This window comes from Dendrobates tinctorius, unplaced genomic scaffold, assembly GCF_039654945.1.
Source record: "Dendrobates tinctorius isolate UK_male_01 unplaced genomic scaffold, ASM3965494v1 ptg000085l, whole genome shotgun sequence".
NCBI lineage: Eukaryota > Metazoa > Chordata > Amphibia > Anura > Dendrobatidae > Dendrobates > Dendrobates tinctorius.
In genome coordinates, this window is record NW_027361753.1 from 2,646,384 (window position 1) to 2,718,472 (window position 72,089).

Consider the following 72,089-nt stretch of genomic DNA (forward strand, 5'->3'; position numbering starts at 1 on the left):
TCATCATTCACACAGTAGCAACTAGAGACTATACTAGCGCATGGCCGAGCAGCCATGCGAAACTTTTATAGCCGGGACCTTCTAGAAGCTTCCAGATCCCTGAGATGAACCAATCAGATCACGAGAAGGACCTGGGCATGTGACTCCCGATCTCCAATGGGAGATCGTCTCGTGAGCATGCCCAGTAGAGCGACGGAGGGACTTAGCCTCTGGAGCGATTTGCTGCTGAGCAGCCTGCGCTGCTATTGCTGACCCAAAGGTAGCAGCAACAGCCAGACCCACATAGCAGGTCTGGGCAGAGCTTCTGGGATGCCAGGACTGCTGAGCAACCTCCTCTGCAGTCGATAGATAATGGGAGACCGCAGAATGTGAGGCTCTGGATTCCTGTTGAGCCGCTGCAGGAACCCGACACCTAACAATGTATATAATACAGGTGATGGAGAGATATGATGTACATAATACAGGTGATGGAGGGATGTGATATACATAATACAGTTGATGGGAGAGATGTGCTATACATAATGCAGGTGATGGGAGAGATGTGATATATAAAATACAGGTGATGGAGAGATGTGATATATGTGGTGCCCCTGAGGCTCAGTCACCACAGAGGTGCTGCACCTTCTCCTAAGGTGTAGTGCCCCATCATCCTGGTAAGTTGGGAACTCCTTTCCACACTCCAACACCTGCATCCCACACACGGGATAGTTCAGCACTGATCACATTGCGGCTCATGCTTAGAGGGTAACAGAGCACTTCTGGTGATTCCTTGCTTCGTAACACGAGATGAGCTGGGAGGTGGGTGGAGTTGAGATCCATATAAAAGAGTGGGAAAGTTTAGAATTGGAGTTCAGTCCCTGAGAGGGGTCAGTCCCTTAGGTGGCCGTCTGACAGTAGGACCGTCAGTCAGGAGAGCCTGAGGACGGGTCCGAGGAGAGAGTGCTGCAGCTGCCTCAGTGATCTGAGCCAGCTGGCACGGGAAAGAGAGAAGAGAAGGAGAACGTAGAACTGCAACCTAAGCTTCCATAAGAGAGAGAAGGAACAGCGCAGAACGAAGGAGAAGGAGAACAGAGAGGAGTGGGTTGGATAGGAACCCTGCCTATAGGTTCTCAGCGCAAGGCCGGGGCCCGGTCCCCGAGGTTGTATGGACACTTATGGTTCTGCAGCAGACACCGGTGGAGTAGTTGGCTGTAAATGCACTACTCCCATCCAAGACTTGGGACACAACAGCAAACTGATAGAGAGCCGGGATCCAGGAGCATCCCCGAGCAGGCTACAGCTGTCTGTCATACAAGTAGAGTTGTTAGGAACTTCAGAGAACCACGGTACTGGAGCTCTTCACACTAAAAGGCGCAATAGAGGAGTCGTTCAGGAAAGGCACATGTTGGCGGAGTGTTGGAGAGGAGAGCCCTGACTTGCCCGGGAGGTTGATTGAGTCTCTCCCCCGGAGGACATGGCACGGAGGCAGGCACCAGTGTGTACCACGAACTGTGAGTAAAGCTTTGAAACTACAAGCTCTGGTGTCCTCCATTCTTCCGTCGCTAACACCTTCAGCACCGCTACATCTGGGTACCAGCATACACACCATCCTGCACTTCTCCAGATCCATATTGCCTACACTACCCTGGGACTACAGCTCCACCTGTGGTGAGCTATACCATCTTTGCTGCATTACACCATCAGTCCCAGTGGATCTGCAAGCAGCGTTGGATTAACATCTTATTTGCCAAACACCACGGGTGGCATCACGAACTATCCATATAAACGACATTACAAACATCACCCGCCATTGATATTGGGCACCCAGGGCCACGGACCGGGTCACCGCTGCTGTGACACATCTCCCCTTGACACCGGCCCGGTACCGAGTACCCCACAACCCTGGGAGGGCGACCCACATATATAATAGAGGTGATGAAGAGATGTGATATACATAATAAAGGTGATGGAGAGATGTGATATACGTAATACAGGTGATGGAGAGATGTGTTATATATAATACAGGTGGTGGAGAGATGTGATATATATAATACAGGTGATGGAGAGATGTGTTATATATAATACAGGTGGTGGAGAGATGTGATATATATAATACAGGTGATGGAGAGATGTGATATATATAATACAGGTGATGGAGAGATGTGATATATATAATACAGGTGATGGAGAGATGTGATACACATAGTAGAGGTGATGGAGAGATGTGTTATATATAATACAGGTGGTGGAGAAGAGATGTGATATATATAATACAGGTGATGGAGAGATGTGATATATATAATACAGGTGATGGAGAGATGTGATATATATAATACAGGTGATGGAGAGATGTGATATACATAATACATGTGATGGAGAGATGTGATATAAATAATACAGGTGATGGAGAGATGTGATATAAATAATACAGGTGACGGAGGAATGTGATATACATAATACAGGTGACGGAGGAATGTGATATACATAATACAGGTGACGGAGAGATGTGATATACATAATACAGGTGATGGAGAGATGTGATATACATAATACAGGTGATGGAGAGATGTGATATACATAATACAGGTGGTGAAGAGATGTGATATACATAATACAGGTGATGGAGAGATGTGATATACATAATACAGGTAATGGAGAGATGTGATATACATAATACAGGTGATGGAAGATGTGATATACATAATACAGGTGATGGAGAGATGTGATATACATAATACAGGTGGTGAAGAGATGTGATATACATAATACAGGTGATGGAAGATGTGATATACATAATACAGGTGATGGAGAGATGTGATATACATAATACAGGTGATGGAGAGATGTGATATACATAATACAGGTGGTGAAGAGATATGATATACATAATACAGGTGGTGAAGAGATATGATATACATAATACAGGTGATGGAGAGATGTGATATACATAATAATGGTGATGGGAGATGTGATATACATAATACAGGTGGTGAAGAGATGTGATATACATAATAGAGGTGATGGAGAGATGTGATATACATAATACAGGTGATGGAGAGATGTGATATACATAATACAGGTGGTGAAGAGATGTGATATACATAATACAGGTGATGGAGAGATGTGATATACATAATACAGGTGGTGAAGAGATGTGATATACATAATACAGGTGATGGAGAGATGTGATATACATAATACAGGTGATGGAGAGATGTGATATACATAATACAGGTGGTGAAGAGATGTGATATACATAATACAGGTGATGGGAGATGTGATATACATAATACAGGTGATGGAGAGATGTGATATACATAATACAGGTGATGGAAGATGTGATATACATAATACAGGTGATGGAGAGATGTGATATACATAATACAGGTGTTGGAGAGATGTGATATACATAATACAGGTGATGGAGAGATGTGATATACATAATACAGGTGATGGAGAGATGTGATATATATAATAATGGTGATGGGAGATGTGATATACATAATACAGGTGATGGAGAGATGTGATATACATAATACAGGTGGTGAAGAGATGTGATATACATAATACAGGTGATGGAGAGATGTAATATACATAATACAGGTGGTGAAGAGATGTGATATACATAATACAGGTGGTGAAGAGATATGATATACATAATACAGGTGATGGAGATATGTGATATACATAATACAGGTGATGGGAGATGTGATATACATAATAAATAATACCTCTCTCTCTCTTCTGGTATTTTTCCCTCCTCATTTAAGCATGCCATCATACATCCACTACTTAAAAAACCATCCCTCGACCAAAACTGTGCTGCTAACTATAGACCTGTCTCTAATCTTCCCTTCATCTCTAAACTCCTGGAACGCCTGGTCCACTCCCGTCTTATCCGCTATCTCTCAGAAAACTCTGTTCTCGACCCTCTCCAATCCGGTTTCCGCTCTTTACACTCCACTGAAACTGCCCTCACTAAAGTCTCTAATGATCTGCTAACAGCTAAATCAAATGGTCATTACTCCATGCTAATTCTCTTGGATCTCTCTGCAGCATTCGACACTGTAGATCATCAGCTCCTCCTCACTATGCTCCGTTCCATTGGCCTCAAGGACACCGTTCTCTCCTGGTTCTCCTCCTATCTCTCAGACCGCTCCTTTACTGTATCTTTTGCCGGTTCCTCCTCCTCTCACCTTCCCCTTACTGTTGGGGTCCCCCAAGGATCGGTTCTAGGCCCCCTCCTCTTCTCCCTGTACACTGCCCCTATTGGTCAAACAATCAGTAGATTTGGTTTCCAGTACCATCTCTATGCTGATGACACCTAATTATATGCTTCTTCTCCTGACATCACGCCAGCCTTTCTAGAAAACACCGGCGATTGTCTAAACGCTGTGTCTAATATCATGTCCTCACTATATCTGAAACTGAACCTGTCAAAGACTGAACTCCTGGTGTTTCCTCCCTCTACTAATGTACCTATACCCGACATTGCTATTTCTGTGTGTGGTTCCACTATTACTCCCCAGCAACATGCCCGCTGTCTTGGGGTCATACTTGATTCCGAGCTTTCCTTTGCCCCCCACATTCGATCACTGGCTCGCTCTTGTCATCTGCACCTCAAAAACATTTCTAGAATTCGACCTTTTCTTACTTTTGACTCTGCAAAATCTCTTACTGTTTCTCTTATTCATTCTCGTCTCGACTATTGTAACTCTCTTCTAATCGGTCTCCCTCTTACCAAACTCTCCCCTCTTGAATGCTGCAGCCAGGATCATATTCCTCACCAATCGTTACACCGATGCCTCTACCTTGTGCCAGTCATTACACTGGCTACCCATCCACTCCAGAATTCAGTATAAACTTATTACCCTCACCCACAAAGCCCTCCACGGCTCAGCACCACCCTACATCTCCTCCCTTGTTTCAATATACCACCCTACCCGCTCCCTCCGTTCTGCTGATGACCTGAGGTTAGCATCCTCAATAGTCAGAACCTCCCACTTCCGTCTCCGAGACTTTACACGTGCCGCGCCAATTCTTTGGAATGCACTTCCCAGGTCAATACGATTAGTCCCCAATCCCCACAATTTTAAGCGTGCCCTGAAAACACATTTATTCAGACTGGCCTATCGCCTCAACACATTAACCTAATCTATCCCTGTGTGGCACAGCCAAAAGTTTTACCATAACCAGATTTCCCGCATCATGTTCCCACATGCTTTATGCATCCATTAGCCCTCTGTGTCTGTACTGTCACACACTTAACATTATGGCTGGTCCATACAATCAGGACAACTGTTACCACCCACCTTTTATGTCTACCTCTTTCCTCATAGACTGTAAGCTTGCGAGCAGGGCCCTCTTTCCTCTTGGTATTTGTTATAATCTACTGTATGTGATTATTGTTATGCTGTAATGTCTATTGTCTGTACAAATCCCCTCTGAAATGTAAAGTGCTGCGGAATATGTCGGCGCTATAAAAATAAAATGTATTATTATTATTATTATTATTATTATTAATACAGGTGATGGAGAGATGTGATATACATAATACAGGTGATGGAGAGATGTGATATACATAATACAGGTGTTGGAGAGATGTGATATACATAATACAGGTGTTGGAGAGATGTGATATACATAATACAGGTGATGGAAGATGTGATATACATAATAATGGTGATGGGAGATGTGATATACATAATACAGGTGATGGAGAGATGTGATATATATAATACAGGTGATGGAGAGATGTGATATACATAATACAAGTGATGGAGAGATGTGATATACATAATAATGGTGATGGGAGATGTGATATACATAATACAGGTGATGGAGAGATGTGATATACATAATACAGGTGATGGAGAGATGTGATATACATAATAATGGTGATGGGAGATGTGATATACATAATTCAGGTGATGGAGAGATGTGATATACATAATAGAGGTGATGGAGAGATGTGATATACATAATACAGGTGATGGAGAGATGTGATATATATAATACAGGTGATGGAGGGATGTGATATACATAATACAGGTGATTGATGGAGAGATGTGATATACATAATACAGGTGATGGAGAGATGTGATATACATAATACAGGTGATGGGAGAGATGTGATATACATAATACAGGTGATGGGAGATGTGATATACATAATACAGGTGATGGAGAGATGTGATATACATAATAATGATGATGGGAGATGTGATATACATAATACAGGTGATGGAAAGATGTGATATACATAATAGAGGTGATGGAGAGATGTGATATACATAATACAGGTGGTGAAGAGATGTGATATACATAATGATGGAGAGATGTGATATACATAATACAGGTGATGGAAGATGTGATATACATAATACAGGTGATGGAGAGATGTGATATACATAATACAGGTGATGGAGAGATGTGATATACATAATGATGGAGAGATGTGATATACATAATACAGGTGATGGAGAGACGTGATATACATAATACAGGTGATGGAGGGATGTGATATACATAATACAGGTAATGGAGAGATGTGATATACATAATACAGGTGTTGGAGAGATGTGATATACATAATACAGGTGATGGAGAGATGTGATATACATAATAATGGTGATGGGAGATGTGATATACATAATACAAGTGATGGAGAGATGTGATATACATAATAGAGGTGATGGAGAGATGTGATATACATAATACAGGTGATGGAGAGATGTGATATACATAATACAGGTGGTGAAGAGATGTGATATACATAATACAGGTGATGGAAGATGTGATATACATAATACAGGTGATGGAGAGATGTGATATACATAATACAGGTGATGGAGATGTGATATACATAATACAGGTGATGGGGAGATGTGATATACATAATAGAGGTGATGGAGAGATGTGATATACATAATAGAGGTGATGGAGAGATGTGATATACATAATATAGGTGATGGAGAGATGTGATATACATAATAGAGGTGATGGAGAGATGTGATATACATAATACAGGTGATGGAGAGATGTGATATACATAATACAGGTGGTGAAGAGATGTGATATACATAATACAGGTGATGGAGAGATGTGATATATATAATACAGGTGATGGAGAGATGTGATATACATAATACAGGTGATGGAAGATGTGATATACATAATACAGGTGATGGAGAGATGTGATATACATAATACAGGTGATGGAGAGATGTGATATATATAATACAGGTGATGGAGAGATGTGATATACATAATACAGGTGATGGAAGATGTGATATACATAATACAGGTGATGGAGAGATGTGATATACATAATACAGGTGATGGAGAGATGTGATATATATAATACAGGTGATGGAGGGATGTGATATACATAATACAGGTGATGGAAGATGTGATATACATAATACAGGTGATGGAGAGATGTGATATACGTAATACAGGTGATGGAGAGATGTGATATACATAATACAGGTGATGGAGAGATGTGATATACATAATACAGGTGATGGAGAGATGTGATATACATAATACAGGTGATGGAGAGATGTGATATACATAATACAGGTGATGGAGAGATGTGATATACATAATACAGGTGATGCAGAGATGTGATATATATAATACAGGTGATGGAGAGATGTGATATACATAATACAGGTGATGGAGAGATGTGATATACGTAATACAGGTGAGAGTGAAGATGTGATTTGCCTATATTAGGTGAAGTTGGACTCCGGGATTATCTGTGATAATTATGAATGATCGGAGTTGTTTTCTTTCCTTTCCTCTGGGACACGGTCACCGACCAGATCTTCTCTCCCTCTGCTTCTATCATTTCCTGTAAGTTCACTTGTATCACAAATGGACAATATGTCTTGGAATGATGGATGACATGACAGCCACGTCACTTAATTTTCAAGGACAGTTTATCTAATTGTATAGATCCACCAGTAAAGACACAGGCTCTGCTATTGATAGATATATTCGGAGAATGACAGGTGAATACTGGATGGAGAAAGCAGTGAGAACTCAGTGGAGTCAAAACATCTTAATGAACACACAGTAGATTAGGTTGGATCTTTTACAGGATACATCTCCTCTATTTAGGAGAATATATGAAAGTAGGAAGGGTAAAATACAAATTCATATATTAAATATACCTAAAATAATAATGCCACAACTCTACAGAAAAAAGTAAGAAACAGAGCTACACAAAGATATATATATATATTTTTTTTTTTAGATAAAGCTATGTAATTTATCATATATATGGCGGAATTTTTTGTATATATAAATAGATATACAGATTTCCAAATTTAATTTTGCTAGGCTACCTTTGCATTCATTCTAGATATAATTATACACATGTATATATTATAGAGAGAGGTAGATTTTTCAAAGATAGATAGATAGATAGATAGATAGATAGATAGATAGATAAATAGATAGATAGATAGATATTATGTTATGATTTTTTTTTTCATTTATCTATCTATAATATTTGGGTGTCATTTTACTTGGATATTGTGTGTGCTTGTAGAGCTGAGACTTAAATATTCGTGTATGTGCATACTGTAAGTATAAAGGTTAAAATTGTAATTAACAAATCGTAATAGTAAAATCTTTATATAACTTTTATCAAAAAATACCAGTTAAAGATAAAGGCAATAAAATTATTAGAGAACTTTTACTAATCTACTTCACCTTTTTTACACATTTATGTGTTACCGTTATGATTATTTAATTATGATTGTATGTTTGTTTGAGATATATTTTATTTTTGTACAGTTTTTGCTACAAAAAAAAAAAAAAAAAACTGAGATGAAGACTTCGTACAGAATGAAAGGAACTACAAGTCTCAGGATTCTTTTAGCCAGGGATTGATAAGAATTGGCTTGTGTTCAGCGAAGCTGGAGATCCACAGGTTTCCTCTCAATGTTCTACAAACTGTATAATGTGGAAAACGACAAGGCGCCTCTTCTCTTAATGAATTACTAATGAGCTGGAATTGGACAGCAGGCTTAATTAACGTGTAGCGCAATGTGTTTACCACATTGTAATGGAACTCGTTAGAGCTCTGCCTCCTTCCTCTTCCTCTTCTTCTTCCTCTTCTTCTTCTTCCTCTCCTTCTTCTTCTTCCTCTTCTTCTTCCTCTCCTTCTTCCTCTTCTTCTTCTTCTTCTTCCTCTTCTTTTTCTTCTTCTCCTTCCTCTTCTTCTTCTTCCTCTCCTTCTTCTTCTTCTCCTTCTTCCTCTTCTTCTTCTTCCTCTTCTTTTTCTTCTTCTCCTTCCTCTTCTTCCTCTTCTTCTTCTTCTTCCTCTTCCTCTTCTTCTTCTTCTTCCTCTTCCTCTTCTTCCTCTTCTTCTTCTTCTTCCTCTTCCTCTTCTTCTTCCTCTTCTTCTTCCTTCTCTCATCCATCTCATTCATTACTTTGGGTAAATTTAAACTACAGTGATAATATTACAAAATAAAGATGTGCAGGGGGCAACACGCAACACAGGTGACAGCAAACCTATAGTCCTAAGGAGAGTGCTATGTGTATATATATACAACAAATGCAAATGTTAAGATGCACCATTGTTACAAATGTATATGTTAGTATATGCAGTCATACATGCATGCAAAATGTGTGCCCGTGTTTTGTGTAGGTAGGTACGTTTCGATATTTTTCTGTGTAGATGTGGCATCTATAGGTACAATATTTATCTGTTTGCAGAAATAAATTGTATTTTTTTTATATAGAAGTATTTAACTTTCATATTTAAATCTATATTAAGTGTGTGAGCTTTTTTCAGTGTAATATGTATACATAAATGTGTGTGTGCGCTTGTGTGTATATGTATCCATATAGGTGTGTGTGTATATACAGTATATATGTATGTGTGTCTGTATATATATATATATATATATATATATATATATATACTGCTCAAAAAAATAAAGGGAACACTAAAATACCACATCCTCTGTTATAGTGTCCCCTTTATTTTTTGAGTAGTATATATATTTATATATACACACACACTCATAACTCATATATATACACACATGCATATGTATATATACACACCCTGCACACACACTGTACACTATGGCTGAGCCGGCTGTGGTGCCGGTGACTGTGGAGCAGGAGGAGATGACAGATAATGCAAGCAGTCAGTCCTCCTCAGTCCTCCTCAGTCCTCCCAGTCCTCCTCAGTCCTTCCAGTCCTCCTCAGTCCTTCCAGTCCTCCTCAGTCCTCCCAGTCCTCCTCAGTCCTTCCAGTCCTCCTCAGTCCTCCCAGTCCTCCTCAGTCCTCCCAGTCCTCCCAGTCCTCCTCAGTCCTCCTCAGTCCTCTCAGTCCTCCTCAGTCCTCCTCAGTCCTCCCAGTCCTCCTCAGTCCTCCCAGTCCTCCTCAGTCCTCCCAGTCCTCCCAGTCCTCCTCAGTCCTCCCAGTCCTCCTCAGTCCTCCCAGTCCTCCCAGTCCTCCCAGTCCTCCTCAGTCCTCCTCAGTCCTGGATCCTGCCTTCTGCTTGTGAGGAGGGAGCGCAGCTTTGCAGCTTTGCAGCTTTTCTGGCTTTCATCTTCCTTTCCAGAGGGGGAAACAGAGAAGACGCTTCCAGGAGCATGGTGGCCGGACTTGTCTCCTGTATCCCAGGACGTGTCCCAGTGCAGCAGTGGGAGGGAGCTGTGCCCCCCAGTGACAGGCTGCTGCTGCCCCCCTCGCCAGTGATAGAGTAACAGCACTGCTCCGACTGACTGACAGAAGCGTTCACCCTCCGACTCCGGCGCTGGAGGAAAGTGACTCCAGCTCCAGATCACTGGAAGGAGACAAAAGCTGAGACAAATGGCCGTGTGAGCGACATCTGCGGGACCGGGACCTAATGTGCATTGCACCGGGGACTGCAGCCTCCGACCACCGGATCAGAGCTCAGGTACTGAACACGATGGAATGTTGAGCAACCTCCCCTGTGATCCCAGCACAGGTACTGCTACTGACCTGCTGCTGACCACAGCAAACACCACCAGCTCAACTGTGGTCACAGGACAGGTATTGTCCACCACTGACCTGGTGCTGACCACAGCAAACACCACCTGCTCAATTGTGGTCACAGGACAGGTATTGTCCACCACTGACCTGGTGCTCACCACAGCAAACACCACCTGCTCAACTGCGGTCACAGGACAGGTATTGTCCACCACTGACCTGGTGATGACCTCAACAAATACATTCACCCCAAGAGTGGTCACATTCCAGGTAGTGTCCACCACTGACCTGGTGCTGACTGCACCTTCTGATCACATATATTGTGTATTGTGACATGGGACTGATTATTTCCCTCCTACCTTATGATCAGACCACAGCCATACGTTGTACACACTAATGACCTGGATCTGACTACATATGATCACAACAAGTCGAGGACATAGAGGTCCCCCTGATCGCAGGTATCACGACCTGGCACTGACAGCTGCCTCTGCTGATACCCCAAGTCCTGTACTGGTGGTGCTGCCAGCTTTCTCCTCTGTCGCTTTATCCCCTCTAATTGCCAAGATTGATTTCTGCTATTTAAACGTGAGATTTTAATTGAAGGCTGAATCGTAAGCAGCTCGGCCCCTGACCGGGCGGATCGAGGTAATTGTGTGTAATTTGGTTGTCAAAAGATTAATCGCAGAGGCCGGGCCGATTTGATTAAGTCAATTAATCTCTGATTACAGTGTTCAAGTGTCATTTGGCATAAGACAGCATAAGACAGACCATCTCAGGTGCTGGAGCAGAGTGATGGGGGCAATCAATGGGAGGGCAAGCCTCCTGGCTGGAAGCATTACCTGGCCATGGCTGCAGCGCTGAGGCCAGCAAACATGCAGCTATACATATATATATATATATATACTTACATATAGTGTACTTTCTACATTTATATCTATATATAGACTTGTTTGATGGACTCAGGCACAGGTTATGCTTCCAGCCCAGGAGGTTTGCCCTCCAGTTGATATAGAGTGTACTTTTTCCATTTGATTATATATATATATATATATAGTTCACAGTGCAGTCTAATAGTAAATCGTAATGCTCATTAATATTGAGCCTTGTGATCTCACCAACTTTGAAAACGAATATTTATTTGTAACCGAGTTTTAAATGTGAATTCACATCGAAGCTGATTTCATAGAATGGGGACTATATGTGGCACATGCATTGTTAGATGCAGTAAAAAAAAAAAAACTGTCTCCATGCTGCAACATTCAGATGTTTTCTATCCTATACATTCAGCACAGGACACCAGGCTGTCGCGTTTATATACGTCCCCTGCCCACTTAGCACCACCGACCACTGAGTTTCTAGAAGCTGCCATACATCCCTTTTTCTGTCCATTCAGCACAAGTCCATAGCATTGATGTCACCTGCACTGTCCATCCAGCAGCTGATCTGCATTACATTTACTACTTATCCTATTACTTGATATTTAGTTGTTTCATCCAAACAAATGTATTACTTTTATTTATTTTTTTATACTTGTATGTGCCTTGATTAATGGTGACAATGGCTACCTTAGGCTGCTGTGTGTATGTGTGAGTGTATATATCTGTGTGTATACATGCCTGCCTGTATGTGTCTTACAGCAGACAGGTTGTGATCTCGCACCTCCACTTTTCTCTGTCTCTTGCATTGGTCCATGACAATGTGGCCAGGCTCAGGAGATCGGATGATGCAGCTTCCATGTGATGCCATCTTCTCTCTTTCTGCTCCTCACTTTGTGTTGATCGTAGCTTTTTTTTACTATTTAGATGAGACACTAATTATACTGCCCGAAACCAATGACACTGTTGTCACAATGGTTAATCGCATGTGCTACTGACTCCACTGTACAATACAGTCACACGAAACAGAACGAATACTGCGCTAATTCTACCGAATCCTGCACCGAACTAGACCCAAACTGCTCTGCAATAAAGTATTAAGCCATAATAATGCGAAGATAATATAGAGATAATGCGAAGAATCTTTATAATGGACTGACAGTATGGTGTGTTCTGTGACTGCATACCACAGCTGAAAATTACTGATCATACTGATACTATATAGTCACATAAGTTGTACTACTCGAATATAATATATACACACACACATATATATGTATACTGTACCTTTATTAGAATAAAAAGGATTCTTCGCATTAATATGTTATGTAGTAGATATTTACAAGATAAATTAAAATGCCTAGATAGAAGATAATAGATAATAGATAGATAGATAATAGATAGATAATAGATAGATAATAATAGATAGATAGATGATATATAGAAGATAATAGATAATAGATAGATAGATAATAGATAATATATAAATAGATAGATGATAGATAGATAATAGATAGATAGATAGATAGATGATAGATAGATAGATGATAGATAGATAGATAGATATATAGATATATGATAGATAGATAGATAGATAACACAGGTCAACGAAAAAAAAATTTTTTTCTGGTGTCCAAAATATTTTAATGAATTTGGGGTATTTTTGGGGTGCTGATTCTGAATATGTCATCAGTTTTGCCAGATTGGCTCAAGTTTTTGAGATTTTTGGTATCTTATTTATAGCACTTGTTGGTAAATGCGACGCATCATCTCATTAATTTCTTTGGATTAGTACTTGAACTGAGCAGTTCTCAATATAGTTTTGTGTTAATTAGTGTTCTAAAAGTTTGTTCATAGCTTGATTTTTGCACTAACTTTATGTTGTTGTCTGTTTTCCAGTGAAAAGCATGAACTCATCATGAAGAAGTTGTCTTAACGATCCAGACTCATTCTGTTACATTTGTGGTGAATATACACTGCCAAAACATAGAAGAAACATAACACACTTCGTAAAAAAAGTGTATTTTGCCTATTTTGGGGTTATGCTTGGGGACCAAGACAAGTTTTGGGCACCACACATAGTGTGCAAAGCATGTATCGAATTATTACGAAAATGGAGCAAAGGACAAAGAAAAAGCTTCAAATTTGGTGTTCCAATGGTGTGGAGAGAGCCAAAAAATCATCATGATGACTGTTATTTATGGTAAACACAGGTACAGGCACATCTTCACAATGAGGGACAGGCCTTCTTGCAGATTCCATGTTACTCCCATTTTCGTTTCTTATGCTTATTGAATCCTTGCACTTGCACTGCACAGAAATAACAGTCATCATGATGATTTTTTGGCTCTCTCCACACCATTGGAACACCAAATTTGAAGCTTTTTCTTTGTCCTTTGCTCCATTTTCGTAATAATTCGATACATGCTTTGCACACTATGTGTGGTGCCCAAAACTTGTCTTGGTCCCCAAGCATAACCCCAAAATAGGCAAAATACACTTTTTTTACGAAGTGTGTTATGTTTCTTCTATGTTTTGGCAGTGTATATTCACCACAAATGTAACAGAATGAGTCTGGATCGTTAAGACAACTTCTTCATGATGAGTTCATGCTTTTCACTGGAAAACAGACAACAACATAAAGTTAGTGCAAAAATCAAGCTATGAACAAACTTTTAGAACACTAATTAACACAAAACTATATTGAGAACTGCTCAGTTCAAGTACTAATCCAAAGAAATTAATGAGATGATGCGTCGCATTTACCAACAAGTGCTATAAATAAGATACCAAAAATCTCAAAAACTTGAGCCAATCTGGCAAAACTGATGACATATTCAGAATCAGCACCCCAAAAATACCCTAAATTCGATGAAATATCTTTGGCACCAAAAATGCTGTTGACCAGTGTAATAGATAGATAGATGATAGATAGATAACAGATAATAGATAGATAACAGATAATAGATAGATGATAGATAGATAGATAATAGATAGATAGATGATAGATAGATAGATAGCTAGATAGATAGCTAGATAGATATATGATAGATAGATTATAGATAGATAGATGATAGATAGATAACAGATAATAGATAGATGATAGATAGATAATAGATAGATGATAGATAGATGATAGATAGATAGCTAGATAGATAGCTAGATAGATATATGACAGATAGATGATAGATAGATAATAGATAGATATATAGATGATAGATAGATAACAGATAATAGATAGATGATAGATAGATAGATGATAGATAATAGATAGATAATAGATAGATAGATAAATAGATAGATAGATGATAGATAGATACTAGATAGATAGATAGATAGATAAATAATAGATACATGACAGATAATAGATAGATAATAGATAGATAAATAGAAACAAAAAAAAATAAATAAAAAAAAACAGGCGGCACTCCAGTTAAAGGGAAAATTGTGGACTTTAATCCAGCGCCAAGTGGTGCAACGTTTCGGCCTCACAGCACGGTCTTTGTCAAGCACTTGGCGCTGGATTAAAGTCCACAATTTTCCCTTTAACTGGAGTGCCGCCTGTTTTTTTTTCTATTTATATTTTTGCGTTGGACAACTGCATTATTCAGGACTATTGCACCCAAAATCTGCTCAAGTTTGTGCTGCTGTCTGTTTTTTTCTATTTAGATAGATAGATAATAGATAGATAATAAAGAGATAATAGATAGAGAATAAATAATAAATAATAGTTAGATAATAGATAGTTAGATAGATAAAAAGATAATAGATATATAGATACATGATAGATAGATATAGATAGATACTAGATAGATAGGTAGGAAGACACAGTCATCATTTATTTACATAATCAAAAAAGTTAGTTATTTTCATGAGAAAAACTTTTTACTGTGGAAAGATAATGATGATGATGATGATATTATATTGTTCCAAAGGAAATAATTGCTATAAGATAAGGCAATGTCCATATCCATGAGAGCTGGAGCCAGGCCGGCCGTGTGAGCAGCCCGGGGTCGCTGGCTGTGCTGCCCCTCCATAGTGACATGGTGGCAGTGTCCAGGCCATGGAGGGGGATCAGCAGCCCCGTGGTGGGGTGTGTGGGCGCCGCTCTCTCACCAGGACCCCAGGAAGCTCCGCCGCGCACTCAGAGCAGTCATTAGCAGCAGCTTTAAGTGATTGTGAACAGTAAGTAAAGAAATCTCTTGATTGTAATCCTCTCTCGCAGAGCGATAATCTCCCAGTGGGTGGTCATCAGTAATGATGGATGCAGCGGTATAATGGGGCCCTGGAACTGCTGCTGCTGGAAGGAGAATCCCCCTCTCATCCCCTTCTATCCAGCTGCAGCAGATACTGAGTGTTTCCTCCAGTGCAGGTAGGAGGCGGCTCCAGCCAAGGCTCCCCTCAGCTGTACCCCAAGAATATCCCTCCATCGCCTTCATTCTATGTAGCCCCCGCAATTCCTGCACCATCAGTGATCAGTGTGATCAGCTGCGGAGCAAGAGGAAGATTCCGACACGTTTGGATGTAAACGCCTTTCTGGGGATTATCTATCTATCTATCATCTATCTAGCATCTATCTATCATCTATCTATCATCTATCTATTATCTATCATCTATCTATCTAGCATCTATCTATTATCTCTCTATTATCTATCTATCTAGCATCTATCTATTATCTCTCTATTATCTATATATCTAGCATCTATCTATTATCTCTCTATTATCTATCTATCTACCTATTAATCTATCTATCGATTAATCTATTATCTATCTATTAATCTATCTATTATCTATCTATCTATTATCTGTTTATCATCTATTATCTATCTATGTATCTATCATCTAGCCATTTATTATCTATATATCTATATCTATCTATCAATCTATCCATTTATTATCTATCTATCAATCTATCTATCCCATACTTTTCATGCTATCTATATTTGTATGTCATATCTGACAGCTTCCATATATATGTCTGACTATTGATCTCTCCAGGTATGGACAGGGTTCACTTGGTGTAGTTAAAACATATCTATTTATTCCCTTAGGAATAACTCTAAAATTTCGGGGATGATTGTCAGACCCACAGAGCCTTATGTGAGCTCTCAGACTTTCTTTTGTTAGATCAGACCAGAGGTTATAGAGAATGACAGACAAAGCCTGGAGAGCTGTGGCCAAATGAGCCCTAGATTTCTCCAGATGGGACCATCTCCATTGCAAATACCCAGCATTGTAAAAAAAAAAAACCATCTCTGCCACAGTCATAACATAATTAAAAGCAAGGAGAAGCAATAACAACGATCATCAGGGTAATTGGGGGGCAGTGAGTTGCTTAACCTGCTGAGTGCCAAAAAGACCTCAGTGTGTAACATAGTGGAGGTTGGTAAAGTGTATCAGATCAAGAAACACTGGCTATAGACAGATCGATAGAGAAAGGAAGAAAATAAAAAATAAATGAATGAATGAAAGTAAAAAGAAAGAGAATGAAATAGAGAAAAGGAGGAACGAAAGAAAGGGAGAGAGGAAAGAAAGAAAGAAAGAAAGAAAAAAACTACAATTATTAATAATGCCACAACCATTGCAATAGATCAGTAAACAATTGTAAAGTTCAAAGTGCCATAAATAGGACTGAGATAGAAATACAGTAATATTATTATTTTATGTTTTATTATTTTAAATAGTTTTATATAGTTAAACAGTCTACACAAATGGGGATCTATAAGTCCATTCATTTGTAGCTTTAATAATGATTGAATTTAAATTAATAACATTATTAGAAGCAATACTAATAATTACACGCTATAGATAATAATAATACTATTAATAATAATAATAATAATAAGTTATTGAACTTTACTATTTTAACTGTATTCGACCAAAATGATCTCATCCCAATCACAAATCTCTGTTACAAAATCTTTAGTGCAGTGTACACCATGTCTACCTCCTCCTCCTCCTCCTCCATCTCCTCCTCCTTCTCCTTCTCACCCCTAATACTAAAACATCTCTGTCATGTTTGCAAAAGAGGAAAAAAATGGCTTCTAGTCTAATTAAGTAGATTAATTAACTTCTCCACCACTTGCAATAATTACACCTTGCGGTTTTTACCTGTTAAAAATGGAGAAAGATGACATTGCATCACTACTTCTTATTTATGCATAGCAATAAACTTTACACCTCATCATTATCATTATTATTAATATTATTTATTTATTTTTATTTATTTAATTATTTTATTATTTATGTATTATTTACGTATTATTTATTATTATCATTTTTTTATTATTTATTATTTTATCATATTTATTTATTTTATTTAAAAAATGTGTTGAGCCTGATAAAAATTGTTATAATAACATGATCTCATTTTAAAAAGGTGAATCCTGGATTATTGGAATTGTTCCCATCCATGTCCAGTGGTGGCCACACACTGACACATGCTGGATTAACACTTTATCCTCCCCCTCCCCTCCCATGTTGTCGCCGACAACGAACATGGAGGAGATCGCCAGGAATCCGTCAATTAAAGTCTCTGACTCTTTTTTGGAGTCGATTTTTGACCACTTCCCCCCCCCCCCCCATCTACAGTCAGCCAGCCCCACCATGGACATTAACAAATTAGCTGCTCCCCTGTGCCACTTGTCTGCTAGGAATATATCCAGATAGATGATGATGGATCCATGTCACACACAGAAAAAAAAGTCACAAATGGCAGCTCATATATTAAAAAAAAATCAGATCTAAAACTACAGAATCCTTTATCAATTGCGACTTTCCAATGTAAATGTTTTATCAGACTTTAACCAAAGTAGCGCAAAAATAAAACAAGTCGTGTCAAAAAGAAATAATATTTTTCCATTACATTATTAGCTGAATAAAAAAAAAAAAAAGAAAGAATTGTAGATCCCTCTCCTCTTAGGCTTTAATGTGTCCTTGTGTGGACATCTACAGTGTGCGACATTTGTCATGCACTTGAAGAAGATCAGATGCGACTTTTTTGGTTGCAAGAAACTGCGACAAATTAAAATTAATCATATGTAGGGGAAGTGTGGGAGTATTTTTTGTAATGGAAAACGAATAATCATGGACACTATATACTCTATGCAGAATTATCTATATAATCTAGCCATAGAGGGAGCTGCTTTTGTTAATATATATATATATATATATATATATATATATAATATATATATAATAATAATATTAAAGATCTATAGATACATAGATAGAAAGAATATATATATATATATTCTTTCTATCTATGTATCTATAGATCTTTATTATTATTTTATTTTTTTATCATTTTTTTTCTGCTCAACTATGTACCATGTAATAAATGTGTGTGCACATATATATATATATATACATTTATTTCATGGTACATGGTTGAGCATAAAATTTGGCTTTTCCTTATTTTTATCCATGTTTTCATTATCTGTTTATCACTTATCTTTCTATCTATGTATCTATATATCTTTTTTTAATGATCTTTCTATTTATTATTTATCTCACATCTATTTATCTTCTATGATAGATCTATAAATATATGTCTATTTATCTATCACTATAAACTATTCATTATTAAAGTAAAGGACAAAAACAAACAAAAGTCACCTGAAAAAGGGATAGGATTTTTAGGTTCAGCTAAAAAAAAATTTTTTTTACAAGAGGTTAAATAATTTTGACTATATTAAAAATAATCATAATAAATGCAAAAAAAAATAAAAAATACATTAAACATTAAAAATATGAAAAAAACCCCCTTATAAATGAATTAAATGATGATAAATTAGATACAGATATAATGTGATGGAGATCTGTGTGTCAGCCCTGCAGACCGAGCAGTCAGGGAGCAGTCACAATGCTGCAGCACCTGAGGATTATCAGATCTGTGTCTTTCTACTGATGACATCTAAGGTGAAGGCAGATCAGAGGAAGTCATCAATGTAAAAGGAGGGGAGTCCCAGGCGGAGAGGGGGTTAATGAGGGCGTGATGACGTCACCCGGAGTTCTAGGCTCAGAGGATGGGGCTCCTCCATAGAGCAGCGCAGTCTCCCGGAGCAGAGGAGGAGAGGAGAGCACTACTGCAGGAGACTGTGGAGCCATGTCACCGCCAGCGGCCGCCTGAGGACCCTCCATCACTGGCTGCACCCACCACACCATGCCCAGGGCCGAGCTCTGAGGATCTGCTCTGCAGCAGGTAGATGATGCGGTGTCTGTGCTGCTGCATGCGTCTGCGGGCTGGGAGCAGCGCTGCGTGTGAACGGGGTCTATGGGAAAACTGGCGGGAAGTTTAGAAAGATTAGGCTTTGCCCTATTCAAGTTATGTGGAAGTTGTGTTATTAACGCTGTATCCAGATTCTGTGAAAAATGATAGCTAGATAGGTAATAACTAGATAGATAGATAATATATAGATAGATAGATAGATAATATATAGATAGATAATAGGTAGATAGATGATATATAGGTAGATAATATATAGATAGATAATAGGTAGATAGATAATACAGTAGATAGATAGATAATAGATAACAGATAATAGATAGATAACTAGAAAGATAATAGATAATAGATTGATTTCTAATAGAGAGATAATACATAGATAGATGAAAGATAGATATACAATATATAAATAGATAGATAAATAATAGATAAATAATAGATAGAAGGTGGTGCTAAATTTTTCAAACCTGGAGTTCAAATCATTTACTAGGTTTTGAGGCATTTTTATGGAAAACTACTCAACAGACTCTGCTCTGCTACATTGCTCTGTATGGTAACAGTAAATTGTGAATGTGAAAACAAATATTGTATTCTAATGTCACCATGTCAACTTTCTATTTAAGACTAAATATAATTAAAGATCTCTCTCATTATATATATACTGTGTATAGTGTTCTTTAATTATACTTAGTAAATAAAAAGTTTAAATGTTGACACTGAAATAATATTAAAGAAATAGTGTGCTTATATATATATATCCCTATGTATGTCACTATGTGTTATCCTCTCTGAGTTGAGATGTGTTGGTAGCCAGGGTGTGATGCCCTAATAGACTGCTGCAACCTGCAGAATCAGCTCATCTTACATGGGACTGGCTCACACTCCATTCTACACATTAGCATTTAATTTATAGTGATAGATTTAGTTTATCGCCTTAATATATATTGTGTGTTGAGAAAAAACCGTTTGTGCTCCATTGTGTTTATTGCTTTCAACTTCAAGCTACATTTCTGAATTAGACCACAAGACACAGGACAGGAGGGATCTACAGAATATTCCCATTCATGATATATGTGATATAAACTCTGAATATCATAGGTAACATATATATATATATATGCTTCCTATAAGTAGAGGACACCATATGATCTCCTTTTACAAAAGTAATTAAATTGTTATTAATTGCGCTAAAAGTTTTTACAGCAAAAAAAAGGCAAAATATGATTATAAAGATTTTGTAAAATTCACAGTAAAACATATAATCATTCCAGACTTTGTGTAAATGATGAATATAAATTAAGTAAAGTAATAACTTTCCTTGTGTTCATTTATATAATTTAATTATAAAAAGTTACAATGGGATGATTATTATGATAATGATGATGATGATGAAGGAAATAGGAAATTGTTGTTGTTTTAGTTCTTTATTAAGTGAATAGTTAAAACATACAAATGCAGTTACGTAGCATAGAATAGGAATGCATGTGTACTAAATTATTCAATCTTATTTTTGATTACTGTTTATTATATATTTTTATTTATTAACATTATTTTTTTAAATGAATTCAAAGGTATTCATTTTTTACTTTACCCTCATAAAAAGATTTGTTTTATTTCGATTTCCTGTAGTTTGATACATTCATTTTCTGATTTATATTGATATTTTTAGTCTGCCTTCATTGATGCTATTTTTATTTCATAAATGTTTTTACAAAAAAAAAAAAAAAAAAAATAATATATATATATATATATATATATATATATATATATATATATATATATATATATATGTAGCAAATTTTGGCAAAAGAAAAGTGATTATGTAACATGAATGCATATTGCCTGTAGTCTCAGGACACAAACACGAGCTCATTTTATTTCTGAGTCTCATCCTGATCTAATGAAAACGGCTCTGGGTTACCGCCACAGCGAGGAGGTTAATTACATTTTAATTAATAGATATATTACCAGGAACCTTTGCTTTGTACATAGAGCACCCTGTAGCAAGTCTGTATCACCTATTGTTTACAAATGCAAATTATGGCCACAATGTAACAATATAATACCAAGTGGAAAGAAGGAAAGAAATATAGATGGATGAACAGATAGATAGATATAGAGATAGATAGATAATAGATAAATAGATGATAGATGATAGATAATAGATAGATAGATAGATAGATAGATAGATAGATAGATAGATATTTGGGGGTGATTGTTTAACCTTTTCCTGGTGTCCACTTAGTGGTCATTGACAGCTGAAAAAAAGTAAAATAAACTTTACGAATGATCCATCTGTCTTTAGTTTCTCACATGACCCTTGAAATATTTATCTTTTATTATCTAGAAAAGGCTAAAAATGTTTTTTTTTCTTATTTTAGGCATTACCAGAAAGAGGAATTTCCTTCATTTGTGGTCTGGAGAAATGGCCACAAGCCCACTAACAGCTGCCAGCGACCACCTTTTACCCTCTCCTCCACTCTCCTACCAACAAGACGCCCTTCAGTCAAGAGTCGGCCACTCTAACATGAAACCAAACCAAGTCAGCCAAGTCACTTTGTATGGCATCCCCATCGTGTCGCTGGTCATCGATGGGCAGGAGAGGTTGTGTCTTGCCCAGATCTCTAACACACTCCTTAAAAACTATAGCTACAATGAGATCCACAACCGGCGGGTGGCCCTGGGTATCACCTGTGTACAGTGCACCCCGGTCCAGCTGGAAATCTTGAGAAGGGCGGGAGCCATGCCCATATCTTCCAGAAGATGTGGAATGATTACTAAGAGGGAGGCTGAGAGACTGTGCAAGTCCTTCTTAGGAGAAAACAGACCACCAAAGCTTCCCGATAACTTTGCATTTGACGTTACTCATGAGTGCGCATGGGGGTGCAGGGGGAACTTCATCCCAGCGAGGTACAACAGCTCCAGAGCTAAGTGTATAAAATGCACCTACTGCAACATGTACTTCTCTCCAAACAAGTTTATTTTCCACTCACACAGAACCCCAGAAGCAAAATATACCCAGCCCGACGCTGCCAACTTCAATTCTTGGAGAAGACATCTAAAGCTTTCAGATAAAAGCCCACCAGATGAAATGGTCTTCGCCTGGGAGGACGTCAAAGCGATGTTCAATGGTGGCAGCCGTAAGAGGGCTTTAAGTCATTCACATTGCCAAAGTCTTGGCACCGTAAAAGCATCCAATGGGATCTTGCCGCATATGATCGGGCAAGACCTCAACCACAAGAGGCCAAGGTTCGAAGAAGAAGAAGAGATAGAGAGCAGCAACATCCCAAACAAGACCCAAAGAAGTTACCCTGTCATTCCAGTACCTAGCAAAGGATTTGGCATGTTGCAAAAATTCCCAGCCAGCACCCTCTTTCCAAGTCCATACAGCTTCCCGGCCTTTGGCCTGTGTCAGAAAAAAGATGACACTGATGCAGTCAACGGTCAGAAAACCAGTGCACTGTCAGGACTATTCTGGCCTGGTAGAAAAGATGCATTTTACCCTCCTTTTTGTATGTTTTGGCCACCAAGAACCCCTGGTGGACTTCCAGTTCCTACTTATCTTCAGCCTCAACCCAGCGCCCTTACTTCCATCACAGACAACCCAACATTGAGACAGGCTTTCCTAGAGCTGGCGGACCAGAGTGATGCCAGTAATCTCAGCAACACCGGCGACAACTTGTTTGAAACTGAATGTTCCAGCTCCCCGGTGTCCAGCGACATCAGACCTCCCTCTGAATCCAGGACCAACGTCTTGGATGTACCCTCTTTCCCGATTAGAAAACAGAGCTACCACTCTGCCTTCCGGCCTGTGGTCAAAGACGCCGAGAGCATTGCCAAATTGCATGGTACCCTTGATGACTTTCAGAACGACAGGCATGTGTCTCCCGGCACTAGCTGCAGTTACCAAAGTGACAGCTCGGACTCGGACGAAGAGCAGGACGTAGATGTGGAGACCAATAAGCCGACCGGCGAAGAAGAAGAAGAGGAAAGTCTTAGCAGTCAGTTTCTGCAGAGCAGAGGACTGGTAGAAAGCAATGAGAAACCATGCAAAGACCGTTCTCCGTTCTCCAGCTCAAGGAGCGACACCCAGACAGAGAAAATTGAAAGCGCAGAACATCCTTCTTCCACCCCAAAAGACTCCAGCCCCCGTCATACATCACTGGAGGAACCTTGCTACAAAGATGTAAATATTCCCTCAGGCTTCACAGCTAATTATTATTATTTAAATGCAGCTTTAGGCTGAATGGGCGATGTCTGCGTAATAAGATTGATAACTAGATGCCCTACAGAAACGAACTCTTCAATGCGTTTAGCTCTTTAACACAATGCCACCGAGAGCAAATGTTCTACATGCAAATAAACCCCCATATGGTACCTAGCCCACCCTATATTCCCGTAAACAACGAGGGCACTGTACCGATAATGGGTTCACCCCGACCACCGAGAACATGTTTTATTACCATCCACCTACATGTACACCTCTCCTCTATACTTCCCGATATCTTACGTTTCTTTCTCGTAGACACAGAAAAGCAAAGACGACAATGGGAGCTTAGCCTCCAAAGAAGACTCCTATTCAGGTAAGAAGAAGTCATGGCCTCGCAATAACCTATCCCTGCCGCTGAATAGCCGTATATCACCAACATTGTAGTAGGGATGTCATTCGCTTTGTATTTATCTACGGCTTGATTAGTATACCCTGTCTCATGCTTGAGAAAGGGTCACACTATGAATGGAAATGTCACCATATGGGCCACCATTCAAGTGCTATCATTTTGATGCTTCCATTTTTTGTTTCCACTGTCCAGGTTTGGCGTAGGCCTGGGAAGCTTTGCACCCCAATTTTATATATATGTATCATCTATCTATCACCATAGAACAGACAGCATTGCAGTAATATGTGCAGTAAGTCCTGACCTAGGAGATGGCCACGACTGTGTTATATCATGTGCTCAGGACCGGATGGTTTTCAGGGAATAGTGTCTCCCTTCCCCTACATCTCTCCCCTACATCTCCCCGGCCTGTGTTACCTGCAGTTAGGTATATAACGACTTCTCTATTAATACAAAACCCTGTGAGCCGCCATCTACACGTCACACATACCGAAGCAGCAGAGCTGACATTGTCTTTTGGCAAATTGCGGCAAATCGGGGATTTTTCCATAAACCTATCACAAGGCATAGACTTGTCATCTGCAGTCGTGTTTATGAGAGCAGTTTACCATACTAGTAAAAAAAAAAAATCTTTATAAAAGCGCAATAAAATACAATAGACGGACATCTATATATCCCGTGCATAGTAGTGATGGAAATACTACAATTTACTGGTCCGTTGGAAAAGGTGAATTGAATAGCGCACGCTTAAAAGTAATGAACTACAACTGAATGGATCAATCAAGAATGAGGCATTATCATGACTTAAAGGCAATCCCCAAAAATTCATATTTTGCCTTAGAAGTGAATTACTGGTTTGCTTAAGCCGTCGCTGAAAAATTATAGTTTTAAAAGTTTTAAACAGAACTTTTCACAATATTTTAATTTTGAGGTTAATTTCTCCAATCTACAACCAAAGTATCAATCTTCTATCTATCTATCTATATCTATATATCCATTATTTATTATCTATCCATCCATCTCTCCTTTACACATATAAGGTAATATACTTCCATTGTTTTTAATGGGGGAAACAAAACTTGTACAATTTCGCAAAATGACAGCATATTAAATTGTCACCAGTTTGCTGCGCTCTGACAACAACTGATCTGCACATTACATCTATAGCAGTTTTTAATGTTTTTTTTCTTACCACCTAATTGGTACTATTTAGTTTTTTTTCAGCTACTTTAAGATCTATTGTAGTATAACTTATTTGGAGACACTTTTTGACAAACGCAAAAGAAAGTTCAAAATATGGAAACAGGGACACTTGTGAACCATAGGGCATATAATGGGCATAGTCCTGCAATTGTTTTGTGATGGTAAAAGTTTAATATTTACTGAGAGATCAGAAAAGATTTCCAGTAGCTATTTTTGTGTATTTTGCTGTTTGTGTTATTCTTTTGGGGTATAGAAATCCATATCCATCTGGAAACCATTAGCAAGAGGGGTAACTCTTACTGTTGTAGACAGGTCTTATTCTCATCTATTTATTGTGCTAATGATTCACCTGATTAACACAAAATACTAAAAGCAGGGGTGGGACTAACATTTTTAACAACAGGTTTCCTTTCTGCATGAGGGAAATCACACCCTTTTTCTGACTACACTCATTTTCGCAGACCACCCACAGTTGCACTCCCCTCCCTCACCTTTGAAATAAAAGTAATTGTGTACAAAATTATTGGTTTTCTTGCAGTCTTATGTAACACCACAAATAACACACAGTAACACCTCTTTGAGTACTGAAAATGTACCAGGTGTTATACAAGTATTTCACAAGATTACAAAATATGTACAGATTACACAGCTAAACCCAAGTAAGACTCCTGTTTCTCTAGCCACCATCAACACATGGATTCAGCAATAGAACCACCATCAGTACATAAATACATCACCAGAACCATAATCAGTACATGAGTACAACACCAGAATCATCATCAGTACATGAATACATCACCTGAACCACTATACATGTATACATCACAAAAGCCATCATCAATATGTAAATAAAGCACCAGAACCAACATCAATACAGGAATACAGCACCAGGACCAACATCTGCACAGGAATTTAGTACCAGAACTATAATCAGTACATGAATACATTACCAGAGTAAAAATCAGTACATGAATGCATTACCAGAACTTTAATCAGTTCAGGAATAAAGCATCAGAAAAATCAGCAGTACAGGAATGCAACACCAAAATCACTATCAGTACATAAGCACAACACCAGGATCATCATCAGTACATTAATACAGAACCAGGAGAACATCAATACATGAATAATGCACCGAAAGCACCATCAGTGCATGATTACAGAACCTGAATCACCAAGAGTACATGAATACAGTTACAGAAACATTACCAGTACATGAATACATACCCCACCATCAGAGCATGAATACATAACCAGAACCATATTCAGTATATGAATATACCACCAGAAATGTCAGTGCATTAATACAGCAGGAAAATAACTGTAAATATTTGAAAACAGCACCAGAACCACCATCAGTACATGAGTACGGCACCAGAACTACCATCAGTACACAAATACAGCACCAGAACCACCATCAGTACATGAAAACGGCACCAGAACTACCATCAGTACATAAGTACAGGACCAGAACCACCTTCACTGCATAAATACATTATCAGAATAATCATCAGTAAATTAATATATCAATAAATTACCATCAGTACATGAAAACATTATCAAAACCACCATCCGTACATGACTATATCACCAGGATCGCCATCAATACATGAATTACATGAATACCATGAATACAGCACCAGAACCATCATCAGTACATGAAGATAGCACCAAGCTTAACTACAACAAACAAATGCAATATCAATTCAGCTCTCACAATATTAATTTATATCAAATGAACCTACAACTTCCAGTATACCCTTTACATTGATAAGTAAATGTTGGGAGTTGTTACCAGCCATCATCCGACTGTAGACCATACAGAAACCACAGTTATGACTAGACAAGGTCAGTATAAAAAAATAAACACTTACGCCCAGGTACCTAATAGGGGATATGTTCTCCGATTGGGGTTGTTCTCATCCTTTTCCTCTCCATCTTGTCCAAATGCCATGATAACTTTTCACATCCACAAATAGTCTCTGTAAACTTCCATCTTCTCTGGCTTTCTGCAGCATATCCCACAGCCCGTAAAAAATAACATTGTCCTTATAATGCCTCTGCAATAAAATTATCTACTCATGCTATGCCCCTGAATAAATAATTACCTCTCACTTTGCTCCCTGTATATGATATGACCTTCACACTGTCTCACTTGTGGTACATAACCTTCACCCTGTCCTCACCTATTGCCCTCACACCATCTCCCCCTTATGAACCATAACCACCACACCATCCACCCTAATTAGTTATGACCACCACGCCATCCACCATTATGAACTATTGCCTATACACTAACCACCTTCCACAATCTCCTGAATCTCACACGTTCCTCCAAAGCTACCTGAATATAATACCATGCTGCTCCATGTTGGGGCAGGAGCTAATTAGTGCATGTTCAATTGTATTTGCTTTGTAAAGACACTAAAATAAATGAATCCAGGAAGCAAAGAAGTAGGATGGCATCAAGTTTTCTACCACTTCTCTGAACCGCTTGTCATTTTAAAATCCAGTTTGGATGAACTGGTTAGAGTCAACTGAATCCCATCCCTGAGTTAAAGGGTTATTTTCTCCTTCTGGCTGCTGGAGCACACCGTTACCCTGCCTTTTGGCTTCCTGCTGTCCAAGGGGTGGCATACTGGTTCAGACCAGCGATTAGGCTGCAACCTGGACCAAACTATGGTCTCTCAGATGCTGTTTACAGAGGTAGCATTGTCTCTGCATTATCAGAAGAGTGCTGGGGCTCTGAAATGGACCAAGTCCAGCAATTAAGCTGGTTTCACACCTGCGCTTACAAGCTTTATAGCAAAGAGCCTTCAAGCATGTGTACTTATCCAAGATTAAAACAAAATGAGCAAATTCCCTGTAGTAAATATACAGCAAGAGTGCATGAAAATAATATAGGATACTTAGTTAACATAATTTTAATAAGAAAAAAGTAAAAGTCATCCAACCACCACGTCGCGGTGACCCTATTCAGGATGGTCCTAACCTCTAGTATTAAAACCTTACCATATGTCAAATCGCGTAAGTGTGTATAAGGGCTGAGCAGGACCGAGAACCTGACAAATGGACACCCAGCCATGGGGACCTATATAAATGTAATGTTCAGCTCAAAGAAAAGGGGGCCATGCCCTTATTTGCACAGAGTGCAAAACCTGAAACAAAAACCTAAAGAGATGAACTGGAATATAAGTTGATATGCATGCAACGTATAGGCGCGTGTTCATACTGACCACTAAACAGACAAAACCCAAGATAAAAACAAAATTATATAGGGTGCTTAGTTACCATAATGTTTATAAAGGAAAAAAGTAAAAGCCATCCCACTGCGTCAAGGTGACCTTATTTGGGACAGTCCTAACCTCTAATATTAAAGCTTTACCATATGTCAAGTGACTTAAATGTGAATAAGAGCCGAGCAGGACCGAAACCCCGACTAAAGGACACCCAGTTGTGGGGAGCTATATAAACGTGTCTTTGCCTAGGAATCCAGCCACACTGCAAATAAAATGCAAAGTTGCTTTTCTTTTCAAGTGCTTTGTCATTTTACCCATTTCAGAAGTTGAAATAATTCCTTTAATGAACATACGCATGTCAAAGTCAGTCTACTCTGATTAATTTTTGATTAGGAAATTCTTCTATTTTCCCACCCTCCTGCCTAGTTACTTTTCACAAATTTTCTATCTAATCCTATCTGTAGGCGGCACAGTACATGGTAGGAAGAGCTGAGCAGATTGGTATATAGTTTTGTGGGAAACGATTCAGTATCACTTGTAATCTATTTACTAATTCTCATTTGCTCTGGGCTTAAGTGTCCAGTGGGCGGTCTTATTAGAGATTGACACTTTTTCTTTTAAAGAGGAGACCTGTATATCAATTTGCTCAGCTCTTCCGGCTGCCTATAGATCATATCAAAGAAAAAATTGACCAGATTCGACAGGAAATTATCTCCCAATCACCTCACACCATGCACTGTCCTCCCTCCCCCACTGCATCTAGCTCACTCTCTGGTTTTTGAACCAGTCACAGAAGAAGAAGTAAGCAGGCTCCTTGCATCTTCTCGCCCAACCACTTGCACCAGTGACCCATTTCCGTCACATCTCCTCCAGACCCTTTCCCCTGCTGTCACCCCTCACCTATCTAAAATATTTAACCTCTCTCTCTCTTCTGGTTATCTTTCCCTCCTCATTTAAGCATGCCATCATACATCCACTACTTAAAAAACCATCCCTCAACCAAAACTGTGCTGCTAACTATAGACCTGTCTCTAATCTTCCCTTCATCTTTAAACGCCTGGAATGCCTGGTCCACTCCCGTCTGATCCGCTATCTCTCTGATAACTCTCTTCTCGACCCTCTCCAATCCGGTTTCCGCTCTTTACACTCTACTGAAACTGCCCTCACTAAAGTCTCTAATGATCTACTAACAGCTAAATCTAATGGTCATTACTCCATGCTAATTCTCTTGGATCTCACTGCAGCATTCGACACTGTGGATCATCAGCTCCTCCTCACTATGCTCTGTTCCATTGGCCTCAAGGACACCGTTCTCTCCTGGTTCTCTTCCTATATCTCCGCTCCTTTACTGTATCTTTTGCTGGCTCCTCCTCCTCTCACCTTCCCCTTACTGTTGAGGTTCCTCAAGGATCGGTTCTAGGCCCCCTCCTCTTCTTCTTGTACACTGCCCCTATTGGTCAAACAACCAGTAGATTTGGTTTCCAGTACCATCTCTATGCTGATGACACCTAATTATATGCTTCTTCTCCTGACATCACGCCAGCCTTTCTAGAAAACACCGGCGATTGTCTAAACGCTGTGTCTAACATCATGTCCTCACTATATCTGAAACTGAACCTGTCAAAGACTGATCTCCTTGTGTTTCCTCCCGCTACTAATGCACCTATACCCGACACTGCCATTTCTGTGTGTGGTTCCACCATTACTCCCCAGCAACATGCCCGCTGTCTTGGGGTCATACTTGACTCCGAGCTTTCCTTTGCCCCCCACATTCGATCACTGGCTCGCTCTTGTCATCTGCACCTCAAAAACATTTATAGAATTCGACCTTTTCTTACTTTTGACTCTGCAAAAACTCTTACTGTTTCTCTTATTCATTCTCGTCTCGACTATTGTAACTCTCTTCTAATCGGTCTCCCTCTTACCAAACTCTCCCCTCTCCAATCTGTCTTGAATGCTGCAGCCAGGATCATATTCCTCACCAATCGTTACACCCATGCCTCTACCTTGTGCCAGTCATTACACTGGCTCCCCATCCACTCCAGAATTGAGTATAAACTTATTACCCTCACCTACAAAACCCTCCATAGCTCAGCACCACCCTACATCTCCTCCCTTGCTTCAGTATACCACCCTACCCGCGCCCTCCGTTCTGCTGATGACCTGAGGTTAGCATCCTCAATAGTCAGAACCTCCCACTCCCGTCTCCAAGACTTTACACGTGCCACGCCAATTCTTTGGAATGCACTTCCCAGGTCAATACGATTAGTCCCCAATCCCCACAATTTTAAGCGTGCCCTGAAAACGCATTTATTCAGACTGGCCTACCGCCTCAACACATTAACCTAACCTATCCCTGTGTGGCACAGCCAAAAGTTTTATCATAACCAGGTTCCCCGCATCATGTTCCCACATGCTTTTGCATCCGTTAGCCCTCAGTGTCTGTACTGTTACACACTTAACATTATGGCTGGTCCATACAATCAGGGGAACTGTTACCACCCACCTTTCGTGTCTACCTCTTTCCTCATAGACTGTAAGCTTGCGAGCAGGGCCCTCATTCCTCTTGGTATCTGTTATGATCTATGTGATTATTGTTATGCTGTAATGTCTATCGTCTGTACAAGTCCCCTCTGAAATGTAAAGTGCTGCGGAATATGTCGGCGCTATAGAAATAAAATTTATTATTATTATTATATCATATAATTAAAGTGACAGATTCTCTTTAACATTTTACCCTACAGTCTCCATCCAAAAGAAGCAAAACATCCCCCATATGAAGTCCAGACCAAATTTTAACTATTTTAACCAATCATTTATCAGAATATACTTTGAGTATTCCAAGTTTAACTGCTGAAATCATAGGACCCTATAGTAAAACTCAGAATGGGTCACACTGAGAGCTCAACCAAATGTATTATGTCTTTATTAAAAATAATTCCCATCCTATTACCGTCTGAAATTTTGCACTGATTAGTCGCTTAATATATCTTTGCGTAGGGAGCTATATATTTTTTTTACTTGATGGATGATATAAACCTGGCTGCTAGCAGTCACCACTAGGGGGAGCTCACTGCATTCAGATTGTTTATAGGAAGAGTATACCTCTGTCTGCAGTGAGCTCCCTCTAGTGGTGACTGCAGGTAGCTACTATTACAGTATTATGGCTAACAAATGAAGCAGTTCATTGCCGGCCCCCACTAGCAGTTGTAAATTTGGCTTTTCAAGTTGAGAAATATTACCTATAGATATATTCATTTTCCTGTCCTAGATTTTTCTCTAAATACCCTGGGCGAGGCAGAGTCACTTATTAATGTCCCCTTGCATTATATATGGATATGAATGAATAAAACCGCCACTGAGTGCATATCTATATAACTTCCATTCTAGATAAAAGCAAAGAGATGCATTTTTATATCACTGAATCGGACGCCACTGCGGGTGAATTTTGGAGAGAAATACCAGGTAAGATATAATGTATCCCCCCCCTAGAATGTTCCATCAGAGGGGGGAAAAATGATTAAACCCAGAATAGAAACAGAAAAAAAAAATAAGACAGAGTTAATAGCAAGTGGATTATTAATTGCGGAGGACGCGTGAAAGAGGCTTTTAGGACCATATACAATGAGGCGGCGCACGGAAGGCAAGAATGACAATAATTGAAATGTTCCGTACAAACCTTCTATTAAGAAGGATCACAGCTTATGGCTTTCTCTATCTGTCAGGGAGACATTAAAGGTGTTTTATTGTGTCTTTCCCAACATTTATATTATCTACATGATAATGATCTCTACACAAAATGTATAATACATCGACAAAAATTACATTATACAAATTAAATGAAGCCACCTTTTTACTGATTGCTAAACGTCTCCGAGGGCTTTACGGACGACGTGATTAGAACTCGTGATACCGACTCGTCTCTCGCGCTGTCTTACGGAGAGGGTCGCTGCTTTCTGGGGAGCAGGGAATCTAATTTCCCATTTATGTAATGCAAACTGCCTTGGCTTTGACTATTCACGGTTAATTGACTGTCAAACGAGGTTGTTATCCCGAGGCAATGTCTGCAAATTTGCCTGTCAAATGAGACAGAGAGTGCGGGCAGCGGAGAGAGAAAGAGAGAAGAGCGAGAGACAGAGAGTGTAGGCAGCATTGAGAGAGAGAGGAAGAGAGAGAGAGAGAAGAGAGAGAGACAGAGAGTGCAGGCAGCGGAGAAAGAGAGAGAGATAGAGAGAAGAGCGAGAGACAAAGAGTGCAGGCAGCGGGGAGAGAGAGGAAGAGAGAGAGAAGAGAGAGACAGAGAGTGCAGGCAGCGGAGAAAGAGAGAGAGAGGAAGAGAGGAGAGAGACAGACAGAGAGTGCAGGCAGTGGAGAAAGAGAGAGAGACAGAGAGAGGAGAGAGAAGAGAGAGAAGAGAGAGAAAGACAGAGTGTAGGCAGTGGAGAAAGAGAGAGAGACAGAGAGAAAGAGAGAGACAGAGTGCAGGAAGCGAACAAAGAGAGAGAGGAAGAGAGAGACAGAGTGCAGGCAGCAGAGAGAGAGAGAGAAAGACAGAGAGAAGAAGAGAGACAGAGAGAGAGAGGGACAGAGCGAGATGAGAGAGAGAAAGAGAGAAGAGAGAGGTAGAGAGAGAGAGATAGAGAAAGAGAGACACAGAGAGAGAGAAGAGAGAGGAAACGAGACACAGAGAGAGAGAAGAGAGAAAGAGAGAGAGAAAGAGAGACACAGAGATGAGAAAGATAAAGAGAGAAGAGAGAGAGGAAGAGAGAGATAGGAACTAAAGACCTCCAAATGGACAATCACTCCCCAAATTTTGCCCCCAACACCCCATCCCCACTACCCTAATCCACTCCCCTGCCACACTTCTTTTCTTGCTTTGGCAACACTAATTGTATTTTGGTCCTGCCAATAAAGCCTATTTGAATTTGAATTTGAGAGGAGAGAGAGAGGGAGAGATGAGAGAGAGAAAGAGAGAAGAGAGAGAGAGGAAGAGAGAGAGAAGAGAGAGAAGAGAGAGAGAAGAGAGAGAGGAAGAGAGAGGAAGAGAGAGAAGAGAGAGAGAAGAGAGAGAGAAGAGAGAGAGAAGGGAAAGCGAGAAGAGAGAGAAGAGAGAGAGAAGGGAAAGCGAGAAGAGAGAGAGAAGAGAGAGGAAGAGAGAGTAGAGAGAGAATAGAGAGAAGAGAAAAAGAGAAGAGAGAGAGGAAGAGAGACACAGAGAGAGAGAGAAGAGAGAGGAAGACAGAAAGAGAGAGAGGAAGAGAGACAGAGAGAGAGAGGGGAGCAGTCAACAGCGGAAATAGGGGGACAGGCGGCTCTGGGAATGGGTGAGGTGCAGCTAGGTTGTGTGACCGCCAGATGATGGGGACGGCATTATGTGTTTATTGGGGGAGTGAAGTACTGAAGCATTTGTTTCCCAAAAATACAGAAAATGTGTTTTTATAGAGAATAATTACAATGTATCCCACACTGATTACATATTCATATATTATGTATCAATATATTCATTTATCATCTTTCTATTCCTTTATATATCATCTCCTTATTGATCTGCCATAAATCAATTATCTATCTCTCTATCTATTACCTGTCTATCTATCTCTCTATCTACCTATTATCTATCTATCTATTATCTATCTATCTATCTATCTATCTCTCTATTATCTATCTATTCTGTACCTATCATCTAGCTATTATCTATTATCCATCTATTATCTATCTATCTATCTCTCTCTATCTATTATCTATCTATCTATTTATCTATCTATTCTGTACCTATCATCTAGCTATTATCCATCTATCTATCTATCTATTATCTATCTATCTATCTATTATCTATGTATCTATCTATTATCTATCGATCCATGTTTCTTTCTTTTGAGTTAAATAAATAAATATCTATGATACAACCATCTAGATTTATAGGGGATACAGTATTTAATGGGATTTCAATATGTCATTCAAAATCTGATCTACAGTAGATCCATGGTGATCTCCTCAAAGAAGCAGAGAGTCCATGGTCCCCAGAGATGGCCGCTATTTATTACATTATTGTCTCATTTTCCCAGAGTTGCTGTGCTCGGGCTGTACCAGGATTAAGCAGCATTTTTCTTACTTACTTATTGCACTAGTGAACTTTGTCATACTATAGTATAAAGCTTCTAAGCAGATTCTTAGTATCAGGGCCGGACTGGCCATCTGGCAATTCTGGCAAATGCTAGAAGGGCCTGTCTGGTCGTGGGCCGCCTTGTCTGCTATGTTGTTATCAGAATCGGTGTTCTCAAGACACCCATACTGTTAAGAGTTGTGACGGAGCACAGTCGCTGACTCCATCACGGTTATCACTTGAAATATTGGTCTTGTAGTACATCTTCCTTTCCTCCATTTTTTGCAATGTAATGTGAGAGCTGCATGATGTAGGGACTGAGATCCTGATTCCAGCGATGTATCACTCACTAGGCTGCTTGGTGCAGTTTTGAGAGAGTTTCTCTATTGCTGTTGCAGATTTAGCAGTATTATGAATGCTGAGCCCTACGTAACTCCATCCACACCACTGACTGGCAGCTTCCTGCTTAGACTGTCAGCGAGCTGCCAATCAGTGGTAGGGGGCGGGGTTACGCAGATTAGCTGGACTGGCTTGCACATGAGACTTAGTCCTGCAGTGGTAATCTCCTGCTGATAAAACGCTGATTGTATTGAAACTAAAACACACAGCCTGACAAGTGATACATCCCTGAAATCAGGGTCTCTGTCTCTACATTATGCCGCTCTCGGATTAAATAGCAAAAACCTGCTGACAGATTCCCTTTAAGACTCTGTAGTAGAAAAACGGACCCTAAAACGCATATCAAACATATAAACCCCTTTTAAAAATGAATCAGCAAATAGTTTTGGCCCAAGTGTAATCTAGATAATAAAGAGAATAGGTCTTAGGTTGAAATCAAAATACATTTTAATGTTTATTATTACTATTCTTTTTCCTTATGTTGTTGTTTGCTTGTTTTATTTATTTATTATTTTTTTATTTCATCCTCATTTTTATGTTTTATCTCATTTTATTTTCTCTGTTTTACCCTCTTCCGTTCCATTTTATTCCACCAATTTTTTTTTCTTCATTTTTCTACAAATTCTGAAATCTAAGGCTCCACATATAAATTTACTACATGTTATAACAAGACCTCAGCAATACGTTGTAGCCCCTTTTAATATTTTCACTGCTTTCCTGGTACAAAGTCCTCGGTGCCGTTATTACATATGCATAAAGTTTAATGTTGAATCTCACAAAATAAGAAGAACCGACCAAAAAAAAAACAAAAACAAAACAAAACAAAACAAAAAAGAAATAGCGGGACATCTGCGCTCGTAACGTGTTTAATTAACTTTTGCATCATGTTCTCAGTGGGTCACAAGCGAAATACCGATCTTTTCTCCATCTTTACTTTAATAACTTGTTGAAATGTTTGGCATAAAAAGGCAAGAATGTAAAAATTCCGAGTAAAGACATAAAACGCGTCGAGGCCTCGCACCCATCACTAACAGATGTCAATATCTTTCTTGACAGCCAACACTAAACATATAAAAAGCTACGCAAAGCGAGAGAGAGAGAGACGGTGGTTAATCCGACGGGCGCGGAGCCGTAACCTCGTCCCCCCCGCCGGTGGCAACGCGCCACGCTGAATGGGCCCTTAAAGTGAAATTTATGTTGCCTCTTCTCTGCCCGTGAAACTGTTTTAATCTTGAAAAAGGCAATTACTTGACTGCCATAAAAAGCGGACGGGGGAGAAAAAAAAAGGGGAGTACAAAATAAATGGGAAAAAAAAAACAAAACAAAGTCAACAAACTCGTTAAAAAGACGTTTCATTTTTTTTTTTTCTGCAGGAGAAGCCGCTCAGGACAACAGCTCATCGCAAGCCCTGAAGAAGGATATGGGGACCATGGGGAAAGGTATGGTTTCCCAGCTTAGAGCACAAACATGGTAATATCCCTTTTTCCGAAAGACAGAAAACTACTATTGACGCATTTCAGACCAAAATATCATTAACTATAATGGAAGTGTGAAACGCGTTAGTTTTTATTTTCCTGATTTCCAGGATATAGCAAGTCTCGTGATGCCATCCGGTGCCAGTCTGTACTATACGCTATTCCATAGACAGTTAGTGGTTTCCACAGTGATCCTCCAACTTTCAGGGCCACGAAGAACATATTTGACAATGGGGTCCATAAAAGAAAGACATTCCCTAACAAAGACCAAATGAGACCCCAAATATCGCCCTTAGTTTTGTTCCCCAGAAGTGTCCACCTCCAAGCCCTTTCCATGACCATTGACTTTGGCTCACAGAGGATTGTGTAGACTCTGTGCCACTGTAGCAAACCCTCAGCTGTGAGGACTGTTAAGTCTTTATGGGTTTTCAGTCTTCATCTGCAAGGAAATGGAGAGACGTTGACTCAAAAACTTGGACTTTCCGCACAGTGTCGGTTCCAAAAAAATGAAGCAAGAAGGCTTCATGTGCTCATAGCCAGAGACTAACATTGTAGCAAAACCTCAGCTGTGAGAAGTTTTAGGATTTTTCACTAAAACATTTGGACCTCCAGGTGGATATATTTTACCTGCAGAGATTTACAAGGACTTTCAGGACCGCATAGATCGGCGGCGATGTATTTTGTTGATGCTGCTGCTGTTTTTGGCTCATAGAGGATCATTTACGCCGAAAACCATTGTAGCAAAGACTCATCTGTATGAAAAGTGAATGTGGCATCAGACAATGACCTATTGTTCAAATCACGTTTTTGTGTTAAATGTATTTTTTTTCTTTTTTGCCAATATCCCCCCCCATATAACGATCTAATATATAAAGCTCAATGTGTGTATGTATGTATGTGTGTATGTCCGGGATTGGCATCCGCACCGTCGCAGCTACAGCCACAAAATTTGGCACAGTCACACGTCTGGACCCCGAGAGCGTCATAGGCTATGTCGTGAGGTGAAATTTTAACCCTGCGCGTTCCAATTCACCAAACAATTTTGCCCCTATTTGCATAATGGGGAAAAAGTGTGTGTATCAAACCCCGCCCCTCATTATGATGTCATAATGGTTGACTATGGGATGGAGGATGTGTGATGGGTATATGGGCACGGGACTATGGGATGGAGGATATGTATGATGGGTATATGGGCACGGGACTATGGGATGGCGAATATGTATGATGGGTATATGGGCACGGGACTATGGGATGGCGAATATGTATGATGGGTATATGGGCATGGGACTATGGGATGGCGAATATGTATGATGGGTATATGGGCATGGGACTATGGGATGGCGAATATGTATGATGGGTATATGGGCACGGGACTATGGGATGGCGAATATGTATGATGGGTATATGGGCACGGGACTATGGGATGGAGGATGTGTGATGGGTATATGGGCACGGGACTATGGGATGGCGAATATGTATGATGGGTATATGGGCACGGGACTATGGGGTGGAGGATATGTATGATGGGTATATGGGCACGGGACTATGGGGTGGAGGATATGTATGACGGGTATATGGGCACGGGACTATGGGATGGCGAATATGTATGATGGGTATATGGGCACGGGACTATGGGATGGCGAATATGTATGATGGGTATATGGACACGGGACTATGGGATGGCGGATATGTATGATGGGTATATGGGCACTGGACTATGGGATGGAGGATATGTATGATGGGTATATGGGCACGGGACTATGGGATGGCGAATATGTATGATGGGTATATGGACACGGGACTATGGGATGGCGGATATGTATGATGGGTATATGGGCACTGGACTATGGGATGGAGGATATGTATGACGGGTATATGGGCACGGGACTATGGGATGGCGAATATGTATGATGGGTATATGGGCACGGGACTATGGGGTGGAGGATATGTATGACGGGTATATGGGCACGGGACTATGGGATGGCGAATATGTATGATGGGTATATGGGCACGGGACTATGGGATGGCGAATATGTATGATGGGTATATGGACACGGGACTATGGGATGGCGGATATGTATGATGGGTATATGGGCACTGGACTATGGGATGGAGGATATGTATGATGGGTATATGGGCACGGGACTATGGGATGGCGAATATGTATGATGGGTATATGGACACGGGACTATGGGATGGCGGATATGTATGATGGGTATATGGGCACTGGACTATGGGATGGAGGATATGTATGACGGGTATATGGGCACGGGACTATGGGATGGCGAATATGTATGATGGGTATATGGGCACGGGACTATGGGATGGCGAATATGTATGATGGGTATATGGACACGGGACTATGGGATGGCGGATATGTATGATGGGTATATGGGCACGGGACTATGGGATGGCGAATATGTATGATGGGTATGTGGGCACGGGACTATGGGATGGAGGATGTGTGATGGGTATATGGACACTCGACTATGGGATGGAGGATATGTATGATGGGTGTATGGGCACGGGACTATGAGATGAAGGATGTGTGATGGGTATATGGGCACTCGACTATGGGATGGCGAATATGTATGATGGCTATATGGGCATGGGCCTATGGGATGGTGGATATGTATGATGGGTATATGGGCACGGGACTATGGGATGGCGAATATGTATGATGGGTATATGGGCACGGGACTATGGGATGGAGAATATATATGATGGGTATATGGGCACAGGACTATGGGATGGTGGATATGTATGATGGGTATATGGGCACGGGACTATGGGATGGCGAATATGTATGATGGGTATATGGGCATGGGCCTATGGGATGGTGGATATGTATGATGGGTATATGGGCACGGGACTATGGGATGGCGAATATGTATGATGGGTATATGGGCACGGGACTATGGGATGGTGGATATGTATGATGGGTATATGGGCACGGGACTATGGGATGGCGAATATGTATGATGGGTATATGGGCATGGGCCTATGGGATGGTGGATATGTATGATGGGTATATGGGCACGGGACTATGGGATGGCGAATATGTATGATGGCTATATGGGCATGGGCCTATGGGATGGTGGATATGTATGATGGGTATATGGGCACGGGACTATGGGATGGCGAATATGTATGATGGCTATATGGGCATGGGCCTATGGGATGGTGGATATGTATGATGGGTATATGGGCACGGGACTATGGGATGGCGAATATGTATGATGGGTATATGGGCATGGGACTATGGGATGGAGGATGTGTGATGGGTATATGGGCACGGGACTATGGGATGGAGGATGTATGATGGGTATATGGGCACGGGACTATGGGATGGAGAATATATATGATGGGTATATGGGCATGGGACTATGGGATGGAGGATGTGTGATGGGCATATGGGCACGGCCCTATGGGATGGAGGATATGTATGATGGGTATATGGGCACGGGACTATGGGATGGAGAATATATATGATGGGTATATGGGCATGGGACTATGGGATGGAGGATGTGTGATGGGTATATGGGCACGGGACTATGGGATGGAGGATATGTATGATGGGTATATGGGCACGGGACTATGGGATGGAGGATGTGTGATGGGTATATGGGCACGGGACTATGGGATGGAGGAAATGTATGATGGGTATATGGGCACGGGACTATGGGATGGAGGATATGTATGATGGGTATATGGGCACGGATTATGGGATGGAGGATGTATGATGGGTATATGGGCATGGGACTATGGGATGGCGAATATGTATGATGGGTATATGGGCACGGGACTATGGGATGGAGGATAATTATAATTTGTTATAGCTAACCACAGTTAGTTACTATGCCCGGGCAGCGCCGGGCTCTTCAGCTAGTACTTATTAAAATTACAAATGACCATTCTTCCAATTTTCACACCGGCATCTGGGGAATTTTTAGACTCTAACCCCGTGTTATCTGAGAAAATCCACATGTATATTAGCTGCAATGAACAGACTCAGAAACTTTCTTTTGTGTTGAAGCAACTAAAGAGCGTGTAAATATCATTGATATCATTGTGCAGGAGGAGGAGGAGGTGAGCTGTGATATACCCTACTCAGAATAGTGCATCCTGCGTTATGTACTGTATATAGAGATGTTATCATTCATTGTACAGGAGGAGGAGGTGAGCTGTGATATCACCTATTGTGAATGATGGATCCTGTGTTATCTACTGTATATAGAGGTGTTATCAGTCATTGTACAGGAGAAGGTGAGCTGTGACATCACCTTTGTGAATGGTGGATCCTGCGTTATCTACTGTATATAGAGGTGTTATCAGTCATTGTACAGGAGGAGGAGGTGAGCTGTGATATCACCTATTGTGAATGGTGGATCCTGTGTTATCTACTGTATATAGAGGTGTTATCAGTCATTGTACAGAAGGTGAGCTGTGACATCACCTTTGTGAATGGTGGATCCTGTGTTATCTACTGTATATAGAGGTGTTATCAGTCATTGTACAGGAGGAGGAGGTGAGCTGTGATATCACCTATTGTGAATGGTGGATCCTGGTAATATACTGTATATAGAGGTGTTATTAGTCTTTGTACAGGAGGAGGAGGTGAGCTGTGACATTACCTATTGTGATTGGTGGATCCCGTTATCTACTGTATATAGAGATGTTATCAGTCATTGTAATTCTGCCTCTGATGATAACGAACCTGCTGTAAATTAGGATAAGAAGTACGAGCCTTAAAAAAGCCCTAGAGAACAGTGTGAAAGTTGCAAAATTACATTTTTTAATAAAGATCTTGATGTGACAAAAACATTTTCAAACATGTTTTAAAAAAACATATAACACAAAAACCCAATTAAGCAATGGGTCATCTTGAGAAGACTCGTTCTGGGGAAACACAAGGGTTCACTCACTCAGGACTCAGATGCATTTTTTCAACCATGCACTGAAAGGACTCACAAGGTCGCAGTGAGAGTCGCCGCCCGGGCGACTACAGTCAGCCAGATGAGATCTCTTCCTTCTCTCTTCGAGGGTGAACACATTAGAGTCCATTATTCGCCCTTCATTATGGCGGTGACATGGCCCCTTTTAAATACTGACATTAACTCGTTCCTTGCCTGAGGCTGGAAACCCATCACTCACAGAGAAGCCACTCACTGCCGGCATCACCCTACCGAAAGGGTTAGCGGCATAGTTAGGCAGGTAACCGGCTTATGAACCATATTTTACGTTTGACAAGCTACGTATGAATAATATATAGAGGCTGGGTGGATATAATTGAGATTAATGCGTGCGTATCAATCAATACATGACACGGTAATATAATACTTTAAAATAATATATTGCATTGATTTATATTCATGGATTTCTGCAGACCTCGCCCTGCCCACAGAACATCATTTCTATATTTTTAATTTAATTTTTTTTTTTAACATTTGTCAAATTTTATATCAATTCTTCAATTTTTATTTTTATTTTTAGAAGAACTTCAAAAAGTTTTATTTGAGCAAATAGATCTGAGGAGGCGATTGGAACAAGAATTCCAGGTGTTAAAGGGAACGCCATCATTTCCTGTGTTCAGTAAGAATATTTATTATTATAATTGTGATTATTATTATTAATTATTATTATTATTTGTGATTTATAGTTGGCTCAGGTCAGGGCTAAGTGGTGACTTTACAATATTTTAATGACCTGAGAAGGAAAACCTAAGTAATAAGTATTTGGTCATTAACAAAAGTTCATCTCAATATTTTGTTATATATCCTTTGTTGGCAATGACAGAGGTTTTCTGTAAGTCTTCACAAGGTTGGCACACACTGTTGTTGGTATGTTGTCCCATTCCCCCATGCAGATTTCCTCTAGAGCAGTGATGTTTTGGGCCTGTCGCTGGCAACACAGACTTTCAAATCCCTCCAAGGGTTTTCTATGTGGTTGAGATCTGGAGACTGGCTAGGCCACTCCAGGACCTTCATTTGCTTCTTACGAAGCCACTCCTTCATTGCCCCGGCAGTGTGCTTGGGATCATTATCATGCTGAAAGACCCATCCACATTTCATCTTCAATGCCCTTGCTGAAGGAAGGAGGTTTGCACTCAAAATCTCACGATACATGGCCCCATTCATTCTTTCATGTACACGGATCAGTCGTCCTGGTCCCTTTACAGAGAAACAGCCTCAAAGCATGATGTTGCCACCCTCATGCTTCACCATAGGTATGGTGTTCTTTGGATGCAAGTCAGCATCACACGAGTTTTGTTTCTACCGAACAGTTCTACTTTGGTTTCATCAGACGATATGACATTCTCCCAATACTCTTCTGGATAATCCAAATGCTGTATAGCAAACTTCAGACAGGCCTGGACATGTACTGGCTTAAGCAGGGGGACACGTCCGACACTGCAGGATCTGAGTTCCTGGCGGCATAGTGTGTTACTGATGGTAGCCTTTGTTACGGTGGTCCCAGCTCTATACAGGTCATTCACTAGGTCGCCCCGTGTGGTTCTGGGATTTTTGCTCTCCATTCTTGTGATCATTTTGACCCCACGGGGTGAGATCTTGCATGGAGCCCCAGATCGAGGGAGATTATCAGTGGTCCTGTATGTCTTCCATTTTCTTATTATTGCTCCCAAAGTTGATTTCATCACACCAAGCTGCTTGCCTATTGCAGATTCAGTCTCCCCAGCCTGATGCAGGGCCACAATTTTGTTTCTGGTGTCCTTCGACAGCTCTTTGGTCTTCACCATAGTGGAGTTTGGAGTGTGACTGTTTGAGGTTGTGGACAGGTGTCTTTTATACTGATAACAAGTTCAAACAGGTGCCATTACTACAGGTAATGAGTGGAGGACAGAGGAGCCTCTTAAAGAAGAAGGTACAGGTCTGTGAGAGGCAGAAATCTTGCATGTTTCTAGGTGACCAAATACTTATTTTCCACCATAATTTGCAAAATAAATCTTCTCATTGTGACTCCCATAGTTGAGGTCTACCTATGATGTCAATTACAGGCCTCTCTCATCTTTTTAAGTGGGAGAACTTGCACAATTGGTGGCTGACTAAATACTTTTTTCCCCACTGTAGATGGATAGATAATAGATAGATAAACAGATATATAGCTTGGACTGGCCCTATGGGGAACTGGTTAATCCCCCGATGGGTTCCTGAGCAAACCAGTTTGCCTCCCACGGGTTCTTTCATCTTCTGACCTGGGAATGCGATATATATCTTCATCGTCATCTCGTTCACTCGTCCACATAGTATACTAAGCCATTTTGTTAATACACTAGCCAGTTTACTACCTAAACCCAGAAACCCAGGTGACATCTTCTCTGACTCCTGCTTCGGCAGGGTGGTGCCCGTCTCCTTTCTTCCTGCGCCCAGCCACCTGGTCACCACCACAGCCCACAACACCCCAAAATCCACTGTCACTCTACATCCTCTTACTGCTAAGCCCGCAAAATACGAGATCGATGCAATCGTGGAACATTTTTTTTTTGTGTAGTGATTTGTTTGTAATTTGAGAAAATTCGGTCCGCCCCCCCCAAAAAAAAGATATTGCCATCAGATTATGTGAGCCCACCCAATGTGATAAAAATGGCCAGGAGCTGGAAAGTAATGCTGACACAGCTGAGGGACTGCCTGAAAAGACACATGCGAAGAAAAAAAAATAACAAAAAGTAACAAAGGAAATGCATCCATTGTTTCCAATTCCGTTCCTCCTTTCCCTGCTTTTGGGGAACTGTGACTGTCCTGACGGGGGCAGATCTTCAGGAACTCCTGAGACATGCAGTTTTCTTTACTGGCGGGGAGTCACAGATTGCATTACCCTTTATTTCCCTTGACATAATAGTTACCGAGTCATTCCTCCCATTATTATGCGGGTACAGCATCTGGCCGACGCCATCACTTTCTGGCGGCGGCTTTGTTGTACAGCTGACATTGAACTCATAATGGTGGAAAAGAAGAAAAAGATAAACAGCAAAACTCCATACTTGTAACTCCCGGATCTCCAATCCTTGTTTTGTGTTCCGTGGCGACCTTCTGGCATTGCATAGGTTGCGTGAACGCTGCAGCCTATCAGTGACTGATAGGTTGCAGCGGTCACATGACATAAATAATGATCCGGCACAGGGAGGAGGTCCTCATTTGAGCATTCCTATCTTAGATGTATTACAGAGCAGAATACAAGGGGTTAAAGTCCTCTTAGAGCCTCATTAAGTGATCTCCAGCTTCTCCTCCAGGACTGATATCTTTTGTATAATATATATATATATATATATATATATATACTGTATAACACTCCTCTTCCCATGAGAGCCTCCTGAGAGCTTCCTCGCCTGAGACGTTCGTCTCCTTGCTTCCTGTTTTGCCTCTTAATCCTCAATGAGGTTTGTTAAAAGAAGAGCAGCGGCTGTTTAATGCTTGCTCTCCGATGTTACCTCCATTACAGGGGCCAAAAGTGATATATACTCCGGGATAAAAGTCCAGACACTTGTGAATCTTTAATAAGTCCTGCTCGGCGGCTGCCCCGAGGTCTCCTGGACTCCTCGCTCCACGTACGGCGGCTCTCACGATCCCACCGGAACATATATTCTATGAAATAAAAACAAAGTTTTCTATAAAGTAAATATTGAAAGAAAAAAAACCCAAAACAACATAAACAAAAAATACTCACATACATCATCACAAAGCATGACGCCCTATAATATCACATTGCCGCATTTTATAACAAGCAAAAAAATCCAAAAATTTTAATTGAAACTGAGAGAAAACGTTTTTTTTAGGAGTTTTCAGTTTTCGAGGAAGATTTGGAGACTTTGTGCTTAGTTTCTGCTCCCAAAACTCCTCTAACAAAAACTCGTGCACATAGTCTTAGTTTTTTTTCTCTGAGCAGGGGTGCAAATCACTAGGAATAGGCAGTACACTGTGTTATTTATATGGGCAGTGGGCACTATATGGCAGTATTTCTAATGACAGTATGTGCTATAATATATATACTGTATAGTGCGGTTTATGTTGTTAGTTTATGGAGTTATTTATGTGAGCACTGTATTGCACTATTAACTGTGCATGTCACATGTGTAATGACAGTGTATTGTACTATGTACACTGCTCAAAAAGAAAAGGGAACACTTAAACAACAGAATATAACTCCAAATAAATCAAACTTCTGTGAAATCAAACTGTCCACTTAGGAAGCAACACTGATAGACAATCAATTTCACATACTGTTGTGCAAATGGAATAGACAACAGCTGGAAATTATTGGCAATTATCAAGACACCCTCAATAAAGGAGTGGTTCTGCAGGTGGGGACCACAGACCACATCTCAGTACCAATGCTTTCTGGCTGATGTTTTGGTCATTTTTGAATGTTGGTTGTGATTTCACACTCGTGGTAGAATGAGACGGACTCTACAACCCACACAAGTGGCTCAGGTACTGCAGCTCATCCAGGATGGCACATCAATGCGAGCTGTGGCAAGGTTTTCTGTGTCTGTCAGTGTAGTGTCCAGAGGCTGGAGGCGCTACCAGGAGACAGGCCAGGACACCAGGAGATGTGGAGGGGGCCACAGGAGGGCAACAACCCAGCAGCAGGACCGCTACCTCAGCCTTTTTGCAAGGAGGAACAGGAGGAGCACTGCCAGGGCCCTGCAAATGACCTCCAGCAGGCCACAAATGTGCATGTGTCTGCACAAATGATTAGAAACTGACTCCATGAGGATGGTCTGAGGGCCCAACGTCCACCGATGGGGTTGTGCTCACAGCCCAACACCGTGTAAGAGGCTTGGCATTTGCCACAGAACACCAGTATTGTCAAATTTGCCACTGGCACCCTGTGCTCTTCACAGATGAGAGCAGGTTCACACACAGCACGTGACAGATGTGACAGAGTCTGGAGACACCGTGGAGAGCGATCTGCTGCCTGCAACATCCTTCAGCATGACCGGTTTGGCAGTGGGTGTGGGGTGGCATTTCTTTGGAGGGCCGCACAACCCTCCATGTGCTCGCCAGAGCTAGCCTGACTGCCATTAGGTACCGAGATGAGATACTAAGACCCCTTGTGAGACCATATGCTGGTGCGGTTGGTCCTGGGTTCCTCCTAATGCAGGACAATGCCAGACCTCATGTGGCTGGAGTGTGTCAGCAGTTCCTGCAAGATGAAGACATTGAAGCTATGGACTGGCCCGCCCGTTCCCCAGACCTGAATCCGATTGAGCACATCTGGGACATCATGTCTCGCTCCATCCACCAATGTCACGTTGCACCACAGACTGCCAGGAGTTGGTGGATGCTTTAGTCCAGGTCTGGGAGGAGATCCCTCAGGAGACCATCTGCCGACTCATCAGGAGCATGTCCAGGTGTCGTAGGGAGGTCATACAGGCACGTGGAGGCCACACACAATACTGAGCATCATTTTGACTTGTTTTAAGGACATTATATTGGATGTGGATGGGGTCCACACACTCTCAACATCCCACTTTCATTTTGTGTGGGACTCCAAATCCAGGCCTCCATTGGTTAATAAATTTGATTTCCATTGATGATTTTTGTGTGATTTTGTTGTCAGCACATTCAAGTTTGTACAGAACAAAGTATTCAATGAGATATTTCATTCATTCAGATCCAGGATGTGTTATTTGAGTGTTCCCTTTATTTTTTTGAGCAGTGTATATTAGCACTGTATGGCACTACTTATAATGACTGTATATTTAAGCTATTTATGTGCACTGTTTGGCACTATTTCTATAGTATGAGGCATTATTTATATGAGCACGGTATAGCGCTGTTTATATAATCTGATTATGGAATTAATTATATGGGCACTGTATAGCACTATTTATAATGACAATACGTGGTATAATACATATGGACACAGTATAGCGTGGTTTATATTGTAAGCTTATGGAATTATTTAGGTGAGCGCTATTAACTGCATGGCACATGTGTAATGACAGTGGATTGTGCTATTTATATTAGCACTGTATGGCACTACTTATAATGACAGTATATTTATACTATTTATGGGCACTATATGGCACTTTTTCTAATGACAGTATGTGGTACAATATTTATGGACACTGGATAGTGAGGTTTATGTTGTAAGTTTATGTAATTATTTAGGCGAGCGCTGTATGGCACTATTAACTTTGCATGGCACACAGTACATTGTGCTATGTATATTAGCACTGTATGGCACTACTTATAATGACAGTATATTTATGCTATTTATGTGCACTGTTTAGCACTATTTCTACTGCATGTAGCATTCTTTATATGAGCACTGCATAGCGCTGTTTATATAATTTGATTATGGAATTATTTATTTGGGCACTATATGGCACGCTTTAATTTTCATAGTACATTTGTAATCGCAGATGATGGCACTATTTATTGGGGCATTGTATGGCATTATTTCTAATGACAGTGTATGATACTATTCGGAAGGGCGCACTATGGAAATACTTCAAATAGCAGTGTATGTTATTGTTTATATGACACTATTGACAGTAGATGACAGTATTGATACGGGCACACTATGACTATATTTTTAACAGCAGTGTAAAATATTTATATGGGCAGTGTTTCCAATGACTGTGTCAGGTACCATTTATATGGGCACAGTAAGGCAATATTTCTCATGACAGTGTATACTACAATGTATTTTGGCACTGTATGGCATTATTTCTAATGACATATATGGCACTATACATGGGCTTTGTATAACACTGTTCATACAGTCAGTTTTTGGAACTGTTTTTGTCAGCGCTGTACGTAACCTTCTATGTAACTCATGGATAGAGGAGACTGCGAGTGATCCGGCCTCTTACATTGAATATGTTTCACTCCAGTATGTTAATTATTGATTATTCTTTTTGCTTTTCTGTTTTCCTTCACAGATAACTTCCATGATCAAATGAAGCGAGAACTAGCATATAGAGAGGAAATGGTCCAGCAACTACAAATTGTAAGCTATACTCCTCCCTCACTGAGCCCAGGCTGCCATAATTATTAGTGCCAGCTTACTGCTAAATATATTATGTTTAACCCCAGATGTACTGCAGATTTATTTTTAAAATATCCCCAATAAATATCATTCATCTTCTGTGCAGTTCATACTTGTGCCACAAGGGGGAAGATCTGTAATCTATCAGTTTAAAAATTCTCATGCAAACCAATAGAGAAGTAATTTTTGCCCATACAAAGTACATGGCTCCAGTAGCAATGCCTATACCTCACCAGAGACCCGGAGCTTCCCTATACCAGTACTGACTGCTGCCAAAGTTTGCTCTGCTGATTTTCACTTTAGGTTGTGTCATTCAGGAGAATAATGAGTGCAGCTCTGGGGTATAATACAGGATGTAACTCAGGATCAGTAATGTAATGTATGTACACAGTGACTGCACCAGCAGAATAGTGAGTGCAGCTCTGGAGTATAAAACAGGATGTAACTCAGGATCAGTAATGTAATGTATGTACACAGTGACTGCACCAGCAGAATAGTGAGTGCAGCTCTGGAGTATAATACAGGAGGTTACTCAGGATCAGTAATGTAATGTATGTACACAGTGACTCCAGTAGAATAGTGAGTGCAGCTCTGGAGTATAATACAGGAGGTTACTCAGGATCAGTAATGTATGGTCATAGTGACTGCACCAGCAGAATAGTGAGAGCAGCTCTGGGGTATAATACAGGATGTAACTCAGGATCAGTAATGTAACGTATGTACACAGTGACTGCACCAGCAGAATAGTGAGTGCAGCTCTGGAGTATAATACAGGATGTAAATCAGGATCAGTACAGGATCAGTAATGTAATGTATATACGCAGTGACTGCAAAAGCAGAATAGTGAGTGCAGCTCTGGAGTATAATACAGGATATAACTCAGGATCAGTACAGGATCAGTAATGTAATGTATGTACACAGTGACTGCACCAGCAGAATAGTGAGTGCAGCTTTGGAGTATAATACAGGATGTAACTCAGGATCAGTAATGTAATATATGTACACAGTGACTCCAGCAGAATAGTGAGTGCAGCTCTGGAGTATAATACAGGAGGTAACTCAGGATCAGTACATGATCAGTAATGTAAAGTATGTACACATTGACTGCACTTGCAAAATAGTGAGTGCAGCTCTGGGGTATAATACAGGATGCAACTCAGGATCAGTAATGTAATGTTTGTACACAGTAACTGCACCAGGAGAATAGTGAGTGCAGCTCTAGAGTATAATACAGGATGTAACTCATGATCAGTAATGTAATGTATGTGCACAGTGACTCCAGTAGAATAGTGAGTGCAGCTCTGGAGTATAATACAGGAGGTAACTCAGGATCAGTAATGTAATGTATGTACACAGTGACTGCACCAGCAGAATAGTGAGTGCAGCTCTGGGGTATAATACAGGATATAACTCAGGATCAATACAGGATCAGTAATGTAATGTATGTACACAGTGACTGCACCAGCAGAATAGTGAGTGCAGCTCTGGGGTATAATACAGTATGTAACTCAGTATCAGTAATGTAATGTATGTACACAGTGACTGCACCAGCAGAATAGTGAGTGCAGCTCTGGGGTATAATACAGGATATAACTCAGGATCAATACAGGATCAGTAATGTAATGTATGTACACAGTGACTGCACCAGCAGAATAGTGAGTGCAGCTCTGGGGTATAATACAGTATGTAACTCAGTATCAGTAATGTAATGTATGAACACAGTGACTGCACCAGCAGAATAGTGAGTGCGGCTCTGGGGTATAATACAGGATGTAACTCAGGATCAGTAATGTAATGTTTGTACACAGTAACTGCACCAGGAGAATAGTGAGTGCAGCTCTAGAGTATAATACAGGATGTAACTCATGATCAGTAATATAATGTATGTGCACAGTGACTTCAGTAGAATAGTGAGTGCAGCTCTGGAGTATAATACAGGAAGTAACTTAGGATCAGTAATGTATGTTCATAGTGACAGCACCAGCAGAACAGTGAGTGCAGCTCTGGGGTATAATACAGGATGTAACTCAGGATCAGTAATGTAATGTATGTACACAGTGACTGCACCAGCAGAATAGTGAGTGCAGCTCTGGAGTATAATACAGGATGTAACTCAGGATCAGTACAGGATCAGTAATGTATGTACACAGTGACTTCACCAGCAGAATAGTGAGTGCAGCTCTGGAGTATAATACAGGATGTAACTCAGGATCAGTAATGTAATGCATGTACACAGTGACTGCACCAGCAGAATAGTGAATGCAGCTCTGGAGTATAATACAGGATGTAACTCAGGATCAGTAATGTAATGTATGTACACAGTGACTGCACCAGCAGAATAGTGAGTGCAGCTCTGGAGTATAATACAGGATGTAACTCAGGATCAGTAATGTAATGTATGTACACAGTGACTGCACCAGCAGAATAGTGAGTGCAGCTCTGGAGTATAACACAAGATGTAACTCAGGATCAGTAATGTAATGTATGTACACAGTGACTGCACCAGCAGAATAGTGAGTGCAGCTCTGGGGTATAATACAGGAGGTAACTCAGGATCAGTAATGTATGTAAACAGTGACTGCACCAGCAGAATAGTGAGTGCAGCTCTGGAGTATAATACAGGATGTAACTCAGGATCAGTAATGTAATGCATGTACACAGTGACTGCACCAGCAGAATAGTGAGTGCAGCTCTGGAGTATAACACAAGGTGTAACTCAGGATCAGTACAGGATCAGTAGTGTAATGTATGTAGACAGTGACTGCACCAGCAGAATAGTGAATGCAGCTCTGGAGTATAATACAGGATGTAACTCAGGATCAGTAATGTAATGTATGTACACAGTGACTGCACCAGCAGAATAGTGAGTGCAGCTCTGGAGTATAATACAGGAAGTAACTCAGGATCAGTAATGTATGTTCATAGTGACTGCACCAGCAGAATAGTGAGTGCAGCTCTGGGGTATAATACAGGATGTAACTCAGGATCAGTAATGTAATGTATGTACACAGTGACTGCACCAGCAGAATAGTGAGTGCAGCTCTGGAGTATAATACAGGAAGTAACTCAGGATCAGTAATGTATGTTCATAGTGACTGCACCAGCAGAATAGTGAGTGCAGCTCTGGAGTATAACACAGGATGTAACTCAGGATCAGTAATGTAATGTATGTACACAGTGACTGCACCAGCAGAATAGTGAGTGCAGCTCTGGAGTATAATACAGGATATAACTCAGGATCAGTACAGGATCAGTAATGTAATTTATGTACACAGTGACTGCACCAGCAGAATAGTGAGTGCAGCTCTGGAGTATAATACAGGATGTAACTCAGGATCAGTAATGTAATATATGTACACAGTGACTCCAGCAGAATAGTGAGTGCAGCTCTGGAGTATAATACAGGAGGTAACTCAGGATCAGTACATGATCAGTAATGTAATGTATGTACACATTGACTGCACTTGCAAAATAGTGAGTGCAGCTCTGGGGTATAATACAGGATGCAACTCAGGATCAGTAATGTAATGTTTGTACACAGTAACTGCACCAGGAGAATAGTGAGTGCAGCTCTAGAGTATAATACAGGATGTAACTCATGATCAGTAATGTAATGTATATGCACAGTGACTCCAGTAGAATAGTGAGTGCAGCTCTGGAGTATAATACAGGAGGTAACTCAGGATCAGTAATGTATGTTCATAGTGACTGCACCAGCAGAATAGTGAGTGCAGCTCTGGGGTATAATACAGGATGTAAATCAGGATCAGTAATGTAATGTATGTACACAGTGACTGCACCAGCAGAATAGTGAGTGCAGCTCTGGGGTATAATACAGGATATAACTCAGGATCAATACAGGATCAGTAATGTAATGTATGTACACAGTGACTGCACCAGCAGAATAGTGAGTGCAGCTCTGGGGTATAATACAGTATGTAACTCAGTATCAGTAATGTAATGTATGAACACAGTGACTGCACCAGCAGAATAGTGAGTGCGGCTCTGGGGTATAATACAGGATGTAACTCAGGATCAGTAATGTAATGTTTGTACACAGTAACTGCACCAGGAGAATAGTGAGTGCAGCTCTAGAGTATAATACAGGATGTAACTCATGATCAGTAATATAATGTATGTGCACAGTGACTTCAGTAGAATAGTGAGTGCAGCTCTGGAGTATAATACAGGAAGTAACTTAGGATCAGTAATGTATGTTCATAGTGACAGCACCAGCAGAACAGTGAGTGCAGCTCTGGGGTATAATACAGGATGTAACTCAGGATCAGTAATGTAATGTATGTACACAGTGACTGCACCAGCAGAATAGTGAGTGCAGCTCTGGGGTATAATACAGGATGTAACTCAGGATCAATACAGGATCAGTAATGTAATGTATGTACACAGTGACTGCACCAGCAGAATAGTGAGTGCAGCTCTGGAGTATAATACAGGATGTAACTCAGGATCAGTAATGTATGTACACAGTGACTTCACCAGCAGAATAGTGAGTGCAGCTCTGGAGTATAATACAGGATGTAACTCAGGATCCGTAATGTAATGCATGTACACAGTGACTGCACCAGCAGAATAGTGAGTGCAGCTGTGGAGTATAACACAAGGTGTAACTCAGGATCAGTACAGGATCAGTAGTGTAATGTATGTAGACAGTGACTGCACCAGCAGAATAGTGAATGCAGCTCTGGAGTATAATACAGGACGTAACTCAGGATCAGTAATGTAATGTATGTACACAGTGACTGCACCAGCAGAATAGTGAGTGCAGCTCTGGAGTATAATACAGGATGTAACTCAGGATCAGTAATGTAATGTATGTACACAGTGACTGCACCAGCAGAATAGTGAGTGCAGCTCTGGAGTATAACACAAGATGTAACTCAGGATCAGTAATGTAATGTATGTACACAGTGACTGCACCAGCAGAATAGTGAGTGCAGCTCTGGGGTATAATACAGGAGGTAACTCAGGATCAGTAATGTATGTACACAGTGACTGCACCAGCAGAATAGTGAGTGCAGCTCTGGAGTATAATACAGGATGTAACTCAGGATCAGTAATGTAATGCATGTACACAGTGACTGCACCAGCAGAATAGTGAGTGCAGCTCTGGAGTATAACACAAGGTGTAACTCAGGATCAGTACAGGATCAGTAGTGTAATGTATGTAGACAGTGACTGCACCAGCAGAATAGTGAATGCAGCTCTGGAGTATAATACAGGATGTAACTCAGGATCAGTAATGTAATGTATGTACACAGTGACTGCACCAGCAGAATAGTGAGTGCAGCTCTGGAGTATAATACAGGAAGTAACTCAGGATCAGTAATGTATGTTCATAGTGACTGCACCAGCAGAATAGTGAGTGCAGCTCTGGGGTATAATACAGGATGTAACTCAGGATCAGTAATGTAATGTATGTACACAGTGACTGCACCAGCAGAATAGTGAGTGCAGCTCTGGAGTATAATACAGGAAGTAACTCAGGATCAGTAATGTATGTTCATAGTGACTGCACCAGCAGAATAGTGAGTGCAGCTCTGGAGTATAACACAGGATGTAACTCAGGATCAGTAATGTAATGTATGTACACAGTGACTGCACCAGCAGAATAGTGAGTGCAGCTCTGGAGTATAATACAGGATGTAACTCAGGATCAGTACAGGATCAGTAATGTATGTACACAGTGACTTCACCAGCAGAATAGTGAGTGCAGCTCTGGAGTATAATACAGGATGTAACTCAGGATCAGTAATGTAATGCATGTACACAGAGACTGCACCAGCAGAATAGTGAGTGCAGCTCTGGAGTATAACACAAGGTGTAACTCAGGATCAGTACAGGATCAGTAGTGTAATGTATGTAGACAGTGACTGCACCAGCAGAATAGTGAATGCAGCACTGGAGTATAATACAGGATGTAACTCAGGATCAGTAATGTAATGTATGTACACAGTGACTGCACCAGCAGAATAGTGAGTGCAGCTCTGGAGTATAACGCAAGATGTAACTCAGGATCAGTAATGTAATGTATGTAGACAGTGACTGCACCAGCAGAATAGTGAATGCAGCACTGGAGTATAATACAGGATGTAACTCAGGATCAGTAATGTAATGTATGTACACAGTGACTGCACCAGCAGAATAGTGAGTGCAGCTCTGGAGTATAACACAAGATGTAACTCAGGATCAGTAATGTAATGTATGTACACAGTGACTGCACCAGCAGAATAGTGAGTGCAGCTCTGGAGTATAATACAGGATGTAACTCAGGATCAGTACAGGATAAGGAATTTATGTGTAAAACTGAGTTGTACCAAAGCAGAACCAGAGGAGTGTGCTGCATGACTTCAACATTTTCCGAATGTCTGATTCATACTTTACAGGTCCAGATCCTTCACCCCCAAGTATTCTAGTTTTTCAATTTTTCTTAAATTTGATATACAGATTTTATTCCACTTAATTTTTTTCATCCATTGCAAAAACTGTGTAAGTGTAGCGTCATTTGTAAAACGAACAAGAGACAAGTTATACGCCCGCAGCGCCACCTTGTGTTTATTTTAATGTTGGCTTGAACAGGAACAAGCTTTAGGATTTTAAATCAAATTACTCTGAGATCTTTTTCACAGACAATATTCCACTACTGTTTTGCAAAAAAAGGTGTATATCATATTAATCATAGCTTAAAGTATATTAGAAATTACAGAGTCTTTCAGTTTTCCATTACTTAAAAAAGGATCAAGTGTTCGTTAGAGATCTGTCCAATTAAATTGCATTTCTGTCCGTGCAGATCCCATACGCTGCCAGCTTAATACGGAAAGAGAAACTTGGTACTCACCTAAGCAAAAGCTAAAAGGTAAGATGCTTATCGATGATCCATGAGGTTACATTGATGGCGGCATTTTCCTAGTTGACCTCTGCTTTTGCTGTACAGACATATGGATCCTATGCTTTGCCTCCTAACATTAAATGATAAATTGATAGATCCTTTTCTCTCCATCCCTGATCTGTTCCCCCATCTTATTCCTGAATGATAAGTATTGCATTTACCTCCAGCTGCCACTAGGAGGAGCCCACTGCATACAGGTTTTCTCTGTTTCCATTGAGTACTAGCTATATAAATCCATTTGCTGTGGGCGCCCCCTAGTGGTGGAGCAGCAAGGGTACAGTATTAATAAAATAACTTTTAATCTTAATGCTATAAAAACTCAAGGTGGGCAATACTCAATACGTGAAATACAAGTCCCTGCATGTTCCCTCCATGCCTCTCAGACGTCCCGTGGTTCTTCCATAGGAGACCTGTATACATGGTCCAATGGGATCTATTTATGGAACATATTTATTAGAAGAATATAGACAACTTGAATATTTAAGAGTTAGTTTATGACATTAGATGATGCAAGTAGTAATAATTAGTGAGTATTGGGGGTCAGCGTGGGACGGTTGGTTCTTAGGAGTCAATATGTGGGAGCTTAATGATGAGGAATGTATATGACACCATTGGTATCTAATGGAACGTAGTGCTCCATATGATGAGACAAGTAGGATTACCTTTGACAGAGTGGAATAAATACAATATATGTAGTGACAGGTATGAGAAGAATATTAGGTCAGGTGAAAAAAGATGTGGTTATGGTGTGTGAAATGCGTCCAAATGGTGTAGATGAAACAACTATATCTGAGCTGGTCCCTCAGACCATGTGGTGTTACGGTATTCTATTAAAAGATACCCTTTATTTCTGCCTTAAGTATAAACTTATCCCAGACATCTGCTCTCTGGGATTTTGGTATGTGATCGATAACCCATGAATTTAAGCAGTCTCGTGTTCCTCCCATGATGGTTATTTATATGTCTGGCGAGGGATATGTCTCTGCGATGTTCCGCATCGCCCATATGCTCACCTATTCGGAGTCTGAATACATGTATGCCTTGTAGACCACCCCTTGTGTACGACAGTCAATAAAGTGTCTGATCTCGTATTCTTTATCTGCTGCTTCTGTACATGATCTGGGGTTGGTCGGACAGCTCACTTCCATTGTCACCATCCATCTGTAGGACTGACCAATGTCTATTAAGAATCTCCCGAACCTGTTGGGCCCCATTATCATAGGTTGTCACAACTCTAATATTGTTGGTTTCAGGGGGCCTAGTTCTTGGTATAAGGAGGTCTGCTCCAATTCTCCCTTTAGCTTCATGTTAAGACATTCTAGGGATGTGATCAGGGTAGCCTCTGTCTCTGAGCCTGTCCGTTAGCTCTCTAGCCTGTATTTCGAAGGTGTCATTGCTCGTGCAGTTTTTCCTGATCCTGATGTATTGCCCCTTAGGGATCTCACTTTTCAATTGTGTAGGATGGTTACTTTCCCACCTCATTAAAGAATTAGTTGCTGTGGGTTTCCTAAATGGGTGAGTTAGGAGTTCATCATTCATATTTTTGGTTATCACAATGTTAAGTAACGGCAGAGAGGACTTCTCAAAGATGGAGGTATAGAACATACTAATGTCATTCTGATTAACTGAAGCTACAAGGGTGTCAAAGTCACTATGGCAACCTATCCAAATTAAAAAGACATTGTGTCCATAGCTCTAACCTATTGGTGTGGTCCTTGATGTAGCCCCTAAATATCATAGTCTCTTCCCACCAGCCCAGGTACAAGTTTGCAAAAGTAGGCACACATGGAGTGCCCATGGCGGTGCCCCTGAGCTGGAAAGACAAAACCTCAATACTTTATATAATCTCTTTATTTATATAGCGCCAACATATTCTGGTTAGTTAATGGCACAGTTAGTGTGCCCTATTTTGCTTATTATAACATATTCTGCAGCACTTTACAGTTTACACACATTACTATCACTGTCCTCGATGGGACTCACAATCTAAATTCCCCATCACTATGGCTTGGAGTGTGGGAGGAAACCGGAGAACTCGGAGGAAACCCACACAAACACGGGGAGAACATACAATAGTTTTGATGTCGAACTTATTATGTGCTTGGTATTGGCAACCTCCCATAGTAAGTGGTGACTGCAGATAGAATTTCATTATCTAAGGCTGTACAAATGGAAATAGTGTTTAAAAAAAATCTAAAAATGCATGGTGGACATAAACTTTAACAAACACATTTTTTAAATTAAATTCTTCTTTTTTCCAGGAAAGAAAAGAATTGCTGCAAAATCAGTTCCCATGTTTGTAAGATAATCACCTCATTGTACAAAGAATGGAAACCAGGACTTTTGGGGTTAAAAAAAAAACCTGGTTTCTTGAAAAACTGAGTGATCATGGACACTTTTTGGACATAGCAGCTGATTCTATGGAGTAGCAGAGTCTACACTCACAAGCACCCACCGTGGTGGTACCAAAGTATGTGCGACCCCAGAACATGCACTAAGAATCCCAGGATGTGACGTTAATGATGTTTTCAGCCTGAGAGTGACTGAATGGGATAGGGGGCGCTCTCCTGAGGAACTCCACCCTGTGCACAATGGCAGCACCACTATCTGTGGCCGGTGCCGGCTCTGGGAAGTGTCAGGCTACGTCTGGACATTGACTGACTACAGTCCCTCTGTCATTTTACTCTGCCTGCTGTATGGGTTACGCCAGACCCCCCTGGAAATAATTTTACAGTTTAATATTAAGTGTAATTAAGAATATAATCTCTGTTCTCAAAGTATTTATCACTGTTCTCGTAGTTTCTTTAATATTTATGTGGATAAGAATCTATAATAAAAGCTATCAAGTGGTATCGGGGCTTTTCCATCAGGTTGCATGATCAACCGAAGCTGCTTTGAGTAGTCAGCGTTGCAGTGTAAAACATGGTGGAGAGGCAAAAGCAGATGCCCAAGTCAGTGACGAGACAGCCAACAACTTTAGACTCGTAGAGCAAAGATCAGAGTCCAATCCTGCCTCTCCTGGAAATCTCTGCAAAACTGTCAATCAGTCTGAAGTCCCAATTTTTGGAAACTGCCCCCTATATGTGATTAGTGGAGCTGCATATCCAGCATAAGAACATAGAAGGAGATAAAGCCTAATTAACAAAAGAGCTCATATACTAAATGTGCCAGTATGAGCAAAGACATAAGAGAACAGTTGGCCTAACCCCTAGCTGACAAATCATGTTGGCAGTAAGAAGGATTGGGCATGCTGAACTTCAATATGTCCTATCCTTTTACTCAGGAGGAATAAGCTGCTGCCAGAAATGTCTGGCAGTGACTTATTCTTCTTTTCTTTTTTCCAACCACTCATCTGTGTCTCATTACTGCCTAATGAAGAAACAGAAAGAGAGGCTCCCGTGACAATTTTTCTGGGTCCGGTCTTCTGACCAGTCAGTGTTATCATAAGGATACTAGTTTCTGAAAGAAAGGGGTCAGAAGAGTAGTTCCTTGCAGCACAGAGAAATGCTTCTCGTAACCTCTGATAATTTAGTTTACAGGAATATTATGTAAAAAAAGCACAAAACTTTTATTCAGATCTGTTAGTACTTCTCCTTTAAATAAATAGTCCAAGATTAAAAATACTTAGCTATTTTATCCTAGAAATTGCGCCACACCTGTCCACAGGTTGTGTCTGGTATTGCAGCTCATCTCAACTGAAGTGAATAGGTCTGAACTGCAACACCAGACATGACCTGTGAATAGGTGAGAAGTGTTTTTCGGATTCAACCATGTTTTTTTTAAATTTTGGAAATCCCTATAACCTATTCCCGACATGGGATGTGCTGGGATGTCCTATGTCAGGTGTCTGTGTATGAAACGGACTCAGAACCTGAGCCTGCACCATACATGGCAGATGCTAGCTGTGTCACACAGCCAGCATCAGGAGTGTAATTAAAATAGGTGCAGAAGTTGTAATTGCACCCAGGCTCTGGAGCCTGGAGGGTCCAAAAGGTCACTTTGGGGTATATGAAAATTACTATTGAAAATCTGCAATAATTGGGGCCCTCTTTGTGACTGCAGACATGTGAATCCTCAGTGTGCACTGCCGGGATTCTCTTGTAGCAGCACTGGGTGCGGGCGGTCATGTCAAGTATGAGATTTGCATACTTACGGTCACATTCCGACTAGACGTGCCCAGTTTCGCTCAATATACTTGGACTGTGAGTGGCCACGCATGACTAGTCGGCATGTGACTGCATGTATGCAAATCACATACTTGCGGTTACGTGGCTGCTCACTCTCATCATCGGAGAATCCTGACAGCGCAGACACTGCGTGGATTCACATGTCTGCAGTCACATAGAGTGACTGCAGACTTCTGCTCCACGTCTGGACAACCCCTTTAAAGTTTTTCAAAATGTAAAAAAAAAACTAAAAAAAAAAACAGAAAGGTTTTGACTTGCCCTCCTTTTCCACAATACAAAAATAAAGAGATTAAAAAAAAACAAAAAAAAAAAACCTCTATCATGTATCCGCAAAAGCCCAAGTTATCAAAACTAAAAAATGAAATAATCTGAAGGGTTTAAAAAAAAAATCAAAAGGCAAAAACGGCCGCACCCCTAAATCAAAGGGGTAAAAAATGCCATAAAAAGCAATTGAAAGACTGAATGTAACTCGACATGATACCGATGATATAGACACCTCACCAAGCAAAAAAAAAAGTCCTATTGTAGAAACATAAAAAATGTTACGGGTCATAGAAAAAATGCTTTCCCGTTTTCAAAATTACAACATGTCCCGCAAAAAAACACAAACTCCCATATGGCAGTGTCCATGGAAAAATTAAAAAAAAAAAAGATGGCTGTAGAAGGAGGAGGAGGAAAAAAATTAACGCACAAAAGGGAAAAAAAAATATCGCCTGGTCATGAAGGGGTTAAACTAAATCAACTCCAGGTTCACATTGCACATACTCACCAGCAGGGGGCGATCTAAAAGTGCGCAATTCTTTTTTTTCACCTGTGATTGTAGTAATATAAGTGAAAAAGTAACTGATCTGAGAGTGAAGCTGCTACTCCTCCTGTGCCATAAACCCCAGCAGAAGGCTCTAGATAAGGAAGCGGCTTCCAGAGGAGGAGACCAGACCCGATCACTGTGCAGCTGCAGCCTGGCGCCAGGTACATCGCTCCGCACGCAGGACACAGGCCGCTCTCATATTCTTCAGCACGTGAGTGTTCTGTCTGTAATCACATTGTAATGCTCCATAGGATAATTCAGCTTCATTCAGAGATACGTAAAAATATTTCGAGTTTTGTTAGTTTTTTTAGATGAGATTTTCAGCAGTGTTTAGTTCATCAGTGATTTACAGCTCTGGAGTACAATAGAGCATGTAACTCAGGATAAGTAATGTAATCAAAAGTTTACATCCCCCGGCAGAATTTTTGCTTTCTTGATCTTTTTTCAGAGACTATGAAGGATAACACCAAAACTTTTTCTCCACTCATGGTTATTGGTTGGGTGAAGCCATTTATTGCCAAACTACTGTGTTTTCTCTTTTTAAATCATAATGACAACCCAAAACATCCAAATGACCCTGATCAAAAGTTCACATACCCCCTTTGTTAATACCGTGTATTGCCCCCTCTAACATCAATGACAGCTTGAAGTCTTTTGTGGTGATTGTGGATGAGGTTCTTTATTTTCTCAGATGGTCAAGCTGCCCACTCTTCTTAGCAAAAAGCCTCCAGTTCCTGTAAATTCCTGGGCTCTGTAGCATGAACTGCGCGCTTGAGATCTCCCCAGAGTGGCTCAATGATAATGAGATCAGGAGACTGAGATGACCACTCCAGAACCTTCACTTTGTTCTGCTGTAGCTAATGACAGGTCAACTTGGTCTTGTGTTTTGGATCATTGTCATGTTGGAACATCCAAGTACGTCCCATGCGCAGCTTCCGGGCCGATGAGTGCAAATTTGCCTCCAGTATTTGCTGATAATGTGCTGCATTCATCTTTCCTTCAACTTTGACCAAGTTTCCTGTGCTTTTGTAGCACAAACATCCCCAAAACATCATCGACCCACCTCCGTGCTTTACAGTAGGAATGGTGTTTTTTTCATCATAAGCATTGTTGACCTCTCTCCAAATGTAACGTTTATGGTTGTATCCAGAAAGTTAAATTTTGGTCTCGTCACTCCCATTTACCTTATTCCAGAAGTTTTGAGGCTTGTCTCTATGCTGTTATGCATATTGTAGGCAAGATACTTTGTGGCATTTGCGCAGTAATGGCTTTTTTCTGGCCACTCGACCATGCAGCAGCCTCCTTATTGTGCATCTTGAAATAGTCAGAAACTCACTCAGTTTTCATGTACACACTGATTACAAGCAAACAGGTCACAGGTGAGGATGTTACCTTTAGTAGCCAGTCAAACCCAATTGTGTCAACTTCTGTGCATGTTATCAGGCCAAAATCACCAGGGTATGTAAACTTTTGATCAGGGTCAATATGATTTAAAAAGAGAAAACACAGTAGACAACAAATGGTTTCACCAACCCACTAACCATGAGTGGAGAAAAAGGTTTGGTGTTATCATTCATATTCTCTGACAAAAGACCAAAAAAGCAAAGAGTCTGCCGGGGTATGTAAACTTTTGAGCACAACTGTATGTACACAGTGACTGCACCAGCAGAATAGTGAGTGCAGCTCTGGAGTATAATACAGGATGTAACTCAGGATCAGTAATGTAATGTATGTACACAGTGACTGCACCAGCAGAATAGTGAGTGCAGCTCTGGAGTATAATACAGGATGTAACTCAGGATCAGTAATGTATGTACACAGTGACTGCACCAGCAGAATAGTGAGTGCAGCTCTGGAATATAATACAGGATGTAACTCAGGATCAGTAATGTAATGTATGTACACAGTGACTGCACCAGCAGAATAGTGAGTGCAGCTCTGGAGTATAATACAGGATGTAACTCAGGATCAGTAATGTAATGTATGTACACAGTGACTGCACCAGCAGAATAGTGAGTGCAGCTTTGGAGTATAATACAGGATGTAACTCAGGATCAGTAATGTAATGTATGTACACAGTGACTGCACCAGCAGAATAGTGAGTGCAGCTCTGGAGTATAATACAGGATGTAACTCAGGATCAGTAATGTATGTACACAGTGACTGCACCAGCAGAATAGTGAGTGCAGCTCTGGAATATAATACAGGATGTAACTCAGGATCAGTAATGTAATGTATGTACACAGTGACTGCACCAGCAGAATAGTGAGTGCAGCTCTGGAGTATAATACAGGATGTAACTCAGGATCAGTAATGTAATGTATGTACACAGTGACTGCACCAGCAGAATAGTGAGTGCAGCTCTGGAGTATAACACAGGATGTAACCCAGGATCAGTAATGTAATGTATGTACACAGTGACTGCACCAGCAGAATAGTGAGTGCAGCTCTGGAGTATAATACAGGATGTAACTCAGGACCAGTAATGTAATGTATGTACACAGTGACTGCACCAGCAGAATAGTGAGTGCAGCTCTGGAGTATAATACAGGAGGTAACTCAGGATCAGTAATGCAATGTATGTACACAGTGACTGCACCAGCAGAATAGTGAGTGCAGCTCTGGAGTATAATACAGGAGGTAACTCAGGATCAGTAATGCAATGCATTTATAAATATTAATTATGGTTCTTTATCAGTTATAATATGGTGTATGGAAATAGACATAAAATCAAGAATCATTGTGTTACATAATTACTTTTTACATGTTGTTTTCACTTATTGCAAAGTTGAACATTTGATGCTATCCAAAACCCATCACCATTAGGATACTGGATTCTGAGAGATCAAAAGAAGTCTCTGCTTTAGTGAAATTATAACACGTCTAAATATTGTAGAGTACCACAGATTGTTACACTATGAACCATGAATACTTGATGATCAATATTCCTAATAGCACAACTCCTGTCCGCATGCAGCATTAGGGATTATGGATGTTAAATGGAGGGTCCTCTGTTATGGCTCGTTCACACAACTGTACTTTCGGCCCGATTGCTGTCCATGAAAAAGATAGATCTCACTCAAACCAATTGACTTTTTTTAATGACTGAATCAGCGTGTGAAAAAAATCCCAACATCCACTAGTTTCTTTTGAAAATTGAATGGAAGTCGCCCATTGAAGTCTATGGGGGCACAAAGAAAATCGGACGCCATACAGAGACGCAGTATAGCATCCCACGTTTACAGATACATTGCAGTTCTGTAACACGGGAAACTGTAACTGGTTAATAACTGCTGAGTAAAAAAAACAGAATGTGCACAGCTAGCAATTAATAAAACTGTCCCACTTTTCTGCATTAAACTCTAGATGACTTTTTCCTTTCGTGTGAACCTGGCCTTAGCCGGAGCGGAGGGCTGCGGAGAATACGCCGTACTTTAGTGCCCGTCCTCGCATTGCCTAAAGTCAGATTCTTTTTTTTAATCATATAACTTGTCATGTTCTTCAGATGCCTCCAATCTCCACATTGCACATCGCAGATTATAATAAGCCAAGTGCTTCTGTTACAGGATGTCTCTGGCCAGAGCAGACAATGACTCCGAGAGCGACCCAGGTAGGTACAAAGAGGCAAGTTTTCATAAAAAAGCAAAACTTTGTCATCTCAGAATGAGAGAAACGCATCAATTTTTGCAGCTATTGTCTAATCTTATAGTAATTTAAAGGGTTTTAAAAAAATCTATTGCTTCCATCCTTCCCTTCTTTCCATCTTTTTTTCAATCCTTTTTCATTCCTTCCATCCTCCTTTCTCTCTTTCTCTGTGCTCCCTTTTTTCTTTCTTCTTTTTTCCTTTTTTCCTTCCTTCTTTTGCGCTCTCTTTCTCCTTTCTTTACTTCTTTGTACTTCCTTCCGCTTATCCTATCTTCCTTCTTTTATTTTTCCTGTCTTAACTTCTTTTTCCTTTCTTCCTTATTTCCTCCCTTCTTTTTTCCATTCTTTCTCCTGTCTTTTCTTCTTTTTCCTTCCTTCCCTCTCTGTCCACTTTTTTTTTTACTTCCTTCCTTATTTCCTCCGTTCCTTCATTCTCTCTCTCCCTCTTTCTGCTGTATTTCCTTCTTTTTCTTTCTTTCCTTCCTTAGAATCATATTTTCCTTTTTCCTCTTTATTTTCTCTCATGTTCTTTCCTTCTTTTTCCTTTCTTTCTCTTTCTTTTTCTTCCTTTTTTTCCTCTCTACTGTCTTTCCTTTTTTCCTTCCTCCCTTCCTTCATTCTGTCTCTCCTTCCTTTCTCTCTCTCTTTTGTTCCTTTCTTCGTCCCTTCATTCTTTCTTTCTCTTTTTTCCTTCCTTCTTTCTCTCCTGTTTTCTTCTTTTTCCTTTCTTATTTCCTGCCTTCCTTCATTCTCTCTCTTTCTCCTTCCTTTCTTCAAAATACTACATCTGGGCAATAAAAATGAAAAAAGCATATACAGAATGGGAGGAATAGGGCTAAGCAACAGCACATGTGAAAAAGACTTGGGTCTACTATATAGATCATAGGTATACTAATAGATCACAGACTGAATATGAGTCAACAGTGTGATGCAGCAGCAAAAAAGGCAAATGCAATTCTAGGATGTATTAACAGAAGCATGCAGTCTAGATCACGTGAAGTCATTATCCCCCTCTACTCCTCTTGGGTCAGACCTCATCTGGAATACTGTGTCCAGTTTTGGGTGCCACATTTTAAAAAAGACATCAACAAACTGGAGCAAGTTCAGAAAAGAGCGACCAGAATGATGACCAGTCTGCAAACCCTGTCTTATGAGGAAAGGTTGCAGGATTTGGGAATGTTTAGTTTGCAAAAGAGAAGACTGAGAGGAGACTTAATAGCGGTCTACAAATATCTAAAGGGCTGTCACATTGTAGAAGGATCAACTTTATTCTCATTTGCACAAGGAAAGACTAGAAGCAATGGGATGAAACTGAATGGGAAGAGACACAGATTAGATATTAGAAAAAACTTTTTGACAGTAGGAGTGATCAATGAGTGGAACAGGCTGCAACGAGAAGTGGTGAGTTCTCCTTCAATAGAAGTCTTCAAACACAGTCTGTCTGGGATGATTTAACGAATCCTGCTTTGAGCAGGGGGTTGGACCAGATGGCCCAGGAGGTCCCTTCCAACTCTATGATTCCTTCCTTCTCTCTCTCTTTCTCCTTTGCTCCTTTCTTCATCACTCCCTTCTTTCTCTTTCTCCTTTTTTCATTCCTTCCTTATTTCTTCCCTTTCTTCATTCTTTCTCCTTTAAGTTACCCTCCAACCAAAGGCTACAAATGAAATGTACAGATTGCTACTTCTGTTCTTTAACTTTTTCTCTTCTCAGTTCCCTCTAATAGGGTCTATGAGATTGCGATGGTGGCGGTGGCCGGAGGGATTATGCTGATGTGCGGACTCATCTTCATAGTGCTGGTACTGAAGAGGTGAGGTCCTGAGAGCTCAAGATTTCTGCTAAAACATTCTGTTGGTTTCGTTCAAAGCGAATCCGTCGCCTGATTTAACACTGCAAACTACATACATTATGAAATATTTATCTTAGACCTGTTGAAACTGATGTACTTGCTTTGAAAATCCATATCAGAATGATTGCATAATCCTAATGTTAATATGAGCATTTTATGAGTGAGGGTCCAAGTGTTTTCAGCCTTCTGCCCTCCCAGTCTGGCTGACAGCTAAAGCTTGTACCAAGAAGCAGGGCCTGACTGGCCATCTGGAAATTCTGGCAAATGCCAGATGGGCTGGTCCAGCCATGGGCCGCATCAGTTGTGACTTTGTTAGCTCTATCGGTATCCTCAGGATGTTTCTAGGAGAAATAACAGAGGAATGACACAATTCAAACTTCTTAAAAAAAAATATGCTGTAGCATTTTTATTCTGCCCACTGAACACTTCGATGCAGCAACAAAGTTTGTGAATAGGTTACAGAAGTATTGGAAGACTGGGAACAGGTTGCAGGGGTCCTCGAAGACAGGAGAACTGGTAGCAGAGACCCTGACAAAACGGGAATCGGTCGTGATGCACACCCAAAACTAAGTCTTAATACCAATACACACATGTGTCTTGGTGGTCCTTACATATTCCAGGGTGGTTGATCTCATAGCAGCACGCTGGGTTACTGGCAAGGCCAGACGTGGAGCACAAGAGAGTTTAGTGGGCCAGGGTGAAGGGAGTCCAGCCCCGGGACAGGTGTGTAACAGTCCCAAAGTCCTGATTTTGGTTTCAGGGGGTCAGAACGCACAAATCCCACGTTTATATAAAATTTTCAGGATTTTTGTCTGAACAGTTACATATATAAATACAATGATATAAATCTCTACATTTTATGACCTCTGTATCTTTCCTCGGTCAGGCGATGGTCTGCTGGTGGAGTCGCTTATAACAACTACACTGAAGAAAGCACAGTGTCCAATATCAACCTAAACCGGACTACCAATGACAAAATCTCCACGGCGGACCACCAAGGTCCAGCATACATCAACTATATTAATGAGAAGGGGAAACCGCCTACAGAGATCCCAATCGGCAATGTGAAGCTATCGAGAGACGCCTTGCTCTACATCTCCCTCATCACGTGCATGAACCTTCCTGACGAGATCGGCGCAGAGGAAAATCTCTGAAGCCCCCATGGGACCTTATATTATTCTCATAGGATTCATTGCCAGAAATACTGTATATAACTGGACTGGTCATCATAAAAATTAGGATGAATCATCGGCCTGCCTAATCATTGCTATGGGGCCAGACGTCAGGAGCAGAATAATGGTACCATCCATTCCTGACATTTGTCATTACTATTAATGGAAAATACTGTTCTCGGGACTATGAGATGTAGAAAAATGCCACAATCCAAATAGGTCAAAACAGGTTTTACTTATAACAGAAGAAAGGGATATTAACGATGTTGGAAAAGATCAATGGTAACAGAAGGTAGAGCGTTGAATCAGGGGTGGACATATCATTGGTGCACCTTGTGCAGCCGTGGGGGGCCCAAGAGGTAAGGGGGCCACTACAATGTCCTAATCATCAAGAGGTTTCTTTCATAGATAGAAATATTTTACTGCAAAGGGTCCATATACTTTTCTAAACAGGGGCCCTTTTCTATCTGTGTCCGCCACTATTTTAGAACAAGACCCCTTAAGAATATTGAATTGCGGCTTCTTACACTAGGCAGTTGCCCAAAAATATTGAGACTTTGGGCGTTTACATGCCATTCCTGGCCAGCAATGCCAATACGGTCATATCCACTCGTCAAATTCATCAAAAGTTACGCCACCAAAGTGGTGGAACTTACTTCAAGAAGTGTATGCCAGACCTCGACGCGCGCTGGGTACCAGAAGCACCCGATTCATTAAGCTAATGATTCGAGTCAGTGTTCTCCATTGCGCTAAAGCAGCCTTCCTGTACACAACACGAACATATTCCATACATGTGAAATTCAAACTCTGTACACATACGCATGGGCATCATACACACTCTCAGCATACGCCACAGAAGCACCATTAACATACATGGAAACATGCCGCACACTCCACTTACAAGCTGGACACATGTTGCACACGCACAGCAGATACATATGCATATCCACTAATCACACACTGGACGCATGCCTAGCAAGTACCACTCACACATATGGTGCATACGCACATAAGCGCCACTCACACAGGGGGTGTATGCGCACATAAGAGCCACTCACACACAGTGTGCATGCCGCACAAAGCGCCACTCGCACACAGTGTGCATGCCGCACAAAGCGCCACTCACACACAGGGTGCATGCCGCACATAAGCGCCACTCACACACAGGGTGCATGCCGCACATAAGCGCCACTCATACACAGGGTGCATGCCGCACATAAGCGCCACTCACACACAGGGTGCATGCCGCACAAAGCGCCACTCACACACAGGGTGCATGCCGCACATAAGCGCCACTCATACACAGGGTGCATGCCGCACATAAGCGCCACTCATACACAGGGTGCATGCCGCACATAAGCGCCACTCATACACAGGGTGCATGCCGCACATAAGCGCCACTCATACACAGGGTGCATGCCGCACATAAGCGCCACTCATACACAGTGTGCATGCCGCACAAAGCGCCACTCACACACAGGGTGCATGCCGCACATAAGCGCCACTCACACACAGGGTGCATGCCGCACATAAGCGCCACTCACACACAGGGTGCATGCCGCACATAAGCGCCACTCATACACAGGGTGCATGCCGCACATAAGCGCAACTCACACATGTAAAACCTTCCACAGCAGCATTATGCTCCCACTCTCAGTCCTATGAGTTTGGCTTTATATGTGATGTTGCTTGTTGTCTAATGAGATGCATCAGACTCCATCATTTTGCAGTTACTCATAAACTATAGAAGAGACCGGACACTACCTGATAATGAATGATATTATTTAATACCTTATTGATAGCAGTAAGATGTAACATAGCCATACACTATATACACCTGTAAATCCTGTCCTGTAGAATGTAACCCTTCTGTTGTACTGCTACCATACAAGCATAATGTATATATGTATTATGTGTTATAAATAAATTATCTGATCTGTTCATTTTATATAATGTGCCGTCATGCAATCATGAGAAATTTAGGAATGGTGGATTACACTGCTGCATTGTGGAGAACCAATCACACAATTGCTTTCTTCAAGCTATGAGCTAATTGAAACAAATTGAATTTGTGTTAAATTTTTGGAAATTTGCTGGACCTAGGGAATTTAAGCAATTTGATATTTGTTTCACGAAAACCACCAAAAATCCATTTTCCAAAAATCAGAAGATTGCATCAGAAAGATAAGGGACACATGGGTCACATGGATTTAGCTGGATGGACTTCCTTATCAGATGACATGCACAGCCAATCAGGAGAGACTATTAGAGCCAGTATAAAAGCAGAGGCAAGGAATACAGCAGCCATTTCAGAGGTGAATCTAGATAGTGACAGGACATCACAGCTCACAGATTAACCATAGAGATTGGGAGAGAAAATCATAAAACAGCGGACAAATTCTACAGATAGTGTGTGGTGTACAGCTGCAATAGAGAAGAAAATTACTGTAGTCTGAAGAAAAAATAATAAGGCAAAGATGAGAGAGAAAGAAAGAGGGTGAGAGGGAAAGATAGGAGAGCTGGTAGGAGTAATTGTATACATTGCAGCCGCTTCATGTGGTTTGTGTCGCCATTTTCTGAGACCCATAACATTATTGCTTTTCTGTCGATGGTTATGTGTAAGGGCTTGTCTTTTCCGCAGTGAACTGTTGTTTTATTGGTACCATTTTGGAGGACATATAACATTTTGACAGCTTGTTATTGCATTTTTGGAGAGGTGTGCAGCAATTCCGACATTTCTATTTTTTCTATTTACGATACATTTACTGCATGACATAATTCATTTTATATCTTGATAGATTAGACTTTCACGGATACCGTGACACTAAATATGATTTTTGATTTAATTTCTTTATGTTTGGATCAAGGTAAAAGGGGTCATTTCAACTTATGTGTTTCTTATTTTTGCTTTATTTTTTTAATTGACATACTTTTGACATATTACACTGTCCCCCTTAGGGGCAGTCACTACAGAGCTATGAAAAGGCCGCTGTCAGAGATTGACAACAACATCTAAATCGTGAAGAGCAGCAATAGGTGCTAGCTCCAGTCGCTGCTATTACAAGCTGTGTTATACAGCCAGCAACTACCCTGTATAGAGCGGGCTAAGTCACTGAGCCTGTTCCATACACTTTAACCTAATGTAAGACATCTAAATATATGCTTTGTTGGGAATAAGTAACATAGAATCATAGAATGGTAGAGTTGCTCCTAGGTCATCTGGTCCAACCCCCTGCTCAAAGCAGGATTCACTAAATCATCCCAGAAAGATGTCTGTCCAGCCTCTTTGAAGACTTCCATTGAAGGAGAACTCACCACCTCTCGTGGCAGCCTGTTACACTCATTGATCACCCTCACTGTCAAAATGTTTTTTTCTAATATCTAATCTGTGTCTCCTCCCATACAGTTTCATCCCATTGCTTCTAGTCTTTCCTTGTGCAAATGAGAATAAAGTTGATCCTTCTACAATGTGACAGCCCTTGAGATATTTGTAGACAGCTATTAAGTCTCCTCTCAGTCTTCTTTTTTGCAAGCTAAACATTCCCAAATCCTGTAACTGTTCCTCATAGGACATGGTTTGAAAACCGGTCACCATTCTAGTCGCTCTTCTCTGAACTTGCTCCAGTTTGTTGATGTCATGCGGTGCCCAAAACTGGACACAGTATTCCAGATGAGGTCTGACCGAAGAGGAGTAGAGGGCAGTAATGACTTCACGTGATCTAGACTGTATGCTTCTGTTAATACATCACAGAATTGTGTTTACCTTTTTTTACTGCTGCATCACACTGTTGACTCATGTTCAGTTTATGATCTATTAGTATACCCAAGTCTTTTTCACATGTGCTGTCACTTAGCCCTATTCCTCCCATTCTGTATATGCTTTTTTCATTTTTATTGCCCAGAGGTAAGTAAAATAATTTTTTTTGAACTATATGTACAGAATAGATCATACCTGCCAACTCTTCAAGAAGTTCAATGAAGCGCATGAAAAAAAGAGAGAGCATTTTCAAAGACTTCAGAGGACCCAACAGATGGACCCCCATGGATTCTGAGAACATGGCTCTGGTGTGGAATAACTGAAAGAAAGCAATAGTTCATCTGCTCCAATCATTTTCTATGGGACAAATGGAGATCGCTAAGTACAGAACACAGCTATCTCCATCTGTTCAATAAAAAATTAATGGAGCAGTGATGTTAGCTTGACTCCACTAACTGGCCCAAAGGGGTTTCCAGACTGAAAGACCACCAGACATCATATGTGGTACACCATTAACTGACTCCAACTTCACCATTCATTGGGCACATTTATACAGTATCTAGTGGCGTACCGCTAATGACGGTAGGTCAATCCAGCACACCGTCCCCCCATCATCACTAGTTCAACTGTATTGTCATCCTGGATG

General features: G+C 40.7%; 1 protein-coding gene across 2 annotated transcripts; it reads left to right on the top strand.

Annotated features, from left to right (window-relative positions):
- Nucleotides 1-10,775: 10,775 nt before the first annotated feature.
- SKOR2 (SKI family transcriptional corepressor 2) lies at nt 10,776-58,801 on the top strand. Of its 2 annotated transcripts, none has more exons than XM_073584762.1 (9): nt 10,776-10,913; nt 22,453-24,257; nt 24,597-24,654; nt 32,520-32,594; nt 37,005-37,070; nt 42,600-42,698; nt 49,015-49,082; nt 55,930-55,995; nt 58,290-58,801. In XM_073584762.1, exons 2-8 carry the CDS (start codon nt 22,497-22,499, stop codon nt 55,990-55,992), a joined length of 2,190 nt encoding a protein of 729 aa, XP_073440863.1. In that variant the 5' UTR covers nt 10,776-10,913; nt 22,453-22,496; the 3' UTR covers nt 55,993-55,995; nt 58,290-58,801. The 2 variants fall into 2 exon arrangements, with proteins under 2 accessions (XP_073440863.1, XP_073440862.1); XM_073584761.1 differs by lacking the exon at nt 10,776-10,913 and adding an exon at nt 19,917-20,047.
- Nucleotides 58,802-72,089: the final 13,288 nt, after the last annotated feature.

What these genes read in the sequence shown, in the direction of transcription:
- SKOR2 (XM_073584762.1), top strand. Translation starts at nt 22,497, where the DNA reads ATGGCCACAAGCCCACTAACAGCTGCCAGCGACCACCTTTTACCCTCT. An exon ending in AGGAACCTTGCTACAAAGAT is followed by an intron (nt 24,258 to 24,596) that starts GTAAATATTCCC and finishes TCTTTCTCGTAG; the next exon opens with ACACAGAAAAGCAAAGACGA. An exon ending in CAAAGAAGACTCCTATTCAG is followed by an intron (nt 24,655 to 32,519) that starts GTAAGAAGAAGT and finishes CTTCCATTCTAG; the next exon opens with ATAAAAGCAAAGAGATGCAT.